Source organism: Plectropomus leopardus, chromosome 4, assembly GCF_008729295.1.
Source record: "Plectropomus leopardus isolate mb chromosome 4, YSFRI_Pleo_2.0, whole genome shotgun sequence".
In the NCBI taxonomy this organism is placed as follows: domain Eukaryota; kingdom Metazoa; phylum Chordata; class Actinopteri; order Perciformes; family Serranidae; genus Plectropomus; species Plectropomus leopardus.
In genome coordinates, this window is record NC_056466.1 from 37,637,934 (window position 1) to 37,710,022 (window position 72,089).

General features: G+C 40.1%; 4 protein-coding genes across 6 annotated transcripts in view; 2 read left to right on the forward strand and 2 right to left on the reverse strand.

Annotated features, from left to right (window-relative positions):
* Window positions 1-5,438: 5,438 nt before the first annotated feature.
* Window positions 5,439-8,949, reverse strand: si:ch73-109d9.3 (fez family zinc finger protein erm). The gene is made up of 4 exons (XM_042485060.1): window positions 8,129-8,949; window positions 7,912-8,054; window positions 7,667-7,763; window positions 5,439-6,893 (listed from the first exon to the last, which is right to left on the reverse strand). Exons 1-4 carry the CDS (start codon window positions 8,430-8,432, stop codon window positions 5,698-5,700), a joined length of 1,740 nt encoding a protein of 579 aa, XP_042340994.1. The 5' UTR covers window positions 8,433-8,949; the 3' UTR covers window positions 5,439-5,697.
* Window positions 8,950-14,140: 5,191 nt separating this feature from the next.
* Window positions 14,141-27,416, reverse strand: si:ch73-109d9.2 (uncharacterized protein LOC565042 homolog). The gene is made up of 4 exons (XM_042485062.1): window positions 26,712-27,416; window positions 17,352-17,476; window positions 16,955-17,063; window positions 14,141-16,064 (listed from the first exon to the last, which is right to left on the reverse strand). Exons 1-4 carry the CDS (start codon window positions 26,974-26,976, stop codon window positions 14,902-14,904), a joined length of 1,662 nt encoding a protein of 553 aa, XP_042340996.1. The 5' UTR covers window positions 26,977-27,416; the 3' UTR covers window positions 14,141-14,901.
* A 322-nt stretch (window positions 27,417-27,738) lies between these two features.
* On the forward strand, window positions 27,739-45,170 carry LOC121941992. Of its 3 annotated transcripts, none has more exons than XM_042485057.1 (5): window positions 27,739-28,148; window positions 38,765-38,934; window positions 39,025-39,118; window positions 39,257-41,694; window positions 41,845-45,170. In XM_042485057.1, exons 1-5 carry the CDS (start codon window positions 27,848-27,850, stop codon window positions 43,981-43,983), a joined length of 5,142 nt encoding a protein of 1,713 aa, XP_042340991.1. In that variant the 5' UTR covers window positions 27,739-27,847; the 3' UTR covers window positions 43,984-45,170. The 3 variants fall into 3 exon arrangements, with proteins under 3 accessions (XP_042340991.1, XP_042340992.1, XP_042340993.1); XM_042485058.1 differs by having other exon boundaries at window positions 39,052-39,118; XM_042485059.1 differs by having other exon boundaries at window positions 27,739-28,118.
* A 17,070-nt stretch (window positions 45,171-62,240) lies between these two features.
* LOC121942348 (prostaglandin D2 receptor 2) overlaps window positions 62,241-72,089 on the forward strand; it is a 14,640-nt gene continuing 4,791 nt past the window's right edge. Inside the window, exon 1 of the mRNA XM_042485528.1 lies at window positions 62,241-62,334. The gene's annotated coding sequence lies outside the window, so the exon portion shown is untranslated. The remainder of the gene's footprint in view (window positions 62,335-72,089) is intronic.

Here is a 72,089-nt window from a genome sequence, read left to right on the forward strand (position 1 = left end):
CATGTGGATGATGCCTGTCATGGCAGGATCTACAATAGCCTCACCACAGAGATTGTGGTCATGGAAGAACAGGTATTGTAATAAATTTCATGTGCATAAAATGTCTTTTTCACTGATAATTTTGAAACAACTTATTGCTAGTGTCACTAGTATTCATATCAAATATTTATCCTTTTTTGGTATTTTAATTTACAGTGTGAGGAGACCACAGGGACAACAGCAGCCAGTTTGTCCCCAGGGGCAGGACACCCAGAGGCATCTGATCATCTCCTCCTGTGAAGAAGTCAGCGATGCCTGAGCTGTTTGGTGAGCTCTTCAAGATGCAGGTGGGAAACAAGTCTACTTTGCAGCTGATGAAGGAAGAGGCTGCCTCATACCAGGCAGCGAACTGTATTTCAGTAGACTCTTCTATGGTGGAAGACCAATGAGCCCATATATCCCCTAACTACCAAGTTAGCAAAGCGCTACCTTGCCATACCTCTGTCCCCAGCGAAAGGGTATTTCCAACCGCTGGGGACATTGTAATTGACATTGTGATCTCCCCTTACAGCAGATAATGTGGACAAGATAATCTTTCTTTCAAAAAACATGAAGGGTGAATAAAACTGAACAGGGCTACATGCTGGAACTGTTAATGTTGCACCTCTGAACAATATGGGAAAGTTCATGTCATTCTTAAAAACAGTAATGACAAATCTGATCAGACTGATAGCTTTAACTGTTAGTGCAGCACTTTATATGTGGAAAAGTTTTGTTAATCTGTGCCGACAAGCTGTAAAAATGTATTTTTTATAATATATTTTATTTATTTTAGCATTTTTATTTATCGGAAAAAGTTATTACCAGAATTTTGCAGCAGTATTCTTTTTTTTATTTTCTTTATATATTTTGTATATATTTTGCATTACATTACATTAGACTAAAAATGTGTAAACTGTTGTTTACAAAAGTTCCAAATAAAAAACAAGCAATTTTATGTTTTGCATTTTGTTCCCTTACTGTACCGAAAATGAACTGGATCGTGACCTCAAAACCAAGGTACATATCGAGCCGTGATTTTCGTGTACTGTTACACCCCTAACCTGGACACTGATGCTGTGAAAGGACTTTCTGTCCCCTTGGTTTTCCGCAGGAGCAGTAGTTGGGATGCGCTTTCCATCTATACAGCTAATTATGTTTGGAAGCCCTCAGAATGACAGCTAATCAGGGTACTGACCCCAGTCTGCGGTCACAGCAGAATGTCTCTGACAATATAAAATAAACATAGCAAAATAATTACGGAAATTTGTGTTTGGTAAATTATTTCTTTGATGTAACAATGCTTCTTTGGAATAAATTTTATACCGTTGGAAAGCCTGTTTATTTCCCTTTTAAATGGTGTCACATTTGTGTAAGGAACATGCATTTGTGGGATGAGCAGCAGAGCAGAGTATGTGGGTTGCGCCCATGAAAAAATTGAGAAATCTTCTCTGCCAACGATCAATCCTTTGCCTCCCATATAAAACAAACTTCAATGACGGCTTTCTTTCACTTGTGTAACATCGCAAAAATTAGACATATCCGGTCCCAAACAGATGCTGCAAAATTAGCATTTGTCACCTCTAGGCTGGATTACTGTAACTCCCTATTATTTGGTTGCCCCAACAAATCTCATAGGTCCGTCCAGCTGGTGCAGAACGCTGCTGCTCGTGTTCTAACGGGAAGCAAGAAAAGGGATCATATTTCTCCTGTTTTAGCTTCTTTGCACTGGCTCCCTGTGAAATCCAGGATTGAATTTAAAATCCTCCTCCTTACTTACAAAGTGGTAAAAAATGGTCAGGCTCCATCCTATCTGTCGCAGCTCATAGTTCCTTACCAACCCTCAAGATCTCTACGCTCTGAAAATGCAGGGTTACTTGTGGTTCCCAATTTTCCAAAAGTAGGTTAATTACCAGAGCCTTCAGCTACCATGCTCCTCTACTATGGAACCATCTTCCACTTTCAGTCAGGGAGGCAGACACCATTTAAACTTTTAAGGGTAGACTCAAGACCTTCCTCTTTGATAAAGCTTATAATTAGGGCTGGCTCAGGTTGCCTGGACCAGCCCATAGTTAGGCTGACATAGGTTTAATCTGCCGGGGGACTTCCTATGACACACTGAGCTCCTTTTCTTTCTCTTAATCCCGCCATCTGAAAATCATGCATGTCTGTTTACTGCATTACCCTTACTGCTAAGCTTAGCCTTATATCTGTGACAGCCGTTTGCAAGCGTAGCTTAGCCTCAGTAGTTTAGCTTAGCCTTACATCTGTGATAGCCATGTGGTACTGTCACTACCTGGGGCTCGCAATTACGAAGCCTGGGTCTGTTGAACTGCACTATGCTAATCCCTTTGCCTACTCGGAGCATTCCTGCTTCCCTGTTTCCTAGTTTTCCTGGACCCGGGCCGTAACCTTGGCTGTGCCTGATCGTGGTGATATCTGTGCTGGCGCTGTGACCCTGCCTTGTTTTTGGCACCTCCCTATCAACATGTGCATGAGACTCTTATCATCAACCTCAACATCATCATAGAGTGCATTTAATAATTTCACTCCTATCGTTATTGTAATATGACATGCATCTGTTTCCATTATTGCTGTGCCTCTATTGTACGTCTGTCCGTCCTGGAGGAGGGATCCTTAATCCTCCTCTACCGCTCTTCCTCTCCCCGTTACAGGGATTCTTTTTTCGGGAGTTTTTCCTTGGGTGATGTGATGGTCTAAGGGCAGAGGGATGTCATACACTGTAAAGCCCTCTGGGGCAAATCATGTTTTATGATAACACGCTCTATAAATAAAATTGACTTGACTTGACCTGACTACAGACACACAGACGTGTCTGAGTTATTTCATAGTGTCCCACTCAGGTTGTTTTGTATCCGCCTAACAAGTGGGCCGTTATTGTTTGGAAACACAAGAGTGGTGGTCACTGTCACTTGCAGAACAAGTGCTAAATATGTTTTGAGTCTGAGCACTGTCAAAAGTTTGATGCTCGACTCGACCCATCTTGTCTAGCATCAAACTTTTGATAGTGCTCCCTGCTGGAGGCTGCTGGTAACTACTACTGTTAATAGACTGCATTTTAAAGATAAAACATGAGAAAACACAAACACAGTGTGCTGTAACTGCTGCAAGTGACAGTGACCCCTATGATCATAACCTTTTATGTAACATGGAAGTGCTCATATATCAGAACTTGAAAATAAAGATGCATGTTGTGTTTAGAATGCAAAGATAAATGAAAAGCCCCCTGGTGTAGTGCTTCAGTGTCTTGTGGTCAAAATAAGTATCAAAAAAAGAAACACTTAGGAAAATGAGCCTTATTCCTGAAAAAAAAATTCACTGGATTCCACACGGAGAAAAAAAAATTCTCGCAAAAAAAAAAAATCATTTCTCACAAAAAAGTTTTTTCATGTGTGGAAGTGAAACATTTTTTTCTCAAAAGAAAATCATTTTTTCACTCTATTTCACACACTAATTTTTTTTTTGAACTTAGAAAACAGATCACCAGAAACATTTTTTTTCTCACTTGCCCTCAGGGCTTCCGTACTTTCCAGAGCTGAAAGAAAGGTGAAGAGTTAAAGCAGAGCGACAAGATCGATTAAAATAAAACAAACAAACTGGTAAAAATAATAACACACAAGATAAAACTAACACTTTTTTAAATGTCTTTGACTGAAGTATGTAAATCACAATATATATATATATATATACTCCAGTCCACCCTGATACTGAAGGAGAAGCAGCACAGGCAGGAGACCCAGCTGCTTATGGAAGCTCAGCCGCACCACCTGGTGTTAGAACAAAATAAAGTCCACGAAGCCGCCAAAGACAGAGCATCTACATGAAAACAGAAAGAAAGCTCGAAACAGATTGAAACAGAGCTTTTGCAGAGATGAAATAGTGAATGCTATTGAATATACTGAAACTAAGGTTAAAATGACCAAATCTGAACAGCCTATAATTGCGATGTATAATGATAAACATGAAGGATTTAGAAAATTGTCAGAGTAAATTTTAAGTATAGCTGTAAATTATGTGTTTTTAGTTGATTCAGGAACTAAATTATCTGTCCTAAAAGCATTACCATCACCTAAACCACCTTAAAAGAGTGACATATTGCAAAACCATAGTGCTGGTGACATCTTTATGATGGAACTCTACACTACACCCACATCATGCACACTGGCTGACACTATGACAGAACACTTTTTTCTGTTATCTGAACATTGTCCTATTAACTTTATAGGGAGCGATCTAAGGTGCCATTTAGGTTTTGTGTTAACTTTGTCTTTAGATGGGTTAAAGTAACCAGACTGCCTGTGAACACGCAAATGGCGAAATGCAGTCCAAACTCAATCCTACACACATCAGAATGGTCTCTTGTCCTTATAGCATCAGGTGAATGCTGAGTTTCTCAAAAAAGCACATGCACAAAAGCACTCACAGCACCCCAGCAGCCTGTTACATGCAGACTGATTACACTGCACATTAGATGTATCTGAGGGACCAGATGAAAGTTTTGAAAGTTTGAGAATGTATGGTATGAAATAAAACAGGAAGTAGAAAGGTTGTATTAATAACATATTTTCTGGACAACGTAGGCTGTCACTGTTTCTGTATCTCTATCTCAGAATGAGCTGTATGGAGCTCTGTTACCACACGTTTTGCTGGCCAAACCTGCTCAATGGCAATAGAAGGATTTGGACATAGGGGTCCACACTCAGATGTCGCTAACTGACTTCATTTCCACTGAATGGGATCCCACAATGCTGTGCAGTAAAAAGGGTGATGTATTTACTGCCTTAGTTAGGAGAACATCTGAGCTCATTCCTATTGTGAATAGGACACACATCATGGTTCAAGAAATAATCGTCGATATGGCTGAATAATCTGAGGTGCTGCCTGAATTACTGTAGATATGATGTTGACCTGATGAAAGGTGCGACACCCTTGGTGATTTACTCTCAAGTCTGATTTCTGGCAGTGCATGAAACAATAGCCGTTTTAACGCAAAGCACTTTAACTTTATTTGAATATTTGCTCCACTTTACCTTCCAGAACAGCTGATGGAGGCAGCAGTAGAGCAGCAGCTCAGTGGAGTGAAATTTTTCTCTGTGGAGTCTGTTTTTGATAAAACAACTTCAAATCCCTGTCGATATGGGCTGTCTGACAGCAAGGTAAAGCAATGAAAATAGTCTACATATAGGGTTCACCTAACTGATATTGATTTTTTTAGGTTGCTTAAAAGTGCTCAAAGGCAGAGTTTGTTCAGCGCCATTTGATTATATATACATGATGCAGCGGTTTTCTATCTTGAAGTTATTGTAAATGATTATTGTGATTCGGTTTATATAGTGAGTGTGTTTTTCCTCACAGATGTGATGCCGTTGATATGATGGAAGAATTTGAGTTTGACTATATTAACAGAATAAATATTTATTGACCAAGTGACAATTGACCTCTGTAATAATTTACAACACACTGCTTTCCGTCCTTCAATAGCACAACGACAAGTTACTAGATGAACCTTCTGAAATGCACAAAAGAACTGGGGACAATCACTTGGGAGAAATGAGTACACAAGAAGCATTTTTGTGATCTCAAACACTACAAAGGCAACACTGTAGCATCCTGATCTAAAGAAACTAACACATCAAAGTTGTCTTTTTATCACTGCCATCATACATCCACATGGATCCTCTGGTGGCGTTTCAGGTTACATTTCTGGGTGAAGCGTTTGCCACAAGCTAAGCAGCAGTACGGTCTCTCTCCGGTGTGGACCCGTCTGTGGGCCTTGAGGTTGCTCAGTTTGGTGAAGCTGCGACCGCAGAGGGAGCAGCAGAAAGGCCGCTCACCTGTGTGAGTCTGCAAGTGGGCCTTGAGGTTGCTGGGGTGGGGAAAGCATTTCCCACACTGGCCACAGCGCAGGAGGTGCCTGGGGCCAGCGTGAGAGTCTGTGTGGGGTGAGGGGTGGCTGTGATGGGAGTTTGCAGACTGATGCGTTTTGATGCTGACCCACGGAGCACTGGTTCGGTGATGTGCTTGTCTGTCGCCCAGGTGAGCTCGCTGGATTGAGAGTGGAGGAGGCAGCGCAACTTTAGATGTGGACGCAGTTCTGTTGAGGGGGTTCAAGTTCACAACCTGAGAGTGTGCGGTAGACAGAGCTGAGCTGACACTGGTGGAGAGTGTGTGAGGGGGCTTTTTCATCGGGCGGTGGAGGTGCTGTATGGCAGCTTGCAATCTGAGACCTGAACCCACTTTGGAATGAAACTTCATAACTTCTTGCACAGTGGCTTTGTGGGAAATGTGGTTCTGCTTAAGTGCCTCTGAATTCAACCTGTGCTGTTTTACTAAACATGGAAAAGATGCCATCCCAGACTTTGTCATTTTCTTGTCTTTAGAACGGTTCTCCACACAGCCATAAGCATCAACTATAACCTCCTGCTTGATAGTCACACCCAGCCCATCACTGTGCCTCAGTCTTGCCTTGGGGGGTGCTGAGGATGAAATCGGATCCCTAGTTGCACTATCGACAGCATCAACCTCTGCTGAGACAGAGCTGGACAGCTCGGGTTCTGTTTGCTTTAGAGGACCTCTAATTTTGGATGGATCGCAATCTTTTTCTGTTGCAGGGCTTTGATTGCGCAGCAGGCCAGCTGCTGTGACAGTAAGGCCAGTCCAACCACTGTCCACATCTACTGATGGATCTGTAGTCAGGCGTGTTTCCTCCTGGTCTTCAGGAAAGACGTACGCAGCAGGCGTCTGTTGGTCTTGTTTAATAATGTCCCTCAGTAACTCCTCACTGTTCTCTTGAGTCTGTCTGGTTTGTGCCTCAGTCTTCTCAGGAGCGCTGTGAGATTCAGGTCCAGCTTTACCTACAGAATGAATAGACATAAAGGTTATATTAATGACCTCGACTGCCTTCTTCAGTTTCAGACAGCCAGCTGGTTTCTGCCATTTCATTTTTTGATTTCAGATTATCACAACATGATTATTGTGGCCAAAAAAGTTCACGATAACAATATTTTCACAATATGTTCTGTACAGATCAGCTGCTTAGTATCATGAACATTTACCTGTGTGTCCAGTCACTTTGGCGGCCTGTGTGATTCAGACGAGTTAGTTTGATCAGACAGTACGTCGCTCCAGTGTGTGTCCACTCACTGCCGTGATCTCTGTCACCTCCACATTATAGCATCAGACAGCATGTGTGTGTGTGTGTGTGTCGGTGTTTCTCAGGCTGTGGTTGGTGTAAGATAACTGTGTCTCTGTCTCATTGCACATCCTTGTAAAATCTGTGGCAGCTGGTTTACGCTCAGTGAATGCTGGTTTACCAAAACCTTACCATCACAGCTGGCCCCCTCCTGGGCTGCAGGTAGACGGCTTTTGCATCAGGCAGAATTCTACTCATGTACATTTCAAGGGATACTACCAGTCAGAGGAGACTTCTGTGGTCTTAAAACATTGGAGCAATCTACAATAACGTTAGATGACTACTGACTGTTAATGTTGCCTAATTAATGGTTTAGAGTTGCTGTAAAGGGGAGTGATACATGCAGAGTCCCAGTGATGTTGTACTGTATATCAACACTCACGAAAAACTTCTTTTGGTCAGAACTAATCTATACCTATATGCCACAATTCTCACCATCAAGGTGGCCACTCCAATGTTTAGAAGAAAAAGACGCCTTATTGACTTCTTCCTGCACATGCACCGCTGACAACACATCTTCATCTTCGATTATCTGAACAACACAGAGAACACAGCAGAGGATATATGGCTTCATTATGGTTTGTTAGTTGAATGCAGAACTGTTCTGTCAGATCAGACGTGCATACAGCCCCTCAGAACAACACTTCTGTCCCATCACAGAGAGGAGTTCTGTGACCCACCTGTGATTCCCCCTTGGGGCTGTGTGTGGATGTAGGGGTGTCTGCTGCCTGTGTTGACTCTGGCAGAAATTCCTGTGTGTGGTTTACAGCCCACTGCTCCAGAGAGCCACCCTCTGCTTTCACACCACAGGCCTCTAAAATGTCTGAAAAAAAGAGCACTCAGGTAGAAAAACATAATACAGAGAGGCTATACAAGGATCTTTCTATATGTTCTCACCATCCCTCTGTCCTCTGGATCCATCCTCTGCACAGTCACTGGACAGGTCCACATTATCCTTGGCACAGTGGACACAGCTTCCAATCCCCCCTTCCTCTCTACCGCCTCGGTCACTTAACTTCCTCTCAGCCCACTGCAGCTGCCTCCTCAGGGACTCCACCTCCTGGTTCCTGCGCTGCACCTCCTCCAGGAATCCGTCCTCCACCAGCCTGGTGACCTCATACATGGCTGTCTTCACCACGGTCTCCATCACATCCGACAGCTGGGTCTGGAAGGTCACAATGAGGGTGTCCAGGTCCGACATGGTGGAGCGACAGGTCCCGCGTTTTCAAACAGAATCCGTGTGATCGTGGAAAGCAGTTTAAAAAACAATAAGAGAGAGGATGTGTGCTTGGAAAACGCTAACGCTAGCACAGGTCGTTGACCGTCAGGCTGTTCACCATTATCACAGAGCAGTCTCTGTCCAGCAACACATCCGCATGCTGGCGTTGATATTTCCGGTCATAAACAGCTTATCATTCAATTACAAAGGTTAAAAGGCTGGACCCATGCCCATCGACCTACTTACTGACACCGATTACCGACATATCAACTCAAATCGTCACCTAGTTAGCTAACATGAGCTCTTAGCTCATGCTAAACGAATGCAGCATTACCGTCAACTAACCGCAAACATCTGCGACCCCCACGGCCCGGAGCACCTTCGAGCCTCACGTGCTGAAAGGTTCACACGTGTGTGGATGGAGTCCACTGGTGACAACTGTGAAACTGATGTTCATGTGCACGGAGCATTTCACCGAGCTAACGTTTCAACAATCGCTCATAGTTCTTGTTTTTGCTCGTGACGTCACACAATACGCAGTACGGTGGCCTTACCTGAAGTCTGGGAATTACAAAACGCGTTTCTGTAAAGTGAAACCAACAGGCTGCACCAAGCAGTCAGACCCTCAGTTCTGTTTCACCAGCTTTTCTTCTACGACACACACAGGTTCCATGCGCAGTGGAGGAATCTAACAAAGTAAATTTACTCAAATACTGTACTTGTGTTCGAATTTGAGGTACCTGTACTTAACTCGAGTCAATTCTTCTTATGCCTGTTCTGTAAAGGGGACTACAGAGAGTTGTTGCCACCCGGACCGTTATGTTTGTAACACATTAAATTATGATTGATTAAATTGATTAATAGATTAAAACCTGGATTAAACGTTCCTGAAGTATGCGCGCTTGATTCTCCGTGTAATAATTAAATACCGTTAGCAGTGAGGTTGCTAATGTAACGATGCCACTTTATACTTTCACTCCACAAGGCCTACATTTCAGAGGGGAATATTGTACTCTTTATGTCAAAGCTTAAATTACAAATTAAGATTTTTGCATAGGCTATAAAAATATAGCAAGAGTTTATAAAATATGATGTCTTGTTACAAATTAAATTAAATTAAATTATTACAAATTAAAGTATAACGGTTTATACAAGTACAGCTGCAATGATTAGCTGTTCAATCAGTCAAGAAAATCAGTTGACAACTATTTTGATAAACATTGAACTCTTTATCTTTTTTTTTTTTTTAAATAAAAAAGTGTGTGAAGCATTGGGGGGGGGGGGGGGGGGGGGGGGGGGGGGGGGGGGGGGGGGGGGGGGGGGGGGGGGGGGGGGGGGGGGGGGGGGGGGGGAGGGGGGGGGTTGTTGTTGCCTTATAAGCCTTGTCTGCACTGGTTACTTTTACTTTTTACTACTTAGTACATTTTCCTGATTATGCTCTTAATGCAGGGCTTTTTCTTGTAACAGAGTGTTTTCACATTGTAGTCTATTGAAATCAAATATTACATACAAACATATTATGTACAATATTATTCTACATGGTATCCACAAAGGTTTTGAATGCTAAATGTATCTGATGTTCACAGTCTTACCAGAAAACAATCTTACCAGAAAACTTAAATTAATTTTTTACTCTATAATTCCTTGGGTAATTTTTATCCAACTAAACAAACAAAAAAACCTTTGCCTACCAATGCATCACACATCTAGAGGACAGCACATGTGTCTTTGTCCCAATACAAAAAGAAACTTAAAGGTGGTCTGATGTCAAAACGTTTTGGTACTGTATAGACTGTAGCTGAGTAGTGTGGCTGCTGTGTTTCTGCATTATACTGATTTATTCGATGTTAATGTATTTTCATTAGTGATGATTGAGTGGAAGTTATGTATTCATATAGATATTTTACTTTGCATAATGTCATATTTTAAGTCTATATATTTCATTTTTTTCTTTAGGTGAGGTCCTTAGAAAAACACACAATTGGGTTTCTACCTCACCTACACATGTAAACTGTTTTATATCCTCTTTTTTTACCATTTTTTTTCTTTTCGGTAATTGTGCAAACTTAAATGTACTGCACTGTCCCCTTGTGGTAAACTCATCAAAAGTGAGGTAACACTTACCGCATGGTTTCTCTGTTTGTCATTCCCGACAACTTTCATATTTATTGGTAAATTATTGAGTGAGTGATGAATGAGTGTTTGACATTAATTAATTAATTAATCCTTTTCTGAGATGAGGGTAAATAAGTTATGATGACAGCCTTTAGAACCACTTTCCAAACTGCATCGTCACCTCTCAACCACTTTCTATCCTGCTTCTAGCAAAAGTTACTGGATGAAGGATCAAACCTCTATTGAAAGAAAAAGAAAGCACTGAAATGTCATCTGAGTAGTCAAGGACCCTCCAAAGATTTCCCATGTCATATTCCAAAGCATTGATGGTGCTACCCTGATTTGTCTTTAATGTTACTCCTCATCCGCAGCAAAGGGGTTCAGCGCTTGGTATTCTTCACCTCTCACTTTGCACAATATATCTTGCCCCTCTATTGCTCCCCTATAATTTTCCCTGCCTTCCCCTCGCTGGCAAACACAAAATGCAAAATGCAACACACTGTTTGTACCATATATACTAATAAATAATTATTTAGTGCATTAAAATGTAGAAGTGGTTGCTGTACTCCAGCACTCTCTAGTTTTTTCCCTAACCACAAAGGATTCACATCACAGTTAAATTTCATTATAGACTTTAATTCAAAAAGGACAAAGTAAATGACTGTGGAAGTAATCACATTAAAATACACACCCTCACTTTGTACTGCAGTGCAGTTTATGGAATATTGAGGTTGGGTCCTAGGCCTTAACATAAAAGAAATGCTATACCTAGCAGATGAAATGACCAAAGTGTTTTTTTCTTATCATGTTTGCTCCAAGCAATTTCAAGTGAGTTCATTGTCTTAAAAAATCAAAAGGAGATGCTGGACAAAACATAAACAGATGTCTTTTTTAAAAAAATCTGTGATATCCAATAAAGGATTAGGGCCATCTTAAAAAGAAATGTTATATTTTGAGAATTAAGTCATAATATTATGAGAATGAAGTTGGAATTTTGAGAAAAAAGTCATAGTAGTATGAGGAAACTAAAAATACTGCTATGTGGTTGTATTCCTCCGCGCACCAGTCAAGTTGCACTTAGTTTACATCCATGTCTGTGAAAACATGAGTGCTTCACACACATCTTCCCCCCAGCAGCACAGAAGATCTCTACAATCAGCACAGTTTACAGATTAGTGTCACCAATTCAGTATCTGACCAAATGTCTCCCCTTCTGTTCTTGAGTTATGATGGTAAAGTATGGCCAGAAAACTGATTTTGCAGACCATTATGATGTCACCGTTTGCCTTTGACCTCTTAGATGTAAAATGTCAAAACGTCATCCTTACATCCTTTTAGACATTTGTGTAAAACTTGAGAGTATGAATTCTGGAATTATGGCAAAAAACATGCTTTATGCGGTCACCGTGACCTTGACCTTTGACTTTTGACCACCAGATTCTAATCAAATTTGAAAAAACACCCTTCGAGCAACCTTCAGATAATGCATTCTCGAAAGTGAGATGGATGCAAGGTCACAGTGACCTTGACCTTTCAATAACAAATTCTAATCACCTCATCATTAAATCCAAGTGAGTACAGTGGTCCCTCGTTTATCGCGGGAGTTACGTTCTAAAAATAACCCGCAATAGGCGAAATCCGCGAAGTAGTCAGCTTTATTTTTTACAATAATAGAATAATACAATTTACAATTTTTTTATTATAGATGTTTTAAGGCTGTAAAACCCCTCACTACACACTTTATACACTTTTCTAGGACAGGCATTATCATCATAACATAACACATCAACACAAACACAAAGTTCAAACCTTCTAAATAAGTCCAGTATTATAGAATGAAACCCAAGATCAAAACCTGTTTTCAGGCCCAAACATTTGTTTGAGAAATAAAAATATAAACGTTTTCCTATAAATAATAATCATGGCTTGTAGAACTAACGAATTTAATTTTAACGATCAACCTACGAGGTTGGACACATAAGAAATTATTAATAGTGACTCACGAGTATTTCACAGTTCCTCCGACCGTGCCTAGCGATCGAAGATTTATGTAAATTTTGCAAGCTGAATGCATTCTGTACTGTACAGGAGACACTGCACAGAGGAGATTGATTGACAATGGTCTACAGTCCCTTAGCCAATCAGGACGCAGAACACAATGCACTGTAAAAAAAAAAAAAAAGCATGCAAAATTGTACTAAAAAAAATCCGCGAAACTGCGAGGCTGCAAAAGGTGAACTGCGTTATAGCGAGGGACCACTGTATTTGCGTCAAATCTGCAGAAATTCGCTCAATGTGTTCTTGTGATATCGCTTTCACACGAATAGACAAATGCAAGGTTAACATGAACTTGACCTTCAATCACCAAAATCTATTCAGGTCATCCTTCATCCATGCAAAGTTAAAATACATTTTTTCATGGTGCTCTTAAGATACCGTTGTTACAAGAATAAGATGAATGCAAGGTCACCATGTCCTTAGATCACCAAAACCTAATCACTTCATCCTTGAGTCAACTAGAATGTTTGTGCCACATTTGAAGGAATTCCCATGAGGTGTTATTGAGATAATGCATTCAAAAGAATGAGACAGACGGGGCTCAGTGGCCCTGAGCTTTGACCTTTGACCACCAAAATTTACGCAGTTCATCCTTGAGTCCAAGTAAACATTTGTGCAAAATTTGAGAAAATTAAACCTCAATTTGTTCTTGAGATATGACATTCACAAGACTAAAACAGACGAGGTCACCTGATCTTGAACTTTGAATGCCAAAATCTATCAGTTCAACCTTGATGGCAAGTGGATATTTGTGCTTAATTGGAAGAGAATCCCTTGAGGTGTTCTTGAGATATTGCGTTCACAAGAATGGCTGGATGGATGTATGGCCCGACTCCCAAACATTTTGCCTCTGGCCTCAGTTATCAATGGCATGGAGGCATAAAAACTCTTACATTTACAAGAATAAAGTTGTGATATTATGAAATTCAAGTTAAATTTACTAAAAAAAAAAGTTGCATTATTATGATATTAAAATTATCCATTTACGAAATGAAAGTCGGAATATTATGTCATTAAGCTCATAATTTTATGACAAATAAAATAACAGATGAAAACTGGAATTGGTTAATATATGGTAAGACACTGTCCAAAATGTCCACTTTTAATCTATGATTTTTTAACATTTATCTCATAATTTCCCATTCGTCCATCACTTTGCATCATTTATTCATACTTTGTCATGTTTTATACCATAGTACCTAATTCTCTGATCTTAGGGAAGACTGAGGATGTTATTCAGCAGTTCTTCTGGCTGTGGCTGTGTGATCAGACATTGGTGACTGATAGATTGAGATTTGGGAAGCATTTATTATCCTAGAGACAGGGATGTAATGATTCTGGCTCACTTGTAGATATTTTGCCAGTTAACTGTTGGTGTTGGCTTGTGAGAATTACATTTAGGAGTTACTTAATTACAGAGGCAGCTTACTGGGAGACTGAGGTATTCTTTTTAGTTGTTTTTTCCTCAGTTGTTTTTTGCTTTTTAGTTGTTTTTTTTTTAAAGATTATTTTTTATTAGATAGGACAGATCAGCAGCGTGAAAGGGGGAGAGAGAGGGGATGACATGCAGCAAAGGGCCGCGAGCTGGACTTGAACTTGCGATCGCTGTGGCATGGACAGTGCCAATATACATGGGGTGCCTGCTTAATCCACTAAGCCACTGGACACCCCACTTAGTTTTTTTTCACAGGACTTTTGTTGCTCACTGTCTCATTTGGAAGTTTTGGTTAATCAATCAACTTTTTTGCACGGACTTCTGCCTCCTGAGCTTCTTCAACATTTCATCTTGTCCACCTAACTCCAGAGCCAGCCAGCCATACAAACATCCTACATTTATGTAGTGTTTCTGTTGTAATCCTACACTCATAATATCTTAACTTTTTTCTCATAATTGTACAAGTTTTTTCTTGTAATATTACAACTATTTTCTTGAAATTGTGACTTTATTGTTGTAATATTGTGACTTAATTCTCAAAATCTACTGTTTGTTTTTCTTTAACATGGCCCTATTCCTCAGTTGTAGTAATGTAATTGCAAAGATAAAATTACTCAAATCAGTCATTTTTACAGTAACGAAATGCAGTATAAATGGGTACAAATAAGAGATATTTCATATTTTTTTCTGTGTTGTATATTTGTCATACCAATAAATGTTTTTTTTTCAAATAAAAACCAAAGAAATTGAAAAGAAGAAAAAAAAAACACCCATGAACCCTTAGTAACAACATTCATGTTTAAATCTCTTCTTACAATTAACAAATTTAAATTGACTGATGCTTTATATGTGCTTGCGTTGATGTGATTTCAGATGATCGAGGCGTTTGAAGCTGAGGCCACAGACAGTGCAGCAGTATGGACGTTCCCCTGTATGGGTTCGCTGGTGAACTTTCAATATGTCTGCTCGTGTGAAGCTCTTGTCACACATGGTGCATTGATGAGGTTTTTCCTGTGTGTGAATTCTCCGGTGCAACTTGAGATTCCAGAGGCGGCTGAACTTGTTCCCACACACAGTGCAGCAGTAAGGTTTGTCACCTGTTTGGCCACACTTGTGTGTCTTCAGGTCAGAGAAAGACGAAAAGCCTTTACCACAATGGCTGCAGAGGTGGAGGCCCTGCCCTGAGTGAATTCTCTGGTGGACTTTGAGGTTACAGGCCTGGGTGAAGGTCTTTCCACACTGGGTGCAGGGGTATGGTGGCACTTGCCCAGTGCCTTTGTGTGTCTGCTTGTGGTCCTTTAGTGAGGTCGAATCAGGGAAGGACATGGAGCACTGGTTACAGGTATGTCTCCTAACTCCTCTTCCTCCTGCCTGATGCTGAAGTCTCTCTCCCAGGTTTAAGGTATCACCGTATAGATCTGATGCTCCATATGTGTCCCCTGTGCTGTCTGAAGATGGGTCAATGCGAATGCCCTGGCCCTTGAAGTTCAACCTGCCGCCTGAATCCCCAGAAACATTTTCGGGATACAAGATACTTGAGTCCTGTAAATACCCTTCTTCATTGATCAATAAACAGCTGAGCTCTCCACTGACGTCAATGTTAGTCCTTGTGGGAGAGCGTGCAGGCAAGCCGACCATGCTCCGTCTACTCCGTGCGGCACCTGTTTGGTAAACTTGATGCTCTGCCTCTTCTGGTGCCTCCACATCCCCCTCATAGTGCCCCATGTAACTCAGGTCCTCACCCAGGTGGGATGGGGATCTTTGTAACCCACCCAAGTTATCCATGGCTATCATACTGGAGTCTCCATAGCCAGTCTTGTCAAAGCCACCCAGATCATCCATACCATACCTGCCCTGAAAAAGTGGTTCAGATGGGTCACCTGAGTGTCCATCTTGGTCTGACTCTGGCTTCTGGTCATAACCAGCTTCCCAGTTCACATGACACTTTGTGATCTTCTGGTCACTGCAATGTTTACTGGGCCCTGGCAGACCTGGGGCCTCCGTTTCTGGCCAATGACAGGAGGAAAAGGTTTTCAAACAGTTATGGATTCATGGGCACAGGAACTACAATGACATAAGAGAGTAGAAAGACTGTATAAAGATGGACAACATTACAGCTCCCATGAAGTAAAGCTTAAACATCTAGATCACCTCCTAGTGGTTGGCTGCAGTACAGACCATAAACCCCACCCCTCCATGTTAATGTTTTGGACATGGGACAAATTACAAATACAAAGTACATGCCAAATTATTTTTTTCCAAAGATGGTTCATGTTATTTAAGCTAGTTCATCACCCTGATATACCATACCATACAATACGATATGATACAATAAGACACAATACGATATGATGCACTTTATTTTCCTCGTGGGGAAATTTGTCTTGGACTGTCACAATGAAACAAACCACATTTAAACAAAACAGCACTAGCTGTACCAAATTGCACAAACAAATTGCACATAATTAAAGTTGCATGTACAAAATATTGCACATATATGTTGCACATAACACATCCTCCATGATTGAAAGCTATATATGCCAATCTGTGCGCTCATGTTCAGTGGTGCTGCTAGGGATTGGCTGGATGGCGGGAACTCCTCAAGCGCGGAGATCACCACTGCATAGAATCTGGCTCCAAATGACATCACCAGTGCAAGATGATGGTGGTCTTATCCCAGATAGTTTGGCTTCACTTAAGCATGGCAGGGTTAAGTCGGGATGTGCTGTCCATCTTTATATATTTAGTTTATAAAATGAACTCTGAAAATAATGACTTTGAAGCTCAGTGTAAAGACATGATATTATATCGCAACAGTGGTATTATGGTGATATAATGTAATATCAATATTCTTAAAATAGCTTAACTCAATCTATGAATAAATAAAGAGACTGACCATCCAAACTGACTCCCCATCTCTCTTGGGACTCATTTGTTTCTGGTGTGATCCGAAGGATTTCCTCCTTGAGGAGCCTATCCAGCTTTTCAGCCTGTACACCATGACACTGGCAGATAAGCAGAGAGACAACACTGATAAAGGAGCTTTAACCCCACTCACCTCAAGAGAAACTATAAGGCTGGCATTAGATCACAGGCCTTGTCTTATGCTATGACATTTAAAAGTCACACAAAATAGTGCAAAAATATATATACATCATTTTACATCATCAAACTCAGATTACTTAAGTCATTAGATGTGTATAACCATAACATTAACAATGAATGCGCTAACAAACACATTTTAAACATTTAAATCTCATTTATTGAAGCTCTATAATGTAACAGTGGTCTACCTGTAGTGTCTTCATGACACTGTGGGCCTCTGGTCTTGCCTCTTTCGCTTCATGACTAGTCTCTCCATCAGTGCTCTGACAGCCATTTATCTCTTGCAGCACACTCTCCTGTTTAAGACCTTTATCTGTAGAAGTGGAGAGGAAACATTTCTTTCTTTCTTTTTTTTTGATTGTAAAAAGCATGAACATTTCTTTTTGCATTTGAAGAATTCAGGAAAGCTTCGATGTGTCATACTCCACCCAGGTGGCCTATCAATTTAAGAAACTTTAAACAGCTATAATCAATATTTTTATAATAGTTATGAATGTAATAACTATGTGATAGATGTCACTGACAGAGATGAACTCACAAAAAACTATCTACAGCTCCTCTCAGCTCTACATGGTTTTATACTGACTTGCATCTCATTGTATTGGTTTTCCAGCCTGCAGCTTTACATTTTTGGCTGAGTCTCATAGCTCTGAGATCATCATTTCTAGACACAACAGGCAACTGTTAATTACAGCTGCCTGTAGCTCAAGAAACCCACTGTACACTACCTGCCCAAACCAAACACTAAGTTCACGACTAGCTGGTGAAAATTATGGAACATTTAGCAGCCCAGTCAGATATTCTCCTTTATTTCTATTTAACAGACCACTTTTGAAAACATTATTTGACAATTTGGTGTTGCCAAATCCCCCAAAAAATCAATGTAGTTATAAAACAGCATAACTGAATTTGGCCACCTGGGGTCAGCAGAGACAAGTTGCAAACAAAACGGTTACTAACACATTGTTTGCTGGTTTACACATCAATTAGAGAGCAGCATCAGCATTTGGAGTTGTGTTTCTGGCTACATTATTTAGTCTCAACAAAGTGTTGAGGGAAATGTTTGGCTCTTCAGCTGCTAAATGTTCTGCTAAGTTCACCAGTCTGCTGTTTGGTACAGGGCTGGTAGTTCACAGAGGCTTTAAAACAAGCAGCAACCTCCAGTGCATCACAGGTTTGGTTTAACTTTGTTAGGGAATTCAAACTACGGAAAGAACAGAAAGTAGTTAGATGGATAGCTTTTGACTCTCAGTTTAAACCAGGAGAAAATGATGCCACGGTTGCACGTCACATTAACAACAGAGCAGAGCATCAGTTCTTTCAACCAGATGATGGTCGGCTATGTGCACCATCTAAACAAAACATAGCAGATGCCAAGGACAAGAAACTTGTGGTGGACCTTGACTAGGCAGGGGAAACTCAGCAACATGTACAAGACAGCGATCTGTTCACAGCATCACATCCGATACCAAAAACAAATAACAGATATGCACTGTACTACCAGTTCCACCATAAAAATCAACGGAGATCATTTCGTTATTCTCTCTGCCAAATGAAGGAGGCTCTCTTCAAACAGACTGTCAGAATTTGTATCAAGCTGCACAATGAGAAGATCAACAATTGCTTCCACAGAAACATGACAAAAATATGCAACACACCACTGAGGTTAAGCCAATGTGGCATGTTAGTGTTGGAATCTGAAGGTAAGACTATTCATCATCACAGTGTGTAGAGGTTGCATTCTTTACTGTTGTTATTGTTCTTATTATTATTATTATTATTATTATTACTTTTTTCACCTAGAAAAGTATTTTTCAACAACTTATTACTATAGACTGTAATTCAATTCTTCTACAGGCACTGAAAACATTTTCATAGTCACATCTGCTAGACATACAGAACAGCCTTGCAAGGCCTTTTATGTGACATGCAATTGTAGCATACTGTTAAAAAAACATTATTATTCTTTTTTTAATATTTCTGTCTGTTGAAACTGTCATTTGTGGAACAAATAAACATATTTCATACAAACAATTAAAAATTAAATCAATTTAAAAGAAAAGCAGGACCGTTTTATCCTTAAACATTTTGGTATGTCATAGTAACACCTAAAGAGTTTGTAAAAAAAAAAAAAAAAAACTCTGAAACTTTTCATTCAACTCCACACATCCTTAAGTGATTTTGTATATGTTACCTTTTTGAGTTACCGGCTGTGATTATGAAAGTGATTTTCATTTGGTCGTTTATCCTGATGATACATTACTTTGTAGGCAAACACACGGCTGTTGCCACTCACATTAAGATGGAGTCAGCCATGGAAAAGGGGAACACATTCTTGGCAGAAAACAGTACAAAACTGATGACACAGAAAAGGTGAGATTCACTATGAAAATTATTATAGTCCCAATAAGGTGAAATGTCTGTGGATATTACATGCATTGTGTTTGGGTAGCCTCCTTGGGAACTTAAGAATGTAGTTTTACTATTAATCACTGTTATATTTTACACAGGAGAAGTTAAGGACTCTTCTCACAGGTTCAGTAATGGTCAACATCAGCAGAAAATTCCCTTTATCCTTGAAGGATATCATCAGTGTCTGTCCTATGGAGTTGTTAGATGTCAACAGTACTTTAAATGTATTTTTTAAGCAACCAACATTTACTGTATGTACTTGTGCTCGGCTAAGAATTAAAATTGAATGCATTTATTAGGCTGTGAACTAGCGGGTGGCACAGCTTGCCAATGAAATTTCAAAAGTAAGTGCTTTTACTTTGGCACTGAAGTTGAAGTTAAATTTTTTGCTGTAAAATTATGGGAGTGATTACTGTATGTCATTTACCATGTCCTTTACATGAACTTACTATTGTTTTTTTCCCCCAGAGTACAGCACTTGGCACTTTCAATTTCATACTGTGGCACAGAGATTGGGCCCAAAACCAAAATGAAAAAATAAAGACAAAGACTCTAAAAGTCGTTGTAATTTGAATGAACTAGTAGTTCATTTTAAGTGACAGGATAACTTTCTAATTCTTAATTCCACAACAGGATGTGTAACGTTTTAGTGCAAAACTGGGACTCAGATGCAGAGAAAGGCACCAAACACCATTCACAGTTTATCAAATCCAAATCTTTACTGAAGAAAACGGGGGTCATACACTTGTAGGCAGGCGGCGAAGGCAAAAAAGTCCATTTAGGGAAATCACGAAAAAAGTAACAAAGTCCTAAATCCAAGCAGAGTCAAAGAACAGGGTAAGCAAACACAATGAAAGGCTGGAAAGCATGAACACACTGGTGTGACAAAGACAATCTGGCAACTGAATGGAGGAAACACCGGGCTTTAAATAAACAAGGGCTGATTACTAACTGCAAACAGGTGGGTGAAACAAAACACAGGTGAAACACATGAAGCAAAACAGGCAGGAAAACTCAGAAAGTAAAAGTTGCACTAAACACAATGAGAACACATATCAAAATAAAACAGGAAGTGGAGTCAAACACACGAACAAAGACTTGACAGAATATCACAGGATGCAGATGTTATCTTTCTGCCAGGACTTGTGGGTCATGCCAGTAAGGAAACAGGCAACCACTTTGTCCTGTGGGTATGTTATAGCTATTATGTACATTTTCATTGTCAGCTTGTAAATATAAATATGGTTGCTACAGTGGAATGTGGTAACATAATGGAATGCTCCATTATGTCACACACTATGTCTCTTGGTAAAAAACATTAGTGCAATATCTTTTAAAGTAGTTTTTTATTTGTGACTAATATAAAGACAAACTATGTATCAAACAAATATGAATTAGTTTTTTTTCTGATAGGTTCTGGATTTCCCCAAAAAATCATATCTGGATCTATGATTCATTGAAGACTATGACTACTATCCCAAAGGATGATATGGATCTTCTGAGGTAACTTTGCATCACCCAGTGTTCACCAAGTGTACAAATAACACACATTAACCCCATTAAATTTCTTAAATTTCAATTTCTTTGAAATTTAATTCCATTTGCTTGTTGGTACCCCCAGAAACATGTTCCGAATTAAGGGAGGGCTGACAAACTGGAGGTAGAGTTACCCTGCCCAGTGGATTCAAAGGGACTCTTTCAATTGTAGGATTTTTGTTTGCTCAGTGAGTGTATAAACAACAAAAATGTAGTTATTCCTTAAAAATACTATACAATTCTGTCTCTCCTATAATATTTCATTTAGGGTGCAGAGAATGAAGTCACTGAAACAGATGCCCAAGGAGAGGGACTAACAATGACTCAATGCCAGGCTCTACGTTTGTATCATGCAGCTAAAATGATTGAGAATGTCCCAAAAAGTGTAAGAAATGCTGATGACAATGATGTCTTTTTTTTTTTTTTTAAATCACTTTTTCTTATTCATATATGCCATTGTCTAGACTTAAGCTGACCAGTGACACTTTTTATGTTTTGGAAAAGGTTTTCCCTCCCATCCGTGATAAGATGAAGAAAATGGAAAGAGAGGAGGCCAGGCTGCTGAGGAAAGAAGAAAATGAGGGGGACTCCTACTCTTACTGCATTGCAAGGGAAATAAGAGCCTGCATTTTTCATCATGTAGTTGGGACTAGCAAGTATGTTTAAGTTAGCATCAAGCAGAACATATAGCTCAAGTAATGTCTATTAAACCCACATAAACTGCTGTAAGGATAGTTAACATGTATCTGTATGTAAAATCTTTGTGTGTACTTAAAAGATATTAGTGATACTGATCTTTTTACCTTAGATTTCCCCATGACAACATACAGACTTATGAATGGCTTCAGTGCAAAAACTACGGGAAATGGATTTATTTCCCTTGTGCAATAGTTGTAGGACAATGGACAGATGGAGACTTTGACTGTGGCTGCAACAAAGTTCCCCAAACAAATGTGTAAGTGCCATGCAATGATGTCAACTATGCTAACCTTTAAGTTTAGATGGGTCAGACATTCCATGTAACTGCAATGCTCTTAAATTTGGTGATGGAATTGTGACAACTGCATAGTGTTGCCTTAAATGACATAGGTCTGTAATACTTAATACACAGTGCTGCTACATGACAGTTGAGAGCTTGGACAAACCTATCAAAGTAGCAGAACTGTAGAAATCAGAGTTTAGCCAACTGTGTCAGTGTTTTGTTTTCTGTCCACAGAAAGGAAGCCCTGGGATCAATTGAGGTGGACGGCATGTTGACAGACCAAGAAATACAGGTATGAATATCAATTGTGTGTAGCCAAAACTTTATCAAAGAATCTAAACAAAAGTCTAACTAAATGTACTATTCTGATACTACATTATTCTAAAAGAAATGTCACTTACTTGCAAGCTTTTAACAATATTAAATAACTGTGTTGCTGATAGCAGCAGCAAAAACAGATTCAATTTGGACATTTGGGGTATGATCCTGGGCTCCAGATGATATATGACATCAACAACTCATTGTTGGATGAAATGAAGGTATGCAGAATACATTGCCATGTTTACCTCATAACAACAATGTGTATTTTTTTGGTCACAAAGCAATGATGAGATAAAAATATAATATAGTGAGCACTTTGTATACTCTATGATAACACTGTAGTAGAGTGTAAACTATCATGTTAATCAATGTGTGCTAAAAAGGACAGGCACCACAATGCTTCTCAAGATTTATGAATCAAAGACATAATGTGCATTTACTTTCATTTGTAAAATTTTGTAGACAGCACAAATGATAGACAGGCTGAAGAGCTTCCTCCCTATGCCAGGAACTCAAGTGGAGCAGCACATGTATCATTCAAGTGTCATTCTGCCAGAGGTATGGTTGAGAAATACACATCAGTTGTGAATTATCAAACCTTGACCATTACATTTTTTACTAGAAATGTTACCATGATCTCAAAATGCACTCAGAATCTGTTTACAGTAAAATATAGCCATGCTGGGCTGCCATGAAGTGACTGTATTCCATTAAGACTTACAACTTTATAGCCAAAAAACTTCTCCATATCCTTTCTCTTGTTGAGTCATTAACATGTGGTATTAAAAAATTGGAACTATTGGCCGTACAGTAGCAAATAACTTTTATATTATTTTTCTGAGTGACCCTGTATACTGCTTGTATATAAAACGTTCTATGGTTTTTATGCAACTCAGTAAGAAATTAAATGCATTTACTCAATGTGCATAAATGTGTAACAATCCAGTGGCTAAGACAAACTTCATCTTTGGAGACACATGGCAGAACTTCTCTTACTGAAACAGAATGATCCCCAAAGGTAAGACAAATAGGTAAATTATTTTCATTGTGAGATATAACATATATTTCTCTCTGTTTGGAAAAGGTAGATATGGTTTCAAAAAAGATATGTGTTTTGGTAAGCAGGAGGCACAGAGCTAGTGGGTGGCAGGACCTAAAACCTCCCTTTAAGAATTTTTCCTGTTGCTTGCCTGGTCATTGCCTCGCTGTGTCTTTTTTTTTTTTAAGAACAGATGGCTATAACCAAAGGTAATCTTCATCAAGTACCTTTTCTTTTTTGTTTTTCGGTTGACTTGACAGTATACTTGTTTTAATAGCACTTTTCATTTTGACCCTGCACTATTTGCCAGTCAGTCGGTCAGTCATTTTCTGTAACCGCTTGTCCTCGTAAGGGTTGCGGGGGGGCTGGAGCCAATCCCAGCTGTCATCGGGCGGAAGGCGGGGTACACCCTGGACAGTTCGCCAGACTATCGCAGGGCCGAGACATATAGACAGACAACCATACATGCTGACAGTCACACCTAAAGGCAATTTAGAGTCACCAATCAACCTGACCTGCATGTCTTTGGACTGTGGGAGGAAGCCGGAGACCCCGGAGAGAACCCACGCAGACACGGAGAGAACATGCAAACTCCGCACAGAAGGGCTCCCGCCCACGGACCGAACCCCGTTCCAACCGGGTTTTCGAACCAGGGACCCACTTGCTGTGAGGCAACAGTGCTAACCACAACACCACCGTGCCCCCCTAAACTACCCAGTTTATTCAGAGATAAATAGGCAGGTTGTAAATGATTTTAATTCAAAGGTGGCAATAAAAACATTGTCAATAAATAAACACTTTTCTATTCATAAACATAGGTTATTTAGTCTGTGATATTGGGAACTAAATCCCTGCATTTCTATAACATTTAACTTTTTTCCTTCAAGCTTAAGTGGAGAACAACACATAAGCAGATTCACCACAGCTCAAGACCAAGACAACCAACTTGACAGCAAAAAGGTATCTCTACACTGGCCTCACCAAGAATATTTGAGAATATTATTATTTAGTTTAATAGATGGTTGAACATAATCTAAAAATATCTAAAAAATAGATAGACATAATTTGGATAATATGAAATGGCTTCTTAGTTCCTCTTTCACTTTATAATTCTTAGAGTTCACATAATAGTTACTTACAGTCTGAATTATATTGACTTCCATTCTTTCAAAACTATGTTTTTTGTACAGAATGACAGTGGTACCTCAAAAAAACTGGCACACACTTTGTTAGCTGTCAAGTGCTGCAAGACCAAGTTATTGAAGAGAAGAGTCACTCTTCCTGAGATAACACAGATGGACAGCGAAGAGCAGCGCAAAGTTGCAGAGGAACTCCAAAGGGACAATTGGAATGAAGATTCCTCTGCACAGCGTCAATTGTTTCAGTTCATTTTCCAGTTCCAGAGTGACTTTGACATGTTCTGTGAGGAGTTCAATGACAAGGGCTACAGAGTCAATGCATCCTATGAAAATGCCGATTGACCTGTTCAATGCTATATAAAAGATGATCGGTTTCATATAAATGGTTATGTGGTTTTTGTGTTGAACTGTTGTGTCTTGTGTTTTAATGACTTTGTATTTGTATTTGTATTGTTTGTATTTAATTTTATTTTGTAAAAACAGTAAATTTCTTTTTCCCCAAAAAAACTGACCGTATTATAAGTCAAAACCAAATATCTGTATCTAAAGTGCACATGGGCTGCAGCACCCATAAACCTAACTATTTAGCCAGAAATTCAGAAAAAAGGAGATGTGATTTTCCGTTGCTGATTTCTCCAACATTAATTTATTTACACCACACAGTCACCATTTACTGTATCCATTGTCCTTTTGTTATCCTACATTATTCACAGTCACTACTACTGCTTATTCTCTGTCTCTAGACATATTTTCCATTCAAATATTTATGCAAATTATTCCACACAAAACAAAACAAAAACTTATAGTCTGTTGCCCCCATTAACAACATGTATCCAGAAATACCAGAACAAAGGTAATGTCAGGGAGATGGCTCACCTTTAGTGATTTCTCTGTAGAAGACAGTGGAGCTGACTAGCGTGATCCATGATCTTGCACTATCAACTACTGTGTAAGAAAAATCTAATTGCAAACTGGTATGGTTTACAGTGGGATTACTCACAAAAAAATATAAAGAGTGTTTTCAAAGGGTAAAAGGAAATGGAGATACTCTCCTATATTTCTAAACATTGTAAAAACATATACTTACACAACAATCTTATACACAACCTAACCAACAAAATTTTGGCACCCTGAGACTCATCCTGTCACAATGTGGCAGCTACAGGCACGCTGTGGCAGCTACAGGTATGCTGTGGAATTTGGTGGCAGCTACAGGCAAGCTGTGGCATCTGGTGGCAGCTACAGATACACTGGCATTTGTTGACAGCTAGAGATATACTGTGGCACGCTGTAGCAACTACAGGCATGCTGTAGCATCTGGTGGCAGCTACAGGCACACTGTGGCATTTGGTGGCAGCTAGAGGTATGCTGTGGCATCTGGTGGCAGCTCGAGGCATGCTGTGGCACAATGTGGCAGCTACAGGCACACTCTGACATCCTCTGGCATTGGGACAATCATGCAGCTTTGGCAGACAGTGAGTCTTTCAGGAATACTTGCAGCTTGTAGCAGTGTGTACCAGCTGCAGCATCCTATGGCACTCTGTAAGCATCTTGGCACTAGCAGGACAAATACTTGAATTTATTTCATTATTAGAGAGTTATTTAATGTTCTTATTTTTACATATTCTCACTTTGGTTTCAGAGACATGTAAATCACAAAAGACTGTCAAACAAGTTATTATTATTATTATTTTTTGTAAATTCATATGTGTGTGGTGACTGTTAATCAACCAGATGTCAAGGCACCAGAGGCTTAACGCCAGTAACATTTCTGATGTAGAAGTATTAAATTATTTCCCAGTTCACTCAAACTTTAGTTAAAACAGTGTTCTTTTTTTCCCTCTGTCACCTCATCGGATATTGACATGAAAAAAACACTCTAATGCACACAAAACTGTACACTGACACTGTCAATACTATTCAGACATGGCCTATCATACTCCAACATGTTCACAAACGTCATTGACTTGACCCAAGCAAGGTGATCAATTGATTTCGGCGATCTAATCCATAACAACAGTGTTCCTTAGGTCACCACAGTGACCAAATTAATTATGGGAATCAATTGTCCTAGATGAGTCCTAATGCAGCCTAGATAAGTAACAGCTGATAGACTCACCTGTGGCGCTGGGGTCTTCTTCACCGGGCGGCCCGACTCGTCCGCAGTCGGTACATCTCCCCGTCCGGTCTCCCTCTCTTTCTTTCCGTCGGCTCTCCGACCATTTCAGCCGCCTCTTCAGGGACTCCACCTGCTCCCTGCACCGGGTCACCTCCTCCAAAAAACTCTCCTCCACTAGCCGGGTGATCTCATACATGGCAGCTTTGAAAACAGTTTCCATGACACCAGAAAGTTGTGACTGAAATTTCACTATAGATTCGGCCATGTTTGTGTTACCAGTCCTTTATTTTCAGTGAACTGAGGAGCAGGCACCTTTGGACTGGCACTTCACAGAGCGGAAGAGAGTGGCAGCTCACGGGCTCATGTAACGTCCGTCTCTGTCTACTACACGTGCCAGTGTCAGTAAACTCGGTTTTCAGTCTGGGTAACGATTATAGACGTGTGTTGGTTGGTCCACTTTCACCACTTGGTTACTTCCATCTCACCAAACCTCATGATAACAAACTGCAGAGTTGCTGTTCGGAGTAATGCCGACGTTAGCTAACTAGCTTTTTGCACTAGTTGTGACGTTACTGATTCCGACCTCTATTGTGGCTAACTAAATAACCACATTTAACTGCACATAAACTATGTTTGCAGCAAGGTCAGTTTGGTAGCAAAAGTTATTAAATGTATTTGCTGTAATCTAACGTTATAAATTCCGCTGAGCTTTTGCATTTCCGTTTGATTCCGTAAACAACTGCACTTCCGGTATTTAAAAATACGGCTCCTGAGTTGGGACAATATTAATCGTTTCAGCTTTGCGGATCTCAGTTACAGAACGACGCTTCCACGTCGAGATTAGTAAATAAAACATACATTTTTATTTAGTATTCACAGATATATCTGATTTTTGTTTCCTTACAAATCGACTTCATACAGAGCACAATTTGGCATCGAAGCGAATCACCGGATATTTGCTCAACTCCCTCCTTCCGCCGGAGTGCGTCACACAAAGCAGCGCGTCTGTCTCTCTGTCCATGGGAAGGAGCCATGTTGAGCCAGAGCCTAATGCTGTGTTTTTAATAACCGTAAAGCAAACATATCGTCAGAAGTGGACTGTTGTAGAACTCTGACAAACGGTAAATCATATCAAAATGTCCGCGGACGATTTTCAGACAAAGTACTCCTCCGTCATGGAGAGTATGCTCAAAGCTGCGATTGCCGAGACCACGAAACTTTTCGAAACTATGGTCGACGAGCTGAAAGCAGAAATATCACGAATCAAGAGGGAGAACGAGGACCTAAAAAGAAGATGCAGCCTGTTCGAAAATGCGAGAAACCAGCCGTCTCTTACCAGCCGACAAGGAGAGTCTGTTGCGGGGCCGAACGGCGGCTGTGACAGACGTGACCGCGCTGTTCAGTGTGGTGAGTTGTTATGGCCGTTACCAATCGCAAGTATGTAATCTTAACTGGTCCAATTCTTTGATAAAGTAAAGTGATGTGTAAGATAACTTTCTAAGCATGAGTGTTGTGTGGGACACCTACAGCAGCTTCTGTGTGTTGATGTGTCTGTAGCTCAGTGTCGCTCAGTCTATAGGAAGCGTGGGATCCAAAATGGGAGGGAAACCATACAATGCTACCGGACTCGTAACAGCGTGCTCCAACAACTCCAGCTTGTGACCGCTTGTGGACACCCTGGTCGTGAACAGCTGACAAACACTATTCACTTATATTTAAGCTACATTCAGTGTCACTTTTAATCCTTTGTTGTCGCATAACTTACTGCCCTTAGTGTAGGCCTAATTCCGTTCTGTTGCGTGTTGACATGAAATGAAGTCACAAGTAGAATTGATTGTATGATTGACACAGGTTGAAATGAAAATGTTTTAAAATCTCGTAATTTAAGAAAGTCTTAAACATTTTGTCTTGCCTAAAAATCTGTTGTGTGACAGTTGGGATGATCAAATAATAATGCAGGTGTTTGTTTCAAGAGTTAAAGAGACAGTTTACCCCCAAACCAAAAACAAAACATTTTCCACTTACCCATAGCACAACTTATCAGTCTAGATAGTATTGGTGTGAGTTGCAGAGTTTTAGAGATTACGGCTGTAGAGGTATCTGCCTTCTCTCCAGCCTTAATGCCATGTTCACACTAAAAGCAACACCCATTTTCACGTGGTGTTACTTGCAGGTATTGAGTGGTGAAGTAATGAGTCTGAAAATGCGGAAGTCCATAAGCTTCTTATGCTTCTTAATCTATAGGTTTTTTGAATGGGTTTTCGGTTAAATGCCCTAAATAAGGTCTGTGGTTAACACAGGCTAAAGATATTTAGGCCTTTTGTTCTGCAACATAAAATATGTTTGCTTAAACCCAATTTTGAACTTTTAAGGTTTTACTTGTCTTAAAAAAGGCAGTTGCTAACAAGTGGCTAAATAGGACTACAATGTTTGTTGGGGACGGGAAACGTCATCACAGCAGACACAGAAACTCATTAAACCCACTTGTCTGTTGTTACAGCTTTACAGACTCGCACTGGAACTTGTAGATTTATCTGTTTATAATATTTTTTGATCATGTTTTAACGTGTTTTTACAGTGTTTGTTGTGGTGACGTTTAATATGTGTGACCACGATGTAGTTCGTGTGTAGCCTAACAATAGCTTTTTGCTTTTGGTGATTTAATTTACGCTTAACAACACACAAAAGTGGTGTTCATCTGCGAAGATTATCACGCTGAACAAAACCTGTAAGTCTCATAAACATAGAGTGGTGACGGGATGACATATTTTTGTTGGCCAACCAGAAAGTTGGCATCGCACTGGTTTCCTCGTCAAAAACCTTGTGTGATTTTTGAATGGGATTTTCGATTATCGCCAAAAATAATCTCTGTGACGAACACAAGTTTATGATACTTACGTTTTGTTCAGCGTGATAATCTTCACAGATGAACCCCACTTTTGTGTGTTTTGAAGCAAATGAAATCGCCAGAAGCAAAAAGCTGTTGTTAGGCTATAGACAAACTACATCATGGTCGCATGACTTAAACATGGCAACTACAAACACTGTAAAACACCTTAAAACACAATTGAAAAATATTATAAACAGATAAATCTACAAGTTTGAGTGCGACTCTGTAAATCTGTAAAGGTGGACAAGTGGGTTTAACGAATTTCTGTGTGCAGTGTGATGACGTCTAACGTCCGCAACAAACTGATCCCCCGATGCCAACCACGCCAGTAAGTCATCCCAGGTGTCGCATCTGTTAAGGGTTTTTTAGCGTTCATAGGGACCTTAGATTGTCTTATTTTATCCTCTGTTTGTTACTATTACCCCTTAACAAAGTAAAAGTAATTTACTTTTGCTTTGATTAAGGGTTGCAGGTTTTGACGTCACAGTTCGGTTCATTTTTGGGACAGTAAGGGAACAAAATGCAAAACATAAAATTGCTTGTTTTTTATTTGGAACTTATGTAAACAACAGTTTACACATGTTTTAGTCAAATGTACTGTGATGCAAACAATATACAAAATATATAAAGAAAATAAAAAGTAGAATACTGCTGCAAAGTGCTGGTATTAATTTTCCTATAAGTAAAATATTCTCAAATAAATACAAATATAAAAATACATTTCTCACAGCTTATTGGCGCAGATTAATAAAACATTTCCACAAGTAAAGTCCAGCACTAACAGTTAAAGCTATCAGTCTAATCAGATTTGTCTTTACTTTTGTAAGAATGACATGAAATATAGACAGAAAATAAAAAATAGAATACTGCTGCAAAATGCTGGTAATAACTTTTCCAATAAATAAAATATTCTCAAATAAACAAAATATATGATAAAAATACATTTCTCACAGCTTGTTGAGATAGATTAACAAAACCTTTCCACACGTGAAGTGCAGCACTAACAGTTGAAGATATCAGTCTGATCAGATTTGTACTTACATTTTTTAAAAATGACACAAAATATATGAAAAAAAATAGAATACTGCTGCAAAGTGCTGGTGATAAGCTTTCTAATAAATAAAATATTCTCAAATAAACAAGATATATTATAAAAATACATTTTTACAGCTTGTCGGCACAGATTAACAAAACTTTTCCACATATAAAGTGCTGCACTAACAGTTAAAGCTATCAGTCTGATCAGATTTGTCATTACTGTTTTTAAGAATGACATGAACTTTCCCATATTGTTCAGAGTGCAACATTAACAGTTCCAGCATGTAGCCCTGTTCAGTTTTATTCACCCTTCATGTTTTTTGAAAGAAAGATTATCTTGTCCACATTATCTGCTGTAAGGGGAGATCACAATGTCAATTACAATGTCCCCAGCGGTTGGAAATACCCTTTCGCTGGGGACAGAGGTATGGCGAGGTAGCACTTTGCTAACTTGGCAGTTAGGGGATATATGGGCTCATTGGTCTTCCACCATAGAAGAGTCTACTGAAATACAGTTCGCTGCCTGGTATGAGGCAGCCTCTTCCTTCATCAGCTGCAAAGTAGACTTGTTTCCCACCTGCATCTTGAAGAGCTCACCAAACAGCTCAGGCATCGCTGACTTCTTCACAGGAGGAGATGATTCAGATGGCTCTGGGTGTCCTGCCCCTGGGGACAAACTGGCTGCTGTTGTCCCTGTGGTCTCCTCACACTGTAAATTAAAATACCAAAAAAGGATAAATATTTGATATGAATACTAGTGACACTAGCAATAAGTTGTTTCAAAATTATCAGTGAAAAAGACATTTTATGCACATGAAATTTATTACAATACCTGTTCTTCCATGACCACAATCTCTGTGGTGAAGCTATTGTAGATCCTGCCATGACAGGCATCATCCACATGAGGAAAGGCTTTGAACCTCGGGTCAAGTGCTGTGCATTTGTGGAGGAAGTCCTGACAAGAAGAGTACCTGTGCTCCAGGTTTTCTTTGATGGCAACCTTGACTTGGGTCTCAGTTGCACTGTCTTCCTCATTGGGTTCCATAGAGTGGAGAACTATGGCTTTGAGGGGCAGGATCATAGATGCTGAAGGTGTAGCTTTAGTGCTTATCAGTGTTGTGAGAGTTTTTAGTGGCTTAAGGATTTCAATTACCTCCTCTGCCATCCTCACATCTGTCAGACAATGTGGGGATATATTTCTTCTTGAGAGCCTTCTCTGTCAGTACAGAGTACACTGCTGCTTGCTGCTCAAGGTACCTCTCAAGCATATCATAACTTGAGTTTCACCGGGTGGTGACATCCTGAATAAGACTATGTTTTGGTACATTAAGCATCTCCTGTTTGCTCTCCAGTATGTGCACAGCTGTTGGGCTACGGTGAAAGAAAGACACAATCCGTCTCACTTTACCAAGCAGTCTGGACATTTGGTTGAGACCCATTGCTTTCTCTGAAGCTAGATTAATAGTGTGTGCAAAATATCCAATTTTGGGTTCCAGTACAGCTTCACTCACTGCATTGACAATATTCCTCGCATTGTCTGTTGTGACTGTAATTGTTGTTCCTGGCCTCTCTAATTTCCACTCCAACACTGTCTCTTTTAGTCCCTCTGCCAGATTTACGCCGATATGTTGTTCATACATGGGCCGCATTTGAAGAACATGGCTCACCATTTTCCACTCAGGGATGTGATGGGCAGTTACCGTTATGTAGCTGTCGTTAGCTCTCGATGTCCATCCATCAGTTGTGAGTGCTACTTCACATGCATTGGACAAGTCTTGGACAACAGCAGATTTTGCTTAGTTATAAAGGCCTGGTATTTTTTTCTGGCTGAAGTGCGGACGAGAGGGTCCTTCATACCAGGGCTCAATCACCTTCAGCATGTGTTTCAAACCGACGTGATATTCACACCCCGGTGATGCCGTTTCAAATGTGTTAGCATGTTTGTTGTGTTGCCAGAAACGCACCTGATCTCAGCTGAACAATGTCGGCACACTGCCTTCATTTTATCCACTTGTCTTTGTCCGTTGCAGTGTTTAACAAGGAAGCCGAAGTGTTCCCAAACAGGACACCTTAACGACAAGGGAGGGTCTTCAAGCTCTGGTTTCTCACTAGCGGTAGCATCAGCTTTAGCCATGACATCAGCTAGCCAGAGGCTGCACGTGTAGCTGCAGGTGGCTAGTAAACAAGCAAAACTTCTGTCCCGCCACTTATTATGCTTGTGTGGGAACTCACCCGTGCACCCGTCCGTACTGGACTGCACATCATGTACCGAAACGGTTCAATACAAATACATGTACCGTTACAACCCCAATGTGCACTGATAAGCTCCATGACAAACAATGCTGCTATTGATATAAATTGTGTAACGTTAATTCATTCTAACCTGATGCTTACAGAGCTGGCAACCTACCCTTCATGATGACTAAGCTGCTGGTATCAGAGGATGACACATGATGTTTCTCGTTGTGCCGTTGGTGGTTGGTCTGCTCGTAGTAGTGATTGTAAGGTGAACATTGGGCAAGCGGTTGAGTGTGGGCTCACTTTGTTAAAAGTCACGAATGCAATGTATGTCAAAGGGAAGCTGCAAGTGCAGCATCCCATGAATATGAAGTACTGCATCATCTTTGTTAGCTTTAGCAAAGCAGCTAATGCTGACATTAGTCCAGCGGTGAAGCCTCAGAGCCCTGGTGGCTCAGATGGCAATGCTACATAGGGTAGCAAAACTAAAAATGCAGTAAACAGTCCTTAACACTAATAAGGCTGCAGATAAAAGCTTTGTCACAGTTGTTGTCATCGATTTAGCACTTCTAAAGTAACGTTCTGTTCCAGTTTTTTTATTTAATCCTATAGACGACAGTAAAGGAGCAGCCTCTGCTTTGCTCTTAATAGATGGAAGTCAGACACCCAAGTCCAGCACATTAACCATTGCAAAATGAGGGGAGATGACACAGGAAGAAACAGCATGATGTCACAGGGCTGCTGCCAAGTTTATCGTGAAAGACAGCCCTTCACTTCAGTTGAGTGAAGTTCGTTTAGGTTTGCTAGATAACTGCTGATAGGTATGCTAAGAATGAAGTTTAAGCTGCCCTAATAATTACAAGCCTTAATTAACAACTATAATAATGTTTTTTTTGTTTTTTTTTTTTTACTCAAAGGAAACTGTGCAGCTTGACATGAGAAGTTCTACTGTTAAGAAACCTGGGAGTTCTCTCAGTTTGTGGAAGTAGGGCCAGTCAAAGAAAAAGCCCCATGATAAGTCACACAGGACAGGGGAGAAACCCTGCAGGTCATGTCAGTTTGTGGAAATAGTTTGTCAAATGAAATTTGAATAGCCAGTGTCACATAAAAAGTCATACAAATCATGGAGTTGCCCAGTTTGTGGCAATAACAAAACAACTAGATTTTTTTTCAAAACTTTACATGTCATGTCTTTATTTTCTGCACCAAATTATAGAGTGCAGTATGGATAAGATTTTTGATATGTATCGGTACTGTCAGTAGATAATATATACAAATATAAATTGTGTTTTATATAAATTGTGTTTTCTATTATTTATCAGAACATCACAATATTTGCTTAACAGCAGAACATTTCAATGTCTATATGTTTCATTTCAGGGATTGTATGTTTGTATGTGAAAGCAAAGTTTTACACTCAGCAGAATGAACAGTTAAGTTTCACTTTCAATGCGCCTGACAATCTGCTGCACCATCTCTGCCCCAAGTGTGCCAGATATTACCGCTTTACATGTTCAAAAAGCACTCCTAATGAACAGTCCAGCTTCAAAAATGTATTTGTACAAATGCATCTAAGTTCCCTGCTTAAAATCAACTCTGCTGTTAACATAACCTGCTGCCTGCTTCTGCTTCTTTCTTAATATTACCTCAACGCAACACCTCTGCTCTCTGACAGAATTGACATATAGCTTTGTTGTGTACTGTATTTTTCTTAGGGTTGCAGCGACCTACCAGTTTTCATGGTATACCGTGATATGAAAGTTGACGGTTATCATCCAAAAAAAAAGCCAACAATCCCATCTTAATTTTTTTATTTATTACACATACTTCCATTAAGAAAAGGTTTCAAGTCTCAATTATAGAACATCTGTCCACAAACCGAAGTGTTTTGTTTTCATTCCGACAGATAATAATAATAATTCTGGGGTGCTCAGTGGCTCACCTGGGAGAGCGGGTGCCCCATGTACAAAGCCGCAGTGGCCGTGAGTTCAACTATCACACTCACACATCTAACCTATCAAATTAAGGGACCCCCCCCACACACACACACACACAAAATAAAAATAAAATAAAATAAATAAAAATAAATTAATACTACCACTACTACTACTACTACTACTACTACTGCTAAAAAAAAAAAAAAAAAAAATAATAATAAAATTCCGTAATATTGTGAAATGCAATATTATCAGAAAAATTTCATACAGTTAAAATCCTCATTGTGCCAAGGGTTGGGTATCATTTGGGTTTTCCCTAAAACCAGTGCCATTAGGATACTTTTAAAATGGTACTGATGCCTGAACTAATATAACTGACTGAACTCATATTTTTTTCAAAATAAAGCACAAAATGATGGTTAACAACATTTTTAATTGCAAAGGCAAATTTGAACTGGAAATTGAATAAATTACCTTTCAACAGTTTAAAGTACACTTAGATAAAAGAATATAAATCAATACATAACGCTTGACACTCCTCCACGCCTGCCAACAGGCTCTTAAAACAGGGGCACTGACAAATGGCCTACCTTCAACACCCCTGCCTCCATATAACCCTACACTACAGATGAATATAAAAAAGACAAGGATGTAAGTAAAATGACTTAATATGTGTGAAAGTACAATTACTTTAAAGTCATTTTCAGTCATGAAGTTAACAGTAAGATAATAATGAACAAAATGAATAAAGAATGTGAAAAGGTTTAAATTTGGTGTCAAAAATAGGCTATAGTGTTTCTCTTTGTTACTGGGGTGTAAACCACGTGTAGTAGCCTTAACAACATTTGGATATATTATTGTATGGAGAGAGGATGACAGAGACAGAGAGGGATGGAGACTATGAAGCCCAGCCCTCCTGTTCTCTGTTCCTGTCCTGTTCTCTGGTTTAACACTGAAATGTGTAAATGCCACTGCAGACTGAGGTCTCTACTAACAGAGACAAAGTGATGGCTGACTCTTATGAAAGGGTCGGCAAGTCTACGGTACGTCTAATTTATGAAAAGTCTGTATCGTCATGCTGCATGCTCATAAACACATCCAGGAGCCAACTCACAATCTCACAATAAACAAGCATGCAGCAAAGAACAGCGCTGCAATATTGGTGCACCTCGCACATTAACACTCACCTTAAACAAACTAGCAGCTCTGTCTCACAAAGTGTGAGAGTAGTAAAAGTAGTAAAACAATAATGATAATTATCTGAATATAATTTTCCTCCATAGTGAGATAATAAATGTTCTATTAATCCTTTATATAATTAAACCACCCATGCACCTTTTAGAGGGGAGGCAGTAATAATAATAATAATGATAATCTTTATTTATATAGCACTTCTTGAGCGTAAGCACAAAGTGCTTCCCAAATAAAAAGGTTTACAGAGTAAAATAAATGCCTGACACCCATGCCGCCCCTCCCCTGCCCCCTAAGAACATTAAACCACAAATAAAATAACAATGTGTACAAAATACAATTTCCTAATAAATAAAGAAAATATGGAGAAGAGAATTAACCTAATTTAAGCAGGTAAAACTAACATTAAAAGAAGAAACGAATATATAGGCAGATAAGACACAAGTGAAATAATAAGAACTAATATCATATAAAACAGGCTGAAAGCCAGTAAAAGAACAAACTCTTGAATTAGTGTAAAGAAGTGAAGAAGAATATGTAATGCATTTTAAGTGCCAGTTACCACCCGCCATTAGTCAGGAGAAGATTGAGCAGCAACAATAGTAGTAGAAGAAGACTGGGGGACCAGCTGACTGTGGCTATCTTCTAGCCACTAAAGTGCACAGCATTCTGCACTCTGCACGTGCATTTAGTCATTGTGTGATTGTTATAAGATCAGATAATCCTTATTGGTCCCACAGTGGGAAATTTGCATTGTTACAGCAGCTATGGCCACCACTTCATAACGTTAGCTATAGTTGCTGTAAAGTTTACTACTCTAATGCTGATGGTAGGTTAGAAAGTTAAAATGACTGTCTAACAGGCTATTTCATATGATGATATAACAAAGTGACTGAAGGTAACGTGAAAAAAAAGGTTAGCACATTTCCTGTATTTCCTGTATGTAAACATGATTTCTGCCTCAGTCACGTCAAATAGACTTTCACCGCTACTTCATGATATCATGGAAGTCTGTCTTTCATTATTGTTTTGATTGAGAAATGGCAGAAATTAACATAGAGGGTGTGAAACATACAGAAAATACTGACCAAAATTTTAAAATTGGCTGTCCAAAGAATTTGACATGCTGCTGGCCAGAATTAAGATTTGTGTCTATTTTTAGTGTTTTATTTAGTAACATTATTTTGATTCTAATTGTTTTTAATCTACCTTGGATTTGTGAAATGTTCTGCTGCTTGGTGAATGTTGTCATGTTCAGACAATAAACAATAGTTTAAATGACAATTAACAGTGAAGGTCACTTCCTTTCACTCAGTTGAAGAAATCAGTGTTAAAATTCAGAAGAAACAATGACATGTTTTTTTTTGGTAGATAACTATTGATATCGACCAATAGGAAAATTTATATTGTGATAACATTTTTAGCCATATTGCCCAGCTCAATAAGATGGACCCAGTGTCTGAGCAAAGGTCAAGGGCATCAGTTACTGAGAGCAGTCAGTGCTGGGTTCCCATGTAACAATACAAATTTAGAGCTAACTGTAGCATCACACGGCTAGCAGTTATTAATAGATTGGATGACAGAGTCATGGCATTTTGAGTTTGAGTTTGTTAGGGCCTCGGCGGAGTCATGTATACTTCCCCTGAAACTGTGCAAGACACCCACACATGTTTTTGGTCAGCGTGCTGCAGTTGTTGTTCTGCAGCTGCCCACTCGCTACGCACATAATCTGGCAACGAAATCTGCGTCATGATTCAGCCTGGTTGGTATCAGTTGAATAGGAACCAGTGTCATCATAGCCCTGAGTTTTAGTACCCAAGCCTAATTGTGCCAACATGACTGATGTGGTATCTTTGTGTGCTCGTCATTTGCATCGCTCCAGGATTTGAATCATTTTGTCTCTGCAGCTGAAAAGCAGGTTTGAGTAAGGAAAACAATTGTAACAATATTTGGTTTTGATGTAATTACTCCACTTGAACTATTTGGATACAATTTAGGTAGGTGTTGTACTTGTTAAAATTAGCTGTTTTTGCACACAGTGATTAATGAGATATGTGTTTTGAATCTGCCTTGGATTTGTAAAATGTTTCGCTGTTGGGAAAGTGTTTTGTCAGACATTAAACACTAGTTTAAAACCACAGTTAACAGTGGTTTCAACCTGTTCTTACAAGCAAAAAGTACGCATCTAAACTAAAAAAAAAAAAAGACTATCTTGATAATTATTTTTATCGACTGATATATTTTTTTTTTTTTGTTGTCCTACATGGGACACTAACATTGTCCTCTATCTATCCATTCAAATAGTTAGTCCTGGAACATGTATAGCACCACATATATGCCAAATGACAGAGAGAAAACCAGGCAAAACAGCCTGGGATTCACAGGGTAAATGGAGACTTTTTGTATGCAGATAACACCCAGGTATATTTACCTTTGATGAAGCAGGATATACTTACGATCTCACTTCGCTTTGTTTTCATAAGTAAATGAGTTAAAACAGCTGCTGTGTGGAAAATTTTTTATGCATTGTTTTTTTGAGTTTATATATCACCAATAAGTCTGGCTCTTTGCTTATGTCATGAGTCCTTTTTGTACTCTGAGTCAAGATTAGGCAAGCTAGTTCCTTGTAGATTGGCAGACATTTTTTCAGAGTGTTTACTGTGAATCAGACCAAACGGCATTTGGGGTTTTGCATTAGAACCTTTTTGTAGTCTTAAAAATCACCAATTGTGCTATCTTGTGTGTGTTCATGTTTACAGACCTGGTTCCTTTCCGCACAGTGCTGGTGGAGCAATGTCAACCACTGAGGCACTCATCCTTTCAAAACCAAGAGCGACAATGCAGTTATGAGGGGATTGGGTACAGTTTGCAGGACCACAATTATGGAGAGGGAACTGCACAAATGGCTTTTCTACTTGTCAAACAGGAGGTGCGTGTGTATCTTAGCTGTCAACAAACTTAAGTTTCCCATTTATGTCTTTTTGAAATTAAAATCGTTGCCCCTCCCACCCCCCCGCAGGACTCTTATGATGATTCTTCTCCACAGTCTGTTCTGAAGCAAGAGGAAGTCGAGCCCACTGTGGTCTGTGAGCTAGTCTTGAGTGATAAAGCAGGTGAGGAACTGAAAAACTGTTTTTTTTAATTTCTTAACTTAATTTTTGATTTTATGTGAGATTCACAAAATTTGCAGTCACACCTTTTAATTTCTTTTAATGTTTCCTCTATGACATCTCTGTCACTGCTGTGCCTAGGTTCAACACAGGCTGCCTCTGGTGGAATGGAAAATGAAAGGCCTCTTATTAATCAGGAATGTTCAACTCAAGAGATACCCTTGCTGCAAAAAGATGAAGAGACCCGAGTGGACATGAAACTACCTTGTCTGGGAATGGATAGTAATTTACAAGGAGCCCAGAACCAGTCATCAGAATTAGGGCATTCACTTGTCATCTCATTTGCTGCATTAAAAGACAACATTGAGGAAGACTTTGAAGTCAGTCAGAAGATATTAGAAACAGAGGAAGATCTCTTAACGTCTAATAATCACCCAGTGATGGTTGCTCAGCTTCAACCAGAGGTTGAGCCTCTTGAAAAAGAGCAACCTTCAATGGTAGCCCAACAATGTCAAAGAGAGGACAAAACATCAATGAATGAACAAGCTGATGGTACGTTGCAAGAACATGCAAATGTGCAATGTACAGAGGCACTATCTACACCATTTAACAAAGGAAATGCATGTGCAGAATTAAAAAGTGGCATGGCAGAAGGTGAGGCTATTGCTCAGCCTGACTCATCAGTACGACGTAGAAGAGGACGGCCACCAAAGAAATCTAAATGTCTAAATGAAATTGGTTCTCTGGCTATTTCAGTAGCATCTTTGAGTAGACCAAAACCATCTGAATCTCAACAACTCTCAATGGAAATGGAAGAAGGAACAATTCAGGCTCCATCCACCGTAATTTCATCAGCAACTGAAACACTAAACACACCAACAGTTCAGCCCAGAGAACGCCATTCCTCTGTAACTCTTCAGGATGCAATACTATTAGTTGAAGCAATGAATCAGTCAACAGCACAAAATGCATTTTCCTCTCCACAAAGAATGGCAGCACCACGCCATACCCAGGGTTCTCCCCACGTGGGCACCTTACAGACTGTGGACGAAGTCCCAGCTGAGCCACAGACACCACAGCTTCATGTTGAAACTCATAAAGCTGCAGGCAGTCTATCTGTAACAAAGCCGTCCACTGCAACACAATCATCAATAGAGAAACAAGGTGCCGTTCCCACTGCTGCAGATGCTACTCCAAACAATGGAGCTGAAGCCCACATTAAGGGTGTCATACCAAAACAACAGCATACACTAACTCCATCCAATACTGCTTCAACTTCAGTGCTTTCTTTGACTGCTGCAGTTCAAACGAATGTGCAGTCTCTTCAGCAGCACTCTTCCCATCCTCTGATAACATCAGCGAGTGCACACAGCAAACCGGATGAGGCGGTATCTCATAAAGTCATTGTAATGCCAAGATCAGCATCCTCATTTATACCTCAGAAAATAGCACCCCTCTCTCCAACTCAGCTTCCTACTGTTGTGTCAAAAGTTGTTGCTTCACAGAGAAATAGTTTAATTCAAGGCTCCACAGCTGCAGGCTTACCACTCAGAACAACCTCCCTTTCCTCTGGTTCTCAGAAAACAATATATGTTACACCAAGGAAAGCCACCTCAAAAGACCTGCAGTCTGGGACTTCAACGCACCCAAAAATTACGATAATAATTCCAAGACAGGTGTCAGCTGTTGCATCAAGGAAACATCAGCAGACCATCGTTCTGACAGCAAAGCAGGAGTCAGCCAAATCAGCAGCTGCTGTTACGATGTCATCGCCACAGTTGATTTCTTTGCCACAGGAGTCAGGTGTTTCTGTAGATACACAAACTGCTTCGGATGAAATAGCCATACTATTGACTGAGAAGAGAGATAATACATTAGACAAACTGGAATCACCCAAACATACTGCTTCCCTTTCTGAAACATCTACAGAACCCTTTTCCAGTTTAAACATGTCACATGGGCAAGTGTCTCCACCAGGTTTTGAACAAAAACTCTCTGCTGTGGTCAGATTAACCAGACTCCCATTTCCAGTATCAGCCAAAGAAGCAGTCTTCGTTTCAGAGCTGCCTAGAGATGATTCCTCTGAAACACAATCCGGTTTGCAAGAAGGTACTACACAGGAGAAACTATCATCTCTGGTCATATCAAGACAGTCATCAGAGACCCTTGCGTTATCTACTGACACATGTCCGAGTTTCTCTCGAGTTTCTACCTCTCAGTTGACAGAGCCAAATGATATTCAAGAGAAGGTATCATTACCCTTTGAAAATAGTACTACTTTGGAGAAGTCACTCAACAGCAGGCCATTTACACCATCCAAGGTGTCAGCGTACGTCTTTGAGAGCTCAACAATAGACAAGGACTTGAGTGAGCCTCCAGATGTATCTGGTACAGCTGGTGAACTGAATTCTGACAAGGAAATAATCAGCTTTGCAATGAAAGATGCATTACCCGATGATCCACCCATACATCTAACCTCGATCACCAACAAGGATGCATCCGATCCTCATTTACAGATGACGAAAGCCCAGTTTCTGGCACAGCTGGCAGTGTCACCTATTACGCAAGACACAAAAAAGGTAATGTAGTTGTTAACTGTCCCATCCCCTGTCAGCTACCACTAAACTAGAGTCTAATTCTGTGAGAAACATTGCTTTTGTGATTGCTGTGCATGTGTTTTTGGTGGGGTTTTTTTCTAAATGATTTTCCCTCTTTCCTCTTTGTTTTAGGCCTCCTCTAATGACTCTGTAGGTGCCACAGCTTCTTGTTCTGCAATCAGCACCAGCTACAAGAAAAGCTTGCAAAAAAATACCCTTGTGGCCCGACTTCGAAGTCATCTCAAAACTCACTTGCAATCTAGAAGAACTGAAACAAATCAAGAACGACACACAGAAATAGAGACCTGCCATGTAAACCCGAAGAAACCTAGATTAGTGAAAGAGGATCCAAACGATAAAGACACAACTACAGGACCTATCCCGATCAGCTTAAAAAACCCAAGAGTGGCTGAAGATATTACATATCTGAAAACATCCGACGCAACTCCCATTAGTCCTAGGAGATCAGGACTATGTAAGCAGTGTGATAGACCCAAGCAGACTGTTGTTAAACCAACTTCTGTCAGTTCAAGGAGATTTTCAGCTACTCATGAATCCACTTCTGTCAGTTCAATGAGATGTAGTTCAAGTAGAGATGGTGTAGGCTCCAAAACAAAAAAAACAAATTATGTGAGTCGAAGGAGGACCAACTCACTTATCCCTAAAACTAAAAAATCTTCTCTCAGTCCAAAGAGGTCTAACTCAACTAAAGAAAGTGATAGCCCTAAAAATAAAAAATCTGCTTCTGTGAGTCCAGGGAGATCTGGCTTAACTAAAGAAAATGCTAACCCTAAAAAGACCAAAAACATTCCTGTGCATCTTAGGAGGGTTAGTTCAGCTAGAGATGGTGCTAGCCCAAAGAAAGGTGTGAGCCCTAAAAGTACAAAAACTACTTCTGTGAGCCCTAAGAGGACTAGTTGGACTAGAAATGATGCTAGCCCTAAAAAGACTAAATCTACTTCTGTTAGTCCTCGGATGTCTAGCTTAAGTAAAAAAGCCACAAGCCCTAAAGTGTCTAGCAATGAGTCAACTTCCCTCTGCCGCAGGAGGTGCACCTTACCTAAAGATGTCTCTATCACTACACAGATTAAAACCGAATCCAATTCCTTCAGTCCTGGATATAGCACAACTTCAGATGTTGGTAGTGCTAAAACCACTGCATGTGAAACTAGTTCTCCAAGTGTTAGGTGGCTTAAATTGGCTAAAGATGGTAACAGTTCTAGAAACACAGGGGGATCCACTCCTGCTAAAAAATCCAGATTAATTCAAGATGATGGTGGTCCTGAAAATAGCTCAAGAGTGGTGAATGCTAAGAAGTTAGCACAAGCAGAAAAAGACAAAACAGTTGCTAAAATAAAAAATTCTAGTCAATCAAATTTGCAGAATGAAGCTAAAATAAGCGAGATGAGAGAGAAACATGCTAGCTGTGATGCTGTGAGAAAATGCACAGCTAGAGCTGTGTGGACTCCTCCAACAATGGTGACCAATGGTAAAACACCTCCTGCAGGTGGAAAGAGGGCTTCACTTTTACCCGCAAAGAAAGAGATAAGTGCACCAAAATCCCAGGATCATACAGTAGTTTACCCCCCCAGTGTTTCTCTCTTCCCCATACCTGTCAGAGCACCACCTGTTGTATCACCGTTACAGCCGTTGTCGGTCATTGGCAGGCGTCTGCTGAAGAACCAGTGTGGGGAGTGTGGTCGTGTCCTCAGCAGCATTGCAGCCCTGGAAAGCCACGTTAGTCTTCACAGAGGTCGCCGACCTTTCTCGTGCACACTTTGTGGTAAGAGCTTCCCAGATTCAAAGGGTCTAAAGCGTCATGGTCGGGTGCACCGCAATGGTAGGATCCATGTTTGCCAGCAGTGCGGAAAAGGCTTTGTCTATAGTTTTGGTCTCACCAAACATCTCCAGATGGTGCACAGCAGGATTAAACCTTTTATCTGCCAGATCTGCAACAAGGGCTTCTTCACAAGACGAGATGTGGAAGCTCACATCCGGATGCACACTGGAGAGAAACCATTCCATTGCAACCTCTGTGAAAAGAAGTTTGCTAGGAGGGTGGAACTAAATGTGCATTTAAGATGGCATAATGGGGAGAAGAGACACTGGTGCCCATTCTGTGGTAAAGGATTTTTAGACTTCAACAACTTGAAAAGGCACAAGTACATTCACACAGGGGAGAAACCACATTCCTGCCCACACTGCCCCAAGCAGTTCACACAGTCAGGCCACTTGAAAAAGCATGTTAGAAATGTACATAAAATCCAATGAGATGGACATCCAAGATGCCTCCCTGTTCCACTGAGGACTTTAATGTCTTATATAATGAGAGGTATAATGTGAGAATACTTGGTGCAAAAGGGATCAGTTGAGGTTTTTTTTGTCATTTAAGTTTTTGTAGAACAAATGCAACTGGAGAACTGCATTGTTTTTCTATGCTGTGTTCATCATAGGATTTCTTTTTATTGTATTTTATGAAGGCTTGAAGGTGTAATTCCACATTAAAGGACAGTGCCCATTTCAAACATGCCTGTTTGTAATGGGCCAATTGCCTGGCATATAATATTGCTGCTTGCAACTTTCTGGAGAACCTCTCATACAAACAACTCAACACTCAACACACTTCTTCTTTGGGTTCCGAACAACAAGGGGTATTGAAATTGATCGATTCTAAGAAGCATCCCGATGCGGACCTGGACGATTCTGCATTGATGTAGTGACAGCACGTAATCAATTATTGCTACGTAACGCAGTCTTTCCCCTACAGTGTTACAGGCCTGGCAGTGCACCAGGCCAACGAGACCCCCTGCTAGGCCCTGCTGTTGTATTTTTTCTCCTTAGGAGGTAGAAGTATATTTGCCAACCCTCCTGATTTTCCCAGGAGACTCCACGTCACTTCGCTCCCCTCTCCAGATGCTCTCCCGGCCTCACATTTCTCCCGTATTTTTCACAATTATAAGCCCTCGACCATGAGCGTAAGAGTGCAGTGGCGTCATGTACCACAAAAAAAAAAACAGTAGAAGAAGATTGTAGTACTGAACTGTGTTGCTGTGAACTGACCAGGTTATCTTATGTTGTGGGTCAAAATGCACAAATGCACACTCTCTGTGGTGCACAGTCCTAACCACTGTGTCCTGTGTTTTACTGAACATCTGTAGCTGGTTAAAGAGTTAACACTGAAAATGCACAGAAATTGTTTTTGTTTTGTTTATCTGAACGTGCCTGAATACAGACTGTGTGCTAGAAGTGTGCACTGTGTGCTAGAAGTGTGCACATCACATGGCTGATCAATAGATCAAAGCAGACAGACAGCGTGGCGCAGTGACAGAGGCAGACAAACAGCCAAGTTTTCCTTTACAGCGTCGGAACAGTAACAGTAAAGTCAGGGTAAAATGATAATTAAAATGTGTTTTGAGTTTGTCACATCACAGAAAGATGTGTTATTAAACACCTGCCCAAATTTGAATGATCAAAAAAATCACCAAGTATGTAAAAGAAGGTCTCAGAATCATTTAAAAATGCACAGTATTCTCTGATCTGAAATGCTTGGGGTGTTTCCGCTGGAGGAGCAGAGGCCACGCCCAATCGCGGGACTATCCTAATGATACTTCTCGCTTTTATACTGCTACATTGTCAGGGGTGGGTTTATGCAGTGGTGATTCTAGACCAATTTTACTAAGGGGGCCAGGCAGGGGCCAAGGGCTTTGTCAAAGGGACACATTCAACCCAGGCAAGAGACAAAGACAAGCATTCAAGCATTCAAAATCTTTAGTTTATATGATAATAAGTCATATAAAGTACTGGAGCACAGTAACAGCATTCTAGTTACAGTTAAGCTTTGTTTGAATCTAAAAAAAATAAAACCAAATAAAACATTCTCGCTGGCTTCAGCAACAAAGCAGTGTTCAAGCCTTTAACATTTTTAGTTCAGTATAAAGTACAATAACAACAAAAATACCATTATTGGTATTTGTTTCAGTAACAATATGGAAAATACAGCACTGGCCCCTGTTGGCCCCTCCCCAGAACCGCCATTGGGGTTATGCTAAGTATAGCTCCATTGTATCATCGAGCAATGGTTTTAGGCCCGGCCAAAAAATCTTATAACAGGAAAATGGTGAAAAAACAATTAACATTCTAACTCCACAATTCAGTACGATATAGTAATGGGTCTTTCTAACATGTTTTCACAATCAGTTTCCAACATTTAGAATGTGTTTTGAAACAAATCTCTGAATTCACTTTACCCTAAATGTTCAGCAGGGAAAGTGACTTCTTCAGACTTCTACAGAAGACTTTCTGTTCAAGTCTCAGTTTCAGTCAGACTAGATAGAATTCTTTTTTGTGGCCTGGTGCCCCAGCATAACTGCCTTGCTTTGATTTCACCCATTCTCTAAATGAAGCCAGGTCCACACCAGTAAGTCATCCCAGGCGGGTGTTTTTTCGTGTGTACCACCAGGCCTAAAAAGAACAGTTCAAGAAAACTTCCTCTTAGCAACCAGGGCAGTATGGTAGCAATGTCACATTGGGTTGTGGGGGAATGGAGTTAGCTGACTGCTTGTATTTACTGATAATAAAGTAGTCATGTGCATTAATATAAAGAAATGAGGATGCAGTGCGTCGTGATATTGAATTGAATTGTGAGACCAGTGAAGGTGCACAGCACACTTTAGAATTGTTATGATTTTTAGATATGAAAAATATTGAATTATCTTGCTACTCATACTAACTATACCCCAAAATAACAAACAAAAGGCACCCAAAGCACTGAAAAAATATGTAGCTCAAAAATATATACTACTTACTTGCTGTGAATTTGTACTTCAGGGGAAAACATACTGTTACATTTCCCTCACAGAGAGGTGTTCCTGCTGATATTGCAGGTCATGGCTTCTCTCACCCTGTTAAACATGTTGCAGACCAGTAAATGTGTGCTCACCTATTTTCTCAGATAACTTAACATGCGCTCTCCTTATTTCTTATTCAGACGCTCAGCGGGTTTTTACCAGCAGCCAAATTATCCACAGAAGTGTTCTCCTCTGTAAAACAAACGGACCCGGTGACTTAAACCAGTAAAAACACTGAATAGAGCAGTTTTGCTGTCAAAAATCTGTTTTTGGGATGCTCCCATCACAGAGGAGTCTGCTTAATATGGAGGTCAATGTTGAAACCTAAATGTTCCTGTGAAGAGCCAGTGTTTAGTTTGTTTTGTCTGTTCTGGGTCACTGTAGAAACATAACGGTGAAAATGGTGATCTCCGTAGATGAGGACTCACTCCTTGTGCAGATATAAATGGCTAACTCCCAAGGTAAAGAAAAAAATATTCTTATTTTCAGTAGATTATACATAAAATACAAATTAAATTTCATTTTTTTAAACTTTGTTTTAAAAACTTTGTTTTAAACTTTGTTTAAAAAAATTACTAACAAATCTACCTTCTACCTTCTTCTAAAGAAAGCAGACTTAATATATTCCATTTCTGCCAGTATGTCCCCCTAAATCCTCCACACTGGAACTTACAATATAATGAATCATTATTTATGAAATGCAGGAATTTTACTGTTTTGAGTACTTCCACTACCACTGCCAATACCAACATTCTCAGTTAGAGAAAGGGTGAAAAGTAAAGCAAGATGGTATTTGCTATGGTTGGCAAATCACTAAATCCAGCCCTGATAAACATACTTGTGTCGTGGTTACTCGCAGTCAGAGAAAGTGGTGCTCTATGTCATAAGCTCAGCCAACATACACTCTGCCCCGTTCCAACCGCTGCACAGAGCCACAGAGCGCTGTTCACCTGTTGGTTTAAAGTTTACATTGAACATGTCCAAATGGTACCAAATTGGAAAATGCATGACCTTGAGTTTCCAGCAATACACCAACTGAGTGTGAAGTTGATTGGATGAGTGGTTCTCGAAATATACGTCAACAGGCAGACAGAAACTCTTTCAACCTTTCTTGCTGATAGCGAGATGAACAGATTAATGAGTGTCATGTCCATGTTTTAAGTATGATGCTGGAGCAAGGGGGTCAACAGCTCTGGGTCAAGGACTGAAGGCAGCACCTCTCAAGCGTTATGTAAATTGTAAATGTGTTAATGAAAGAGCTGTAGAGGCTTTGGAGAGAGCCAGGCAAGCTGTTTCCCTTTACTGTTTCCCTCTGCTCCCAGTCATTATGCAAAGATAAACTAATCATGTCTGGTCTCCAGCTCCAGAATTAAATCACAGCCTCAGGAGTGGAAACTGAGCAATTAAACAAAAAACAAACAAGCACATTTTGCCAATATGTTGAACTTATCTTAGGACTTAGCATTATTCTTATGGACAATGTGTGCTCTTTACAAGGCACAGGAAAGTGGCGAGGTAAATGGTGTTGATTTCTGACACTTCCCATGGTTTGGTTGATAAGAATACACATGTAAAAGTAGCAATGTTTCCTTCATGGTTAATACAAATTTGAGATTAATGACTTATTTTCACCAAATTATGTTTTTTGACTGGCAAGAAGATCACATGATAACCATTAAAACATTGTGCATCTAAACATTTTGAAACAAAATGTAGAGATAAAACACTTGATGCAGTTTATTAAAATAAGGTTTATTGTGTGCACAGCCGCAGGATGTTGTGGGTTTTGTAATGTTGTTTAAAAATGCTAATGTTAATCTGAAACTAACTTCAAGACATTGACATTGACATTTTAAACTGTCACAGTGTGATTTTATAAACAGTGATTCACATATAAATATTATTTAACTTAAAAATGTCAATAATGTGAATACAATTCATATTTTAAGTATTTGTTTATTTCACTGCACTTTTCACTGCCGTTGTTGCAGAAGTTAAGTGTGCTGAATGGCAAATGTCATTGCTCTGATAAATCTGTTCCCCCTGAAAGACAAGGCTGAAGCTTGTTTTCCATTTTCTCAAAGTGCTAACTACATTTAAACGATTGTTATACAAAGCTGACCCCCCTTCTTTTAAGGATTCTAAACCTAATTTAAGATATTGTACATATTTTAAATTTAAATTTTTGATTGCTGTGAAGTCAAGTTTTTTTCCTGGCTGTGTCATTTGAGATAACAAGCAATAAATTTAGAGTTTTCAAACTAACTCCCTGTTGTGCACTTTTGTTTTTGACTCATATTGATGTTATTGTTAAAAGTATTTTGGCAAATCTTGGTCAACTTTGTTATTTTATTAAGTAAGATTATTGTTTAAAAAAGCCTCATAGAATAAATAAGTACTTTTTCCACAATTCATTGCTCAGTATATATCTTACTGTAACAAGTATTGTTGCTAATGCTTGAGAATTAAAAGATGCCACTTAGACTTGCCTTACCAGCTGTGATTAGTTTTAAATCAGTGTAAAATGATGCGCTGCAGCTGATGTGAAAACCAACTGTACCAACAAAAGCACTAGGATTACTGCTGCCGTTTGAGTACAGCCGAAGTGAACAGAACGTTGATAAATAAAAACTTCAATTTGAATTTATTCAAAAAAGTGATGTCAGAAACACTCTTCCTGGAGATTTATCTCTGTAAAAACTGTAGTTGATGAAGCGTGTCCACTACATTTGTTGTAGTATATCATTCCCTCCAGATTCCACTCAGAGAAAGTCCATCAGTACTTAAACTTTAAATGTAATGGCTTTATTTGCAAATGTTAAAAAAAAAAAAACACCAAATCATACTAACTATACAATGTACTACACCATGTTACGTCCTGCACAAAGGCAGCCTCCAGTTGCCTTTGTGCAACAAGTTAGATTTTTATTACAGAATGTTAAGCCTCCATAGAAAGTAATTTCTTGTATGTGCATATTTTTAATGGGTTAATGGGTTTAAATGCTATTTAAAAAGGAGTGATCATGCTTTGGGTTTAGATTATCAGCACCAAAGATTTTTGTCAGCAAAATGGGCACTTAACAACACAAGAAAAATATTCAACCATGCAATCCAACCAAATGTATGTTTATTAATCATAAATATTTAATTGTATACCTTTAAGTTTTACATAATTATCTACTGCCTAATCAGTGGTGAGATGACCATCACTAAAAGAAAGTTCATATTAAATCATTAGGAATGGTAAAGGGTGTATACAATACCTGATGCAGAGTACTGAAATAAAATAGTGAGCAGCCTCTAACCCTAGTCCTTCAGAAGCTTGTTCCAAACACAGCCACCAGCAGGCACAACCACAGTGTCAGTAACAGAGTTAAAGCAGGAGGGCCAGCAGAATGTGCAATGGAATGAAAGCACTTGCCCATGTTTCCAACTTTATTTACAGTTACAAACTCAACAACCTGTGAGCAGCAGGAGGCTGTATAGTTGGCCTGAATGATGGGAGCACTCAAAGAGGTGGTTGTAAGCCATCTTTATTTTCAACTGCTTTTGATTTGTTTTAGTTTTACCAATCTTTTTTAACTGTGTAATGCAGAGTGGGTCTGCTTACCCTTGTTACAACGGAGAATCTCAAAACAACAAAATTGGAGTCGACACCACTGGGCGACTTGGCTTCAACTGTCAGAGTGACATCAGTGCCTGATGGTGTGCTGGCAGGTGGCTTAATGGTTATAGAAGCATTAGCATATTTCCCTGTTGTCAAAGAGAGCCTGTGAGGAATAGAGAAAAAAATACACTTACTGATTACCGGAAGTGTTACTGAAAACAACCCACACATTTGATAATGATTAAAACTTTAACAAGCTAGAGGAGGTTCACACCCATCTTTAGAAACCTAAAGTCACATCTTGCCAATCATGGCCAAGTGGGTGCCAATGTCAGATTGTCATTTTTGGAGAGTTGTGAGAATTATGTGAACTTCATATATTCTAATCCTCACTTGGAGAGAAAAAAGTGTTGGAGCGCTGTTCTTGTGCACTTTGGCTGGGGCTTGTCCTTCTCCACTGTAAGTGTTTCAATGGGCCATGGCATCATGGAAAATTAATGATTACTTTGGACCCCTGTCTTAATCTTCATTGATTTACAGGAATTTGCAGTTTAGCTTTAGAAAGTCTTTCAGGCCTAATGAAACAAGAACATGTGTCTTTTCAATAGATGATACTATTCAGACATTCATGTTTTGTTTTGGGTTTTTTTTACTGCCGAGCCATTATATCATATCTCAATGACAATAATTTGGGTGCATGGTACAGTGGGTAGGAAATATTGGTAAAACATCGACACATGCTCTAAGAGGGAAAGAAATTAGATAACTACATTAAAAGATATGAACCCCTGCTATTAAAATCCCAGAGGTCCTATAAAAACTCATAATAACACCATCATATTTATGATTGGTTATGACACATAATTACTTCCTGCATGTAAAAGTTAAGTAAATGAGATGCGATGAGATACTGTTGTGAAAGGGCAAATCGCCTTATTGCATGTAGTGTACCTGCTTGTGGACGCCCACTGAGTACAGCATAACCTGGGTGAGGTCCCTCGAAGCTTTCAACAAAATCATAGATGAAGGTAATAGTGCTCTGGCCTGGAAACACAATGTGCAAAAACAGAATTAGATTTAGCCACCAGCTGTGTAATAATTTGTGTTCAGTTATTTTGACAACAAAAGCAGATTTAATTTACGTGCATTGGTCACAAGCAGTTGAAATACATACATAACATGCTACTGATAAAAAAAAAAACAGTAAGGCCATAGTTGTATAAAAAGATCAGTACCATTTTCATGTCTATTATGTAAATATGAAGCTACATCCTTCTACAAATAAATTGTGTACATAATTTGAACAGTGCTGCTTCACAGAAAGAGCGTGTGTGATGAACAGAGACTATCTGACCTGTGACTTTAAGTGTATGTGGTTGGTTGGAGTTGATGTTGATCTGCCAAGTTCCTGCCTGGTTGTCATCGTGGAGACGAATTCTCCGCAGGTTGCCTACTGTCTGTATGGTCCCCAGTTACCACTGGCCTCATCGTGGCTCTGGATCACATCTGGAATTTATTGACATCCATTCAGTAGTCATAAATATGCATTACGATGATACTCTCAGCAACAAAAAGGGACATCAAATGAGCTCTCAGCATTTACATTGTCTTATTCTCTCAGTGCACACACTGTACTGTGGATGGTGTGTTAACTGCAGGGCTTGTCAGTGTCAAAGAAATGGACGTCCCTGTGATGTAGATTGTTATGTTTTTCAGAGATTCATCCAACATGAAGCGAGGGGTCTCCTGCCTCCCAGGGCTTCTTGCTCGCTGAAGAACTGTCACCTGAGAGAGGGGAGAACAAGGAGAGCATGATGATTTACCGTGTTATATTTTAAACAGCTTCAACCACTCCTGCCCTGTTACATGCTTCAGATAGCGCAGAACATGCCATGCCAGTAAGCCTGTTCAGACTTCCCAGAGCTGAAGTGGAGGTGTCAAGAATTACGTCTGTAGCCTGAGTTAGCTGCTTGTTCAACACCTGGATGGCCTGGCCTCCAGAGGCCAGAGCCAAGTCCTTATAATCCTGGAAGGAGCTGGCTCTGAGGGAACGACGTTGCCTCCTACTGGCCGCGGTCATGAAGAATGACACCTGTTGGGATCATTTCATGTGGAGGTTATATCCCATTTTAATTTAAACAAAGGTTAGACAGAATGAATGAATTTGGGACTTCTTTGGATGTCAATCAGTATTTACCATTGACTTGGAGCTCCTGATGAGAGCAACAACAGTGTCCTTAAGGGCGATGTCTTAGGCTATAGCATCAGTTAAAACAGATGTGGGAGGAGGCAGGGGCACCACTGACAGCCAACTGGAGAAATTATGCAATGAGCATGTCACATATTGAAGCTTTATCAGTGGACTTCAAAATCTAAATAGTATGTTTAAGGTATCCTTCTGCGTCTGCTCTTTACATTCTAGAATGCTGCTACCATGATGTCAACAAATGCATATGGTGTGATAACACTGCATGTGGTTATGTTTAGACAAAAACAGCACATGGTAACCAATGGCAGAACGTCATCAGACACACATGCTGGCATGAATAGTTGGGATTAGGGGAAGGAGGCACATGGTAAGGTGTAGAAAAAAAACATTGCACTCAGACAGAAGCGAACACCGGACAAAGTTCAGGTTTGTCCACTCATCCTTTAGGGCATCCTCAAGCTCCTCATATAATGTAGTTACTGCCAGCTTTTCAAACCAACCCCGTCCTGGGGATGGGACAGGTTCCAACTGGCCATGTTCTCAAGTGACACCACCTGTGTGCGTATCAGCAGATGTGGCAGGTGCTGCCTGGTTGTCAGTGTATAATAACACCACGACTGGTTCTGTTCAGATGCATTCTCAGCTGATGCCATCCAGCTGTGTTTCATGTGAATAAAAAAGGAGGTTGCTATTTGGCATTGTGCTCTTAGACCAAAAGCACTGTCAAATTTTGCGAATTTAGAATTAAGCATGGGGTGATTTATTCTCAATCATCACAGTCTTTAAAGGATCAATAAAAATATCTGTATAAATTTACCCCATACAAACAAGCTAGTTACACAATATCATAGTTTTAGTACCTGAAGTTCAGACAGGCACATCTCTGGAACATCACCCCCTCCTTTTGCTGTGAGCTTGGAGATATCTCTTTTCATCTTGTCAGGGTCTGTTGTCCTGATCATTGGTCCAAAACCTGCATAGAAAGCACAAAAAAAGGGGTCAGTATACACCAAGACTAACCTGTGGCTCAAATCATTTTGGACTGAATGTATGTTTTTGAAATCATTTGTCATCCTACAGAATGACTGCACTGTACAGTATGTCTCACAGCTTTTAGAGTTTTAGAGCCAAACAGCCAATCATTACACACACACACACACACACACACACACACACACACACACACACACACACATATATATAGATATATAATTCTCTGGCATTATGACGCCCCCAGGCGACTACATCCTCTGATTTTTATAATCAGTTCATACTGGGGTCATTGAAGGGCACCAGAATGTACTCGGATGGCTCGTCCTGTGTTCCTTTTTTGCTGTCGCTTGCTCCTTTTATTCGTAAACAACTGCCCTGGCTTCGGCAATGTCATCTGACATACTGCCAGTGGTGTCAATCACAAATCACACGATGGCTGAGCGAGCAATGTCCATCATTCTGTGATAGAAACAGAGAGGGGCAAGAATTAAAGGTCAGGTAAAGCCATTCATTATTCTCAATCCAAAGTGAGAAATCATAAAATACAATTTTCTTCATTTTCTTATCTGAACGTCATACCTGAGAAAGTCATTGTCCCCAGCAGCTAAGTGGATGTCCTGCAGCAGCTGGAGGCTGGCGGCCCTGGCTGCGGTCACAGCATCATTGTGGAGGGTCACGTTGTCTGAGCGCTGCTCATCTTTGCTGATGCCTCTGTGAGGATCTACTGTACTGGTCAGGTCAGCTGCACCTCCGTGGCTACATTTACCTGGTACAGGGCAGAGGTCAAACTAAAACTTAGCTCAAATTGCTATTTATATTGTCAATTGGGTGTGCTTTTACTTTAAATAACTGACGTATAAATGTCAGGTGAGTAATATAGAAGACGTAGCATAATATCTAGATTTCTTACAGGTTTTTTTTTTTTTTTTTTTGATATTTCAGGAAATACAATTATTGGATTTCTTCCTAAGAGTAAATGAGAAAATTGATCCACTCCCATATCTGAGAGAAATAACACCAAAATGCCAAACTTGAAGGTGAAGGACTAGGCTCATCCTGTTTGTTGAAAAACTCACTTTGTTTTAAATATGATCTCTTATATAAATGATAATTCTAGCAAAATTCATATTTGTATCGCCTATTTTAAATTATGTTAAGAAGTAAGTGAATAACTTTTTTGTTTAGTCTGTTTTCCTTCTCTCATGATGTGTTTTTCAAGTCATGTATAATAGCCTCATATATAAACTAGGTGTCAGAGATAACTTCATCCTCTGTGAGGGCATTAAACTCGATGCCCAGGCTCCAGTGGTAACAATATCTGAATGTGGTTTGGAGATATGTTTGTCACTGCTACATTCGGGCTTGGCAGCAGAGAAGATTCCCATGTAGCCTAATTTGAGTTTCTTTTTCTTCAGGATGTTGAGGAGAATGTAGTTGGGGCATGTTTCACTGACACAGTCGCTGCAGGTGGCAGAGTCCACATCTACACAGGCAAAAGGCACACAAGATGTATAATGACTCATCATTGGGTTGATATTTGCTCTGTGGTCTATGTGAGAGCAGTGATAGTCACTATGTCAGAGCTTCTGGTTATCCGAAAATAATGACAACCTAGCAGCTAACCACAATCAATAACTTTCAAAACCCTTTTCCACCAAATATGCTCTGGTTCTTGACCTGGTTCAGGATTTTTGGACCCTTGGTGCTATCTAGAGAACCAGCCAGCTTTTCCACTGGGTTTGAATGGAACAGCTGCACTCAAGGATGTGTCAGCAACACAAGGTGCCACACCATACACAACGCAAGTGAACAGCAGTAATAAGATGGTAAATCACATGGATTATCTGCAGCTTTTGATCTGTTATTACACATATTTGTTTTTGTCCAAAAGACAAGCAGAAACCATTTTTAAAGATAAGAAGATGTACAAGACTATCATGTGAAGACTTCATCCTGTCTTTCCTACCTGTAGAATGTGTCACATGGTCACAGTTTGCATTTCAAGTCAAAGAAAATGATCTATTTCTTGGTTGGAGATGGGAACCAACTTTTTCAATTCTGAACCAATGTATTTTTGGGGGAAAGCTCTGAATGGTTCAAAATCAGTTGCATGAACCTGAATCTATGCTGGTGGAAAGGGAGTTTTCTGTTGCCATGAAAACAGAACAACACACTCTGTTCTTTGGTCCACAGGTCTGTAGTTTTACCTACAGTTACATGAATATACTGTAGTTACTTTATCGCATGTATCTCAACCCACAGAAATATATGCATATTCCTCCATTCCTCCAATGTCTATAACACACACACACACACACACACACCTGCCAGGTTTTCCAGAGGAAGGTCAGGGCGAATGAGGTTGATGTATGGCTCAGTGTATCCCAGCCCCACCCAGTTACTGTGGCTGTAGAAGTCCTGAGAGTGAATGGAAAAAAACACTCTTATAGCTCCTCACAGGCAGAATTACAATTTCATATTAAGTGGTGGGTTAAGTACCTGAAAGCCATACTTGAGTAAAAGTACAGATATCTTACCAGAAAATGATTTTGGTAGAAGTTAAAGTCACCTATCAGAATATTACTTGAGTTAAAGTGTTAAAGTATCTGATATTTACTGTACTTAATTATCAAAAATAATCTGTATATATTCAACGTACTTTAGTAATGAAAGTAAAAGTACGAGTAAATGCTGGTAGTAAAAAAAAAAAAGCAAGAGGTCCAAATTCTGAAAATTATAACGTTAATTTTTTTGTACATCACCTGAAAAATGGAACCTAAATCTCTGAAGAGAAACAAGGTACTCTTCACTACCTAATATATTTAAAGAATGAAATCCAGTGTTTCCTTTCCCATTCCTTCAATCTTCCATCCATCCCTCAATCCCTCTTTTCTTCCTCCATTCCTTCCCTATTTTGTAACTAAGTAATTAAGATGTTTAGGGGAAATGTAGTGGAGTAAGAGTGAAAGTTGATACAGAAGTCTAAAAACTCAAGGTAAGTAAATTCAACCAATTAGACTGCTTATGTATGTTTTTTTTTTTTTTTAATTATTACACAAGATCGAGGGACAGATACATACTTATGTGAAGAACCATAGTAACAATACCACCATGTAAAGACAAAATAAACAATAAATAAGAAGCAATAGGGAAGAAAATTTAAAACAAAGTTAAGTATAAAATAAATATATTAAAAAATAACTGAAGAAATAAAAAAAAGGAAAACGCTCCCCACTGTAGGGCTATAACTGTTAATATTATGTTACTTCAAGGAGGGCAATACAGGAAAAACAGCAGGTTAATATGCACATGCACACAAACATCTGTTCATACCGTATATACAGACACTCATAGCAATATATCATTACATAAGCATATAAAAAATCACATCTACTGCTTTGTGTCCTTATTTTGGATGCTCATATTGACAAATGTTTCTGGAAGATATGTTAGAAGACATATAAGAATCACAGAAGTGAAATCTTACGACAGCCTATTTTAGGGGCGATAAGAGGGAAGAAAATAAGATGGAACAGGGTCATGAGTAAGATTGTTTGACTGATTAGCAACAATCCAAAATGATAACTTTATAGCAGATAGGTGAAGCAGAGTCAAAACCTAGGAGGGCACATTTCCAAAACCACTGGAATGACGTTTGCAAAAATATGTCAAATTTTAGTATAAACATATATAAAAAGTAATAATGGCAGTTAATAGCAATGATTATGGTTTCATTTAATAAGAAAAAGAAAAAGAAAACCCTTTAATTTTCGATATAGTATATTCTGATTTTTTTTCTGTACAAAAGGAATGCACTGTCTGATAAAAGACATTGCTCATTCTACATTTAGAATTATTTTGCTGTAGTTTTTTTATTATTATGGAAAAGTTTTTAGAATTTTAATATTGCATGTCTGAAATGTTTCAAAAACTTCAGAAGCCTTAAGTAACATGAAATACTGTTGCCAACACTTTTAGAATTAAAACATTGAATCTGAAGTTTGAAATACAATCATACCTGGATGTTTCTCAGCTGTGATGATGACGCTCGTGACTCTTCAACACGTGTGATGTGCAGCACAATCACTGTACCTTAGCTCAGTATATAGGGTACATTGTACATGATGGAGGGTGGGGACTTGAAAAGGACCAGGTGTTTGTGTGTTTGTGTGTGTGTGTTTGTGGAGGGTGGCATCCTCATTGTAATTTTCAGTCATACACAGCTGTAATTTCATTTTACTGCATAAGGCTTCCAACATAAAAAAACATGATATCTCATCCATGAAATATGGTCACACCTTGTAATTGAGTGCAATGATGCACACTGAAATAATTACTAATGAGCTTATCCCTAAAATGGCCACATTGTGAATCAAAAGAGTGAAGGCTCAAACAAAGGTGGGGCAAGAAATTATTTCATCCATTCTTTCAGCTACTCATGTTAGAGGTGTAGGACTGAGGGTAACACGGTATCCCCTTGATTTCAACAGAGGAAGGGTTTTCTGCTTTACATTTGGTTTTATTAGGTGCACATACACACTCAAAGACTGGATATGAAATACATTTTCATTTGAAATTTTGCAAGGTTTTTTTTTTTCATTTTCTTCCTTTAAGCCTGACCTGTATCCATGAGAACTTTAAAAACCCAATGCTAACCCCTAACTCTTTCATAATTTCCTTGCCTGTATCCAGGATATACAGGACTTAGACAAAGCTCTGTTGCCGTGGAGCTGCGATGGATCACAGTTTTAACTGTTTTGAGGTCAGAGTCTGATGTTTTCTCAGAACTGTTATCTTTACTGTCAGACTTTAAATCCTAATAACAACATCACAACAATAAATATAAATACTCAAAACGATTAACAAAGTGCAGCATGGGAGACTCCTACAAATGACAGCAATGATCACTAAAATATATAATGTCTCTAAAAAACAACAAACATAAAAAAATTATATCACCTCCTGAAACATGTTCCCACTGTAGCACAGGGACAAATACTTTTCAAGCTTTTTGTTGTGGCAGTCATCTTCTGTGGGTGTGTCAGGATGGGCTCTGAGGCCAGATATCAGCTGACTGACGTGCAGTTGTTATTGTCCTTTGATGTTACTCAAGCTTATCTGCCAGTGTCACATGCAAAGCCACAAATATAATGTGATGAAATGGATGAAATGGTTTAATGGTGAGTGGTGAAACACAACATGATAAATCTGCATCATGTAACATTTGCATTTTTTAAACGTTTTTCATAATGATGACATAACAGCAAAACCATTCTAAATGTAGAATGAGCAGTGTCTTCCTTTTGTACAGAAAAAAATGAATGAACCTATAATCATTGCAATTGACTGCTATTAGTAAGTTTTCTTTTTGAATCAGGTCTTAGTACTGACTGACTCCTCTATATTTCTATGAGTGGAAGAATAAATGTAGTGAAGGACTCTCTCTCTTTCTGTCAACTCTTCCTCTCTGTATTTCCTTTGAACATGCGTGCTCGAGTCCAGGTCCAGCCAGACAGCAGACAGTTTTACTAAGCAGATCAGAAGGTGCAGTTTCATACCACATTCCTGGAACACGCCAGTGCCCTTCCTTAAAAATCTGTCGACGTGTACAGCAAGCAGAAAGCAACAGGCTGAACCTCAACCCACCTGCTTTGCACAAAACACCCATACTCAGGCTGTTGGTGACCTGTTTGCATACCAGAGATCTAAAATATGTTTAAAATATAAAAAATAACTGATGATAACAGTTGTAGATTTGGTGCTGACGAGGAGACCATTATGCATTTATTATGGTATTGTCCTGCTGTTACATGGTTCTGACAGCTGGTGGCAGATTGGCCAGCTGAACGGGCAATCCTTCTACCTTTGTCCCTTCTTAATATAATTTGGAGTTTTCAAGATGATATAATATGTTATTGAACATCATTGTTGTAGTTAGCAAAAAGCTGGCATTAAGAGCTTATATTTTAGTTCTTAAGCATTATTATCGTCAAGACAAGCTTATTATGAAAGGTAAAGAAAAATGTTTATATTGAAATAAACTTGGAGATCTGAGATAATCAGAAACCTGGGTTACAGAAATTTGATTATTTTATCTTATCCATAAAGTAACATTATCTCATTTCTTCTTTTGTCATCTTAGTGAAGAGGGATGTTATTGTGTTTTCATGAAATACACTCATCATGTTGAGGTATGTGGATATGTGTTCTGTATATATGTTTGTGTGTATGTATTAATGTTTATGTGACATTAAAAAATAGTATAAAGCATTTACCTCTAAGACCAATTTAGTTGTTACTGGACATTGTTGTTTCTGTCCTCATCTTTGTGTAAATTACTCCATGTCAAGACATTTTTAAAGACTGTTCGTAAAGCTCTTGACCACTGAAGCAAATTAAAAGTTGCATTACAGGTTCAGCTACTAATTGTTATAAAAAGTAACCGTCTTATTTGCTGGAACTATCATTATGTCTTGACTGTATTTCATGAAGGAAAAAAAAATGATTGCAGCCAGGAGGAGTCTCTTTTGTTTATTAGGGGCAACTTACTTATTATTTTTTTATTTTATACATATATAGACAGGCTGCTAAAGACAGTTTCAAACTTCAAACAACATAACCATTTTAAATGTGTCCTTTTGAATTTACTGTTGGAATGTTTGTTAATGCTCACAAGGAAACTATAATTTATACAATAAATATATACAAGAGGCCATTTTACGTTAGCCCAGGCTTGACTTACTGATAGCCTATCACAGCTTGTTCCACCCTGGCTGCAAAGATACATGACAGAACCCAAACTAGGAGCGCATGTTTGACTGCAGGGGCTGCTCCGGGGTAAAAACTAATGAGAAAATGGTGGGAACATTTTTTTTTCTAGGCAGCAATCTAAAAAAAATAAGTACAGTGTAGAAAAAAAGAGAAAGAGAGAGAGAAAGAGAGAATACATATATAAATTAGTCAATCATAACTCCAGTGCTCCTCTCAGCTCCTTCAACATGTGCATTGTACTTTATGGCCTTTTTGCCTACTCCCTGCTCATCTCACATTGTGGGCTGCTGCATTAGTGCTGTCCATGTTTCCACAATCTGCAGTGTGTGTGTACATGGCATCCTGCATGGCTCTGGTAATCCATGGTGCCGGCCCACTCACTGGTTCGTCTGATGACTGATGCCTCTTATAAATAATAAATAATAAACAGATGGTTATTTTATTGTCTTAATGGAAAACTCAGCCTTTTTTTCTATAAGTGTTTTAATTTGCAGAAAGCTCCTAAACAGACATTTCTGTCTGTGTTGATTTGTTTTTCACTCATAATCACACGTTCAGTGGATTGTTTTATCTTCTTTTTCTGAAAAGAGCCTGGAAAAAACCCTTAGTCCTATTGTTTTTTGCAGCTAATACCTCCCTGTTCTCTGGACTCCATCACTGGATGGACTCCAGGGAATCAGGAGTCAAGTATTTATATTAGAACACAACCTAAACCACTTGTCCAATAGTGAGGACTGGGTTAACCACTGATTTTTTTCTTCTCAAATAAGGTCCTTAGTCTTATCTATATTAAGAATAAGGTGGGCTTCATTACACCGTCTGACAAGTATGTTCACTTCCTCTTGATAAGCTGAGCTATCATCATTTAGTATGTAACCAACTAGATCAGAGTCGTCAGATAATTTTTGTAAGTGGCATGATTAATTCCCATGTCTACAGTCAGATTTGTACAAGGTCAATGAAAACTGAGATAAAACCCTGCCCTGTGGTGCTCCTGTGCTGGTGGTGATGGCATCAGACACAGTGCCCTGGAAACTCACATACTGAGTTACTGATGTTTTTATTTCTATATAGTCTATGCTTTTTAAAGGCCACAAACCATCTTGTTAAATTGAAAAAAAGTGTATGTTGTTTTTTTGTTTTGTTTTTGTTGTTGTTTTTTACATACTCAGAGTTCCTACCTCTATAAAACTTTTAAACAATGCTGTTTAAGGCTGCAGGGATTATGCAATTGTTGGGTGTGTGCAATATGCACTGTGTCTCATGTATGTACATTTTTTTTAATGTGCTATTTGAATTATGTGCTGTTTTGTTCATATATAGTTTGTGTGACTGTGAAGGCATTTATGGGCACAGCATCTGAGTCCAAGACCGATTTCCCTATGGGGACAATCAAGTATATTGCATCGTATCGTATCGTATCGTATCGTATCGTATCGTATCGTATCGTATCGTATCGTATCATATATCCTATCATAATGTATAATATCATATTGCATTGGAACAGTGTGGTTTGTGGTTTCTCCACATCTGTGATCTCCTCTGAAGACGTGCAGCTAACAGGCCCATTTAAAGTTAATGTTTTGAGTCATGTTCACCACCAGATGGTGATAGAGACATTTATGATCCTGCCCTGTTTGGATGTTGTTATTGTAAATGAATGTGGATTATTGACTTATTGTGTGAGCTGCATGGAAGATGTCAGGGACAGGAAGTGTCAGTTTACAGATGCCTACTTTGTGTTGAGGAGATGAATCATCATGGAAACTACAGCCCACTATGAAGTGTCAGGGGAACTAGTCCACACAAGTCCAGCCACACAAGTCCAGCCTTGGCATAATGATCGCTCATGTAGAACAGACAATGGCATACGTATCACAGATATCTCATTTCAGTCTGTTGCTAGTGTCTCTGTCTCAACTGCAAAGTCCCTCCGCCTCTCTGTTGCCCAAATAACAGTGAATTTCAAGTTCGGTCAAATTTGCATTCATGTTCACACACTCCCTCACTTATCAGATACCTCATCTTTACAGGGCGGAGCAAGGGAGGTATGTGTGTGTGTGTGTGTTCTGACTAACAGAACTGGAGGGATGAGTGTCAGTGCAGTAAGAGGAAGAGGACAGAACATTTAGACTCTCTCTTTCTCTGTGAATGTAACCCAACGTGCCCTTCAGACCTCCTTTTGTTCCATGCAGGTATGTTTTTGCTATCATATTTAGCCTAAAAAATTTGGTTCATATCACACAATTCAAATATGGGGATATTAAACCCAGTCATGTGTGATGACTATTTACTTTAAAAGAGGTGCTTGCAGGTAGAGTGATTTACTAAATCCTACAACTCTACAACACAAACAGCTCCATGTTTTGTTTTTTTTTTCAGGTAGAGTAGATTGTGAAGAGATATTGTCTCTGTCACCACCCATCACACTCATAATCTCTGAATATATCTAACATTAGGAATTTGTGATCAAATTGGCTAATATTTAAAGATTGGAAAATGCCATGGATGATGTGTATGCACAGTCTACTGCCAGTTTATAACCAGGTACACCTACTTGAACTTGTATGCAGTCTCATTAAAGAGTCTTGCAATAAATCCTACTGCCATCAAAGGTGTTACATTTTTATATTGTTGTATTTTATAGTGCTGTTGTATTGCATTACTTCATATTAAGAAGTGTTTCTAATATTTACATCAATAAGGGCAGAGTAAATATTAGGTAGGTGTGGTTAATAAAAAACAGTTGATGGCCTCTATTGAACCAAACAGCAGAGCAGTTCATAAGGAGAGCTTATGGTGTCAAACACAAGTAGAAACATGGAGCCATCTGCAATCTTAATATTACAACTTATGATGAGCACTGCTACAAATGTGTATGTGTGCTTATGTCAGCCCACTGAGCCATTAGAGACAAGTCTGTGTTATAAACTATATGATATATAAACTATATCATCTTTTTTTCCTTTATCTTTTTTTTTAGATTATTTTTTGGACTTTAATGCCTTTGTTAGAGTGCAGCTAGAGAGTGACAGGAAAAGGGGAGAGAGAATGGGGATTACACGTAGCAAAAGGCCGCAGGATTGAATGAAAGTGCGGCCACTGCAAAGGACTCAGCTCACATAAGGCGAACACTCCACTCACTGAGAGTTAGTTTAGTTTATGGCAGTCATGCCCTAAGTACAGCCTAGAGCCAATCGTGGCCCCTAATCTGATGCATGTATCAAGCAGGAACTGATGCGTTTTCCTAATTAGACGATAAACAACATTGCTACAGCAAAGAAGCATCGACAGTGAGGACTGCTGCTTGTAGGAGCAGTGAAAGGTTGAATACATTAGACTTGAAGCTGAAACAGTTGCATTTGTCTCATTTGTTTATAATTTTTTTAATAACCCACTTGATGCTCCAAGCAGTTGGCCCCCAGGTATTTTCACTTTATTTAATCTGGCCCCCTCTCAAAAAGTCTGGACACACCTGGCATCCACTTCTAAAAGTTGCATTTGGATAACCAGCAATGCAGAAAAATGTGTGTGTGGAGAGTAAAAATTTCATTGTCATCTGTGTGGGATGGAAAATCTATGGCACAGAAAGCTAAGTAACAGAGCGTGTGACATTGAGTGGCTCACTGTCGAGTCAAGTCAGTTTTATTCATATAGCCCATTATCACAAAACATGGTTTGCCTCAGAGGGCTTTACAGTGTACGACATCCCTCTGCCCTTAGACCCTCACATCACCCAAGGAAAAACTCCCCAAAAAGAACCCCTGTAACAGGGAAAAAAAAGAGGAAGAAACCTCAGGAAGAGCGGTAGAGGATAGTGAGGGATCCCTCTTCCAGGACGGACAGACGAGCAATAGATGTCGTAAATAGCAAATGAAATACAATCATGGCAAAAAAGGAAAGAGAAAGAGAGAGGGGGGGGGGGGGGGGGGGGGGCACAGCAATAATAGAAACAGATGCATGTCATATTACAATAATGGTAGATGTGAAATTAGTAATTGCTTTCTATGATGATGTTGAGAGAGATGATAACAGTCTCATGCATATGTGAAAGGGAGTTGTCCAAGCACAGCATCGGCGCAACCAGGACCAGACCACGATCAGGGCGAGCGGGGGGCACAGAATCAGTACAGCCACAGCACGAGCACAACCAAAGGCAGGGTCGCAGCATCAGCACAGCTCTCACCACGGTCAGGCACAGTCAAGGTTACGGCCAGGATCCAGGGAAACTAGGAAACAAGGGAGCAGGAACGCTCCTGAGAGGCAACAGGATTAGCGTAGTGCAGTTCAACAGACCCAGGCTCTGTAATCGCGAGCCCCAGGTAGTGAGAGTACCACATGGCTATCACAGAGCTAAGCTAAGCTTGCACATGGCAATGCAGTTAACAGACATGCATGATTTCTGATGGCGGCATTGAGAGAAGGAAAGGAGCTCAGCGTATCAGGGGAAGTCCCCCGGCAGGTTAAACCTATGTCAGCCTAACTATGGGCTGGTCCAGGCAGCCTGAGCCAGCCCTGATTATAAGCTTTATCAAAGAGGAAGGTCTTAAGTCTACCCTTAAAAGTTGAAACGGTGTCTGCCTCCCTGACCGAAAATGGAAGATGGTTCCATAGGAGAGGAGCGTGGTAGCTGAAGGCTCTGGTTCCTAACCTACTTTTGGAAATTTTGGGAACCACAAGTAACCCTGTGTTTTCAGAGCGCAGTGATCTTGAGGGTTGGTAAGGAACTATGAGCTGTGACAGATAAGACTGAGCCTGACCATTTAGAGCTTTGTAAGTAAGGAGGAGGATTTTAAAGTCAATCCTGGATTTCACAGGGAGCCAGTGCAGAGAAGCTAAAACAGGAGAAATATGATCCCTTTTCTTGCTTCCCGTTAAAACACGAGCAGCAGCATTCTGCACCAGTTGGAGAGACCTAAGAGATTTGTTGGGGCAACCAAATAATAGGGAATTACAGTAATCCAGCCTAGAGGTGACAAATGCATGTACTAATTTTTCAGCATCTGTTTGGGATAGGATATGTCTAATTTTTGCGATGTTACGCAAGTGAAAGAAAGCCGTCCTTGAAGTTTGTTTTATATGGGAGGCAAAGGATAAATCCTGGTCAAATAAAACTCCGAGGTTCCTTACAGTTGTGCTAGAGGCCAAGGTAATGCCATCTAGAGAAATTAAATTGTTGGAAAAGGAGCTTCTGAGGTGTTTTGGGCCAAGAACAATAACTTCAGTTTTGTCTGAATTCAACATCAGGAAATTATGGCTCATCCAGGCTTTTACATCCTTAAGACATGTTTGAAGTCTAGATAGCTGATCAGTTTGATCTGGTTTCATAGATAGATATAATTGCGTATCATCAGCATAACAATAGAAATTTAAGGAATGTTTTCTAATTATGTTGCCTAGAGGAAGCATATATAAAGTGAAAAGGATTGGTCCAAGCACCGAACCTTGTGGCACTCCAAAGCAGACCTTTGTATGTGCGGAGGGTTGATCATTGATGTGAACAAATTGGGAACGATCTGATAAGTATGACTTAAACCAGGCTCGTGACGTTCCTTTAAGGCCAATTGAGGTTTCAAGTCTGTGCAGTAAGATTTGATGGTCAATGGTGTCAAATGCAGCACTGAGATCTAATAGGATTAAAACAGAGACCAGACCTGTGTCAGAAGCGATAAATAAGTCGTTATTAATTTTTACTAGTGCCGTCTCTGTGGTATGATGAACTCTAAAGCCTGACTGAAAGTCCTCGAATAAACTGTTGTCTCGGAGAAAGTCACAGAGCTGATGAGCAACCACTCTCTCAAGGATTTTAGAAATAAAGGGGAGATTAGATATCGGTCTATAGTTAGCTAAAATCTCAGGATCGAGAGTGGGCTTCTTTAGAAGAGGTTTAATGACAGCTACTTTAAAAGACTGGGGTACATAACCTGTCAATAAAGACGCGTTGATTATATCTAATAAAAAGTTGTCTAATAAAGGTAAAACTTCCTTAAGGAGCTTAGTTGGGATGGGGTCTAGCAGGCATGTTGATGGCTTAGATGCAGAAACCAAAGTATAGAGTTGATGAAGGTCAATGGGGGAGAAATGGTCTAGATAAATTTCGGGCCTTGCTGCCATATTCAGGCACTGTGACCTTCATTCCTCTGTGTGCTATATAAGCTGTTGTTTGTTTCCAAGAAGCATCGCTGCATCAAGCAATATGCTTATTGAAGTTCTCTATTCATCATTTGAAAGGCAGATGTCACATTCACTACTCCAAATGTTTGTCTCTGATTTGACCATATATGCACGTTAGAGTTGAGGGGAAAGCAGTGACGACAGCTTTGAGTCATGGATATGTGCAGACATGGTGCTGGGTTACCTTATATAGGCAGACAGTAAAGGGGGATGTGACTGAGTGTGTGACCACAGCTGGATGCAGGAACACAATGGAAACACGGCATTTGAATAGTCAAATGTCATTCTGAAGTGTTAACTACATATCTCACGTCAGCCATGTTTTAATTCAAAGTGTACCCAGTATAATCAGAACTTCATCACCTGAATCACCTGATAATATGTTCCTCAATGGGAGAAATAAGGAGAGTCTGCAACAAAGACAGAGAAGTGAGAGAGAGCAGTGGAAACCAAAATTTCGTGTCCGGTCACAGACTCTGAACTAACCTCCACTGCTCTCTCACTCGGTCTTACACCATATTTTCTGAGCTGTTCTTTTCTTACAGTCAGACGTTGTTTCATTCTTTTCAGGTCTTCCTTTTTGGTTTGGTTCAGTTTGGGCTGATTTGTGGATTTTCTTACACATTTGCTTCTTCATTATTATCATTTTTCAGGGGAATGTCATGGGCTGGTTTGCTGGCAGATTTGCACACACTGTAACAATGCAAATCTATGGTTATTTGTGCAGTTGGATTTGGCCAGATAGAAACAAAGACAGACATCTCTGTGTTAGCTCTTCTAATCTTAGTTTATATCAGCACAGCAAACAAACTACTGTCAGCAGATGCATTTGCAACTTTTGTCAACTAACTCTGTAGCTTAACCCTTTGAAACCTGGAGTAACATAATTTCTTTTGCTGCTTTTATTTGCCTTTCACAAATATTTAAGTCTTTGTACAATCATCAAATTGCTAGAAATGTGTAGATTGAATTAAAAAAACTGTCTAGGGAAAAAAAGCTGGAGGAAAACTGCATTTAAAATAATAATAAATAAGTATTACATTTTTTTAAAAAGATTATTTTTTGGCATTTTAGCCTTTATTAAATAGGACAGATAGCATGAAAGGGGGAGAGAGAGAGAGGTGACAACATGCAGTAAAGGGCCTTGGGCAGGAGTTGAACCCAAGACTGCTGCCGTGAGGACACTGTCTTCATTCGTAGGGTGCCTGCTTTATCCACACAGCTACCAACACCCTGTGAGAAGTGTTACAATTTTTAAGCACTTTTCGAGGGTCATTTCATTTCTCAGCTTTTTAGGTGATTTTCTCGTACTTGTTCGCTAATTTTGATTCAGTTTTATTTATAAAGGCCATTATCACAATTTGGCTGCTTTACAATATACATCCCTCCATCCTTGGACCCTCAGAGCAACTAAGGAAAAAACATAACATATAACAATAGCAACAGACATTAACATTTATAAATGTGATTTATGATAGCATGTAATAATCCCTGAGCTACCACCTTATCGTGGTGGAGGGGGTTGCGTGTCCCAGTGATCCTAGGAGCTCAGTTGTCGGGGGCTTTATGCCCCTGGTAGAGTCACCCATGGCAAACAGGTCCTAGGGGAGGGACCAGACAAAGTGTAGCTCAACGGACCCCTTATGATGAAAAAGAAGAATGGTTCAGAGTTTCCCTCACCTGGACGCAGGTCACAGGGCCCCCCCGCCCTGGAGCCAGGCCTGGGGGTGGGATTCGATGGCGAGCGCCCAGTGACTGGGCCTTTACCCATGTGGCCCGGCCAGGCACAGCCCAAGGAGCCGACGTGGGACCTTCCCATGGGCCCACCGCCCATAGGAGGGTCCAAAGGGGTCGGGTGCAGTGTGAGTTGGGCGGCAGCCGAAGGTGGGGACCTTGGCGGTCCGATCCACGGCTGCAGAAGCTAGCTCTGGGGATGTGGAATGTCACCTCTCTGGTGGGGATGGAGCCTGAGCTGGTGCGCGAGGTTATAGTCTAGATATAGTCGGCCTCACCTTGACACACAGCATGGGCTCTGGGACCAGTCTTCTCGAGAGGGGTTGGATTCTCTTCCACTCTGGAGTTGCCACTGGTGAGAGGCGCCGGGCAGGGGTGGCTTGCTCCCCAGCTCGGTGCCTGTACGTTGGAGTTTACCCCGGTGAATGAGAGGGTAGCCTCCCTCCGCCTTTGGGTGGGGGGACGGATCCTGACTGTTGTTTGTGCCTATGGTTCAAGCAGCAGTTCAGAGTATCCACCCTTTTTGGAGTCCTTAGAGGGGGTGCTCCTTCTGGGGACTCCCTCATTCTGCTGGGGGACTTCAACGCTCACATTGGCAATGACAGTGAGACCTAGAGGGGGGTGATCTGGAGGAATGACCCCCCAGTCTGAACCAGAGTGGTGTCTTGTTATTGGACTTCTGTGCTCGCCACAGATTGTCCATAACAAACACCATGTTCAAGCATAAGGGTGTCCATATGCGCACTTGGCATCAGGACACCCTAGGCCGCAGTTCGATGATCGACTTTGTAGTCGTATCGTTGGACTTGCGGCCGCATGTCTTGGATACTTGGGTGAAGAGAGGGGCGCAGCTGTCAACTGATCACCACCTGGTGGTGAGTTGGCTCCGATGGTGGGGGAGGATGCCGGTCAGACCTGGCAGACCCAAACGTATTGTTAGGGTCTGCTGGGAATCTCTGGCAGTCTCCCGTCAGATGGAGCTTCAACTCCCACCTCCGGAAGAGCTTTGCCCGGAGTTCCTTAAGGCCCTGGATGTTGTGGAACTGTCGTGGTTGACACGACTCTGCAACATTGTGTGGACATTGGGGTCAGTGCCTCTGGACTGGCAGACCGGGGTGGTGGTTCCTCTTTTTAAGAAGGGGGACCGGAGGGTGTGTTCCAACTACAGGGGGATCACACTCCTCAGCCTATCTTGTAAGGTCTATTCGGGTGTGCTAGAGAGGAGGGTCCGCCGAACAGTCGAACCCCGGATTCAGGAGGAGCAATGCGGTTTTCTCCCCGATCATGGAACGGTGGACCAGTTCTGGACCCTTGGCAGGATCCTTGAGGGTGTATGGGAGTTTGCCCAACCAGTCCACATGTGCTTTGTGGACTTGGAGAAGGCATTCGACTGTGTCCCTCGGGGAGTCCTGTGGGGGGTTCTCTGGGAATATGGGGTTTCGGAGCCCTGATACGGGCTGTCCGTTCCCTGTATGACCGGTGCCAGAGCTTGGTCCGCATTGCTGGCAGTAAGTTGAACTCGTTTCTGGTGAGGGTTGGACTCTATCAGGGCTGCCCTTTGTCACTGATTCTGTTCATATTCTTTTATGGACAGAATTTCTATGCGCAGCTGGTTTGGTGACCTCAGGATTGGGTCTCTGCTCTTTGCAGATGATGTGGTCCTGTTGGCTTCATCAGGCCGTGACCTCCAGCTCTCACTGGATCGGTTCGCAGCTGAGTGTGAAGCGGCCGGGTTGAGAATTAGCACCTCCAAAAATGAGATCCTGCCCCAAGTAAAGGGGTTCAAGTACCGCGGGGTCTTGTTCATGAGTGAGGGAAGGATGGAACGGGAGGTCGACAGGCGGATCGGTGCAGTGTCTGCTAATGCAGACTCTGCAACAATCTGTGGTGGTGAAGAGGGATCTGAGCTGAAAGGCAAAGCTCTCAATTTACTGGTCGATCTTCGTTCCTACCCTCACCTATGGTCACGAGCCTTGGGTAGTGACCGAAAGAACAAGATCGCGGGTACAAGCGGCCGAAATAAGCTTCCTCCGTAGGGTGGCTGGGCTCTCCCTTAGAGATAGGGTGAGAAGCTCGGTCATCCAGGAAGAGCTTGGAATAGAGCCGCTGCTCCTCCGTGTTGAGAAGAGCCAGATGAAAGCCGGATGCCTCCCGGACACCTCCCTGGTGAGGTGTTCAGGGCACGTCCCACCAGTAGGAGACCCCGGGAAAGACCCAGGACATGCTGGAGAGACTATGTCTCTCAGCTGGCCTGGGAACTCCTCGGGAAGAGCTGGACGAAGTGGCTGGGGAGAGGGAAGTCTGGGCTTCCCTGCTCGGGCTGCTGCCCCCACGACCCGACTCCGGATAAGCGGAAGAATGGATGGATGGATGGATGTAATAAACATGCAAATATTATTGTTTATGTATGTGGCAATAACAGCCATATGTGTAAAATAATAGTGGATGTATGACTAATAATAATGGCAGTTTGGTCAGGTTTCAAAGGGTTAAAGCCCTTCACAGCCCACGTTACCCTCCTTAACAGGAGAGCAAGATTTCTTTGTTGCTGTGTGCTTCAGCATAAAAGCTTTTTGTCAGGGAACAGGTCTTTCAGCTATCAAAAAAAAACCAAAAAAAACAGTGCAACACACAGCCAAGTATTAGCCACTGCTGCCAGCTTAGTCATTATTTCCTCAGTCACAAGCAAACTTGAATTATATGGTAGCCCAAGAGGAGAAGTACAAAGCGGTTATCTCAAATACAAGAAACTGATAGAAACATAGATATAAACACTTAACAAAAGCATGCTGGTATCTCCTTGGTTTCTCAAGAATTCCCTGACTGTGTTTCCTATCTGAGCATGTATAGTTGCCTGAGCTGGTATGTGTTAGACCACAAGAACAGGATTTGACATGCTGCTCACTTCATAGGAACTGTTTGGAAACATTTGGGTTTCGAGAGAATGAGGGATAACAGAGAAAAAACTCTCTGGCACGATATGCTGCACACAGCAACTGGTGCGGGAATCAGCTGTCCCTGGAAATGCTCCTCTCCAAGTGCAGCCTGAGGACAGACATTTACTGTCATTATGTAGGTTTAAAAGTTGTAGTGCAGGACTCATGTCTCATATATATCACATGAAATGTCCAGGCACTATAAGGTGAAATCAGGTCATTTGAGATGCTTTTTGGTAAATTAGCAAGAAAACCACCTAAAACTCTGCAGACTTTTAGAACTTGCTGTGGTTCTCTGTTATATTTCTGTGAAGAAAATATGTTAAGTAAAATAACTGAGAGACTTTGGACCTTCAAGCACATCGAGAACCCTGACCTCACTCTGAAGACGTGTTCAGGTATTATGGGTTAGCTGGTAAGCTAAAATGGGGCACGTTCTTTTTTTTAATTTTTGAATGATTAAACGAATCAACAAGTCAATAAATCATAATATAACCTGTGGATATTTATTAAAAAGATTGTCCAACTTTTTTGTCATGCTTTTCATGTTCTTTTGTTGCTTGTTTCCTTGGTGCCATCTCATCTATAAGGGATATGTATGTGTTTAACATGGACTAACAGCATCATATTTAATACTGAATGTTTTTAAGTAAAAATGTCTGAAATGTAACAGGGTGGCAGGCAATAGCTCAAGACATAATTCTATGGTGCCTGGTAGCATAGTATTTTTGTTTTATTTAACCTGAATACATAATGTTCTCACTTAAAACCCTTTCCCTTAGAGAAAAAGTATTGTGAAAATATTTTCATTATAAGTTAAACACTTAATAATGAGCAACACCCTACAACCAGTTTTGTTGTTATGCCCTCATTGCTTTAGTTGTAGTTCTCTTACTACCAACATAAGAAAACCAACATATCACATGGCTTTGGTAAGTTCCTGGACCAGTGGATGTCTGACTCTTTGCTCTGCCCATCCCAGTTATCTCAAACCATTTTCGTGTAATTTAATTTCATTTAAAGCACATTTGTGGCAAAACCTCAAGAACATGTTTGGCCAGTGGCTTTAAAGAACCCGAGATGTAAACCCATATTTATCCAGTTTT

Bases quoted from the DNA above. Each gene is read 5' to 3' on its own strand.
- LOC121941992 (XM_042485057.1), top strand. From the start codon at position 27,848: ATGTCCGCGGACGATTTTCAGACAAAGTACTCCTCCGTCATGGAGAGT. The intron at 28,149-38,764 runs GTATGTAATCTT...TCATGTTTACAG, and splicing joins ATGGCCGTTACCAATCGCAA to ACCTGGTTCCTTTCCGCACA. The intron at 39,119-39,256 runs GTGAGGAACTGA...TGCTGTGCCTAG, and splicing joins AGTCTTGAGTGATAAAGCAG to GTTCAACACAGGCTGCCTCT.
- si:ch73-109d9.2 (XM_042485062.1), bottom strand. From the start codon at position 26,976: ATGGCCGAATCTATAGTGAAATTTCAGTCACAACTTTCTGGTGTCATG. The intron at 17,477-26,711 runs GTGAGTCTATCA...CCACTTCTACAG, and splicing joins AGAAGACCCCAGCGCCACAG to ATAAAGGTCTTAAACAGGAG. The intron at 16,065-16,954 runs GTCAGTCTCTTT...GTCATTGGCCAG, and splicing joins ATGGGGAGTCAGTTTGGATG to AAACGGAGGCCCCAGGTCTG.
- si:ch73-109d9.3 (XM_042485060.1), bottom strand. From the start codon at position 8,432: ATGTCGGACCTGGACACCCTCATTGTGACCTTCCAGACCCAGCTGTCG. The intron at 7,764-7,911 runs GTGGGTCACAGA...TGTGTTGTTCAG, and splicing joins GCCCCAAGGGGGAATCACAG to ATAATCGAAGATGAAGATGT. The intron at 6,894-7,666 runs GTGAGAATTGTG...TTCATTCTGTAG, and splicing joins TTGGAGTGGCCACCTTGATG to GTAAAGCTGGACCTGAATCT.